Source organism: Glycine soja, chromosome 16 (assembly GCF_004193775.1).
Source record: "Glycine soja cultivar W05 chromosome 16, ASM419377v2, whole genome shotgun sequence".
NCBI classification, from domain to species: Eukaryota; Viridiplantae; Streptophyta; class Magnoliopsida; order Fabales; family Fabaceae; genus Glycine; species Glycine soja.
The window spans coordinates 24,438,658-24,510,746 of NC_041017.1; the positions used below are offsets into that span (position 1 = coordinate 24,438,658).

General features: G+C 32.5%; 2 protein-coding genes and 1 pseudogene across 4 annotated transcripts; all 3 read left to right on the forward strand.

Annotated features, from left to right (window-relative positions):
• The first annotated feature begins 3,008 nt into the window (after positions 1-3,008).
• LOC114390151 lies at positions 3,009-6,687 on the forward strand. Of its 3 annotated transcripts, XM_028350837.1 has the most exons (4): positions 3,169-3,634; positions 4,140-4,323; positions 5,687-5,779; positions 6,209-6,687. In XM_028350837.1, exons 2-4 carry the CDS (start codon positions 4,313-4,315, stop codon positions 6,423-6,425), a joined length of 321 nt encoding a protein of 106 aa, XP_028206638.1. In that variant the 5' UTR covers positions 3,169-3,634; positions 4,140-4,312; the 3' UTR covers positions 6,426-6,687. The 3 variants fall into 3 exon arrangements, 1 of the variants encoding a protein (XP_028206638.1); XR_003661827.1 differs by lacking the exon at positions 4,140-4,323 and having other exon boundaries at positions 3,009-3,634; positions 5,687-5,845; XR_003661826.1 differs by lacking the exon at positions 4,140-4,323 and having other exon boundaries at positions 3,152-3,634; positions 6,209-6,611.
• A 10,968-nt stretch (positions 6,688-17,655) lies between these two features.
• LOC114390600 (kinesin-like protein KIN-14I) lies at positions 17,656-28,062 on the forward strand. Its single transcript, XM_028351398.1, has 24 exons — positions 17,656-17,842; positions 18,282-18,520; positions 19,085-19,157; positions 19,347-19,478; positions 19,548-19,786; positions 19,907-20,234; positions 21,588-21,687; positions 21,774-21,955; positions 22,486-22,601; positions 22,746-22,848; positions 23,114-23,266; positions 23,383-23,529; positions 23,609-23,818; positions 24,098-24,262; positions 24,334-24,441; positions 24,552-24,692; positions 24,773-24,967; positions 25,091-25,217; positions 25,323-25,525; positions 25,613-25,795; positions 26,046-26,141; positions 26,485-26,682; positions 27,160-27,431; positions 27,606-28,062. Exons 2-24 carry the CDS (start codon positions 18,363-18,365, stop codon positions 27,790-27,792), a joined length of 3,816 nt encoding a protein of 1,271 aa, XP_028207199.1. The 5' UTR covers positions 17,656-17,842; positions 18,282-18,362; the 3' UTR covers positions 27,793-28,062.
• A 34,136-nt stretch (positions 28,063-62,198) lies between these two features.
• LOC114388945 lies at positions 62,199-65,341 on the forward strand (annotated as a pseudogene).
• The last annotated feature ends 6,748 nt before the right edge of the window (positions 65,342-72,089 follow it).

Consider the following 72,089-nt stretch of genomic DNA (forward strand, 5'->3'; position numbering starts at 1 on the left):
ATCTTTTTTTTTTCTTTTTTCTTTTAGAAAAAATGGAAACAATGAAGTAACATTTCACAATGTAGCCCAATGGGTATGAAATATTCAAAGTGAGCATACTCGTGAATCTTATAAATCCACATTAATTAAACCCATGTTTTCCCTCTCATTGCAATCTTGTTTTTTGCGTGTGGATTTCACTGGCCCTGGCCGGCAACATTGCCAATTTATGCATTTTGGCTTTTCTTTTTCTTTTTCTTTTTGTGAATGAGTCAATTTCAATTCTCTTGTTTATTTATATGCACGAAGGCATTATTTATAATATTATTATACATGCCGAACGAAGTTGATAATGGTGAAAAACAATAGTCACTTAACCACTTCAGTAATAATTAGTATAGGAGTAGTAGAATGGAGTATAACACATCATAAGCAATTATTGAGTAGAGACTACCTCTTTTCTCTGACCAGGGATTATAATTTATAAGAAAAAATAATAATTGCTAGCATTATTTTAGCATGTTAAATTGAAATATTTTCTAAAAGCTGTTGAGATGTGGAAAAGTTATTAATGTTTCATTTATTGTTTGTTAAAAATAAATAGTGATGTAGTTGCGGAGCTGTTAAATGCATATAATGAGTGATTGGTGAAAAAAGATGAACATTACTTTGAAAGCAAAAAAAGAAAAAAAATATTATACAAGAAACTATAAATTTAAATTCTACAAGTTTGAATTTGGATTGAAAGGATCTATTGTAAATTTTAAAAATAAAATTTTTTGTGTGACATTTGTATTTGTATCAAGAGAAATATCGTACAGTGATTCTTACAAATTTTTAAAACTGTTGACAAAATTCTTACAAATTCTTATTAATAATAAGAGTTGAATCAAATCTCTACCTCATGTTCAAATTTCAATACTAGTGTAAGAAAAGGAATTCAGAAACCACACTTTATGTAATAAGGCAAGTCCTTTCCTTATGTTTTCTAGAAGTATTCTTCATCAGATTAAATTTTTTTTTTTCTTGTAAGGTCGTATATTTTTTCTGTGAGAGGCAATTCTAATTGAGTTGAATAAATTTATTATAAATAAACAAAGCTCTTCTTCAAAATAAATAACAAACTCTAGATTACCAGTCAAACAAAAATAGTCTCTTAATCGTTAATCGACGCACTCGTTAGTAATAATGTTTTTCTTTACTGTTATACTAGTATTATTTATCTGTTTTTTTAACGATATTAAATATTTTTATTGTTAGTTATGATATGCTCAGGACTCGTAACTCTTCAATAATTATTTTTTGTACCACACGCATAACCCCACAAACATTGAACTCGTGTAATGTTCCGAAAAAGTTATGGGTTTCGGTCTATTTTATTTCTTTCTTTCATATAATTTTTAGGAAGAAAAAAATGTTTGAGACAGTCGGATCGATAGTGTGATTGTCACTATCACTTGGTCCAAAATCAATAATTTTGCATAGAATTACTGCATTTATTCGACTAATACATAAACCACGGAAATCTCTTTTTTTCCTATCTTTATCCCAATGAATCGAAATCAAAGCTTTAATTTTCTTTTGAGTAATCGTTCCTGTAAAGCTTGAATGAGTTCCTCGGAAACTTGATGTAAATAAATGAATTTTTATCCTCCGTTTCCGAGCTATATATCTTCATTTAATTCTGATTATTGAATATATATATATATATATTATTACCATGATCAGACGAGTTATTGGGTGTGGGACAATTGTCCCCATAAGATTTTATTTAATTGATCTCTACTCACATAATAAAAATAAATAAATTTATTCCCATAAAAAAATAGATATGATTCTCATAAGATAAATTATTTTAAAATGAATGTAACAAAATATAAGAAATAAAAAAGAGAAAATAAATTGATACTAGTCTTATTTATTTATTTTTTTAGTTTTTGATAGTATTGAAAAAAAATCATAAAATACTTTCAAAAGTATGAAAATACATATAAGATAATTGTAATTTGTAAAAGTATAAGTATTTTGAATTTTTTTTATCATGATATTAAATATTTTGTGATAACTAATGATATTTTTTATGTGATAATATTATAAATTATTTTTTTCTCTGACTAAGAATTTTTTTGAACCTGCCACTAATCATAACATTAATGTAAAATATTTACTTTATTAATGACAACTTTTTATTAGAAAAAATCTGACTAATTATTTTAGTGAAATCTATTATTTCAATCAGTGTTTTTTATCTACAAAATTCAATTCTGACCAACCACTTGTGATTGCATAAAAAGTATCTATATTTAGCAATTTGAGATTAAAAATGATAAAAGAAACCATTTTACAATCAGCAGCAGTTCTCTACTTTTAATTATCAAATTCAAAATAGAAATGTGCAGATGTTCTTATGTGCCACTAGGTCCAGGATATATAAAACATTTCTAGTAATCAAGTTTGAGAATGATTATTTAATATATATATATATATATATATATATATATATATTTAAAAACCATTGAAAATATTTCTGTTTTAATCTAAACAGTAAGCACCCAGCATTTCAATTTGAAGGTTTCAAAATCAGAGTAGCATGAACAATTCACAACATACAATTTAAAAGTGAAAGAAGATTTCAAACAAACCTGACATCACAGGCACATTGAGAGGTATAAGTGTAGGTAAAAGAAGGAGCAGTGTAACCAAAACAAAAGAGTAGAGTGGGATTTTGGGTTTTGAGTTTAAAATTGAGAGTTCAGAGAGTGTGGACCCATAGAGTGTGCAATGTCAAAATCCAATTTGGGGCTCACCATTTGGAAGGACGAATCTTTTTGGAGGAACAAAAGGGGCACAAAAGTTGTGGGTCCAATGTAAGCTGCTTCATATTATGTACACATGACATGATTTCTGGTTTTAAATCTTCTTTTTCTTTTTCTTTTTCTTTTGGGTGAACAGTAGTATAGTAGTACGATAGAAGGAAGATGTGGTGATCTTCAAATGATTATGTTTTGATCACAATAGTATTTTACATAAGTCTGTCAGAGTTATTGGTGTCACTTCATGAAAAATTATTGAGCAAATTTCTAGTGGAAAAAACAGAATTTTAATTGTATTTTTTCATCGGTTCCTGAATAACCGATATCATTAAAACGCGGGTGGTAATTTTATAATCAAGAAGAATGTGTTTACATTACTTGTATATCGATCTGATCTTAATAAATACTTTTAAATCTCCTATACGTTGAGCCAATTCAAAAGCTAATGTTTCTAAGTCAATTCTAATATTAACTGATCTAGAAAGTTGTTTTTAGATCAGATAAAAAAGAGACCTGATCTAAAAAGTGTTCTCACAACAAAATCCAAGAACCCTTTTCAGTTAATGTCGCACGTGAGAACCCTGGCCTTTTCAGTTCTTTGAAAACCCTCTTCGCACGTCGCCGCTCTAAACTCTGGCCCAAAGCTCGTCGCAACGGTGTTTGCGTTTTCCACCGTCGTCAACAGCGGAGTTCCCTCCTTCAAAGCCCGTCGCACGCCGCTGCTCTGAACTCCGCCTCGAAGCCCGCCGTGATGGCGTCTGCGTCTTCGTTGTCATCAAAAGCGGAGTTCCCTCCTTTGAAACCCTTTGCTCTCTACTGTCTGCATTCACGTTTCTGTTCTGGTACATTCCAATTTCATTCTAATTTTCGTTCTTTGCATTTTCTAGTGTTTGGTTTTCTAAGAGTGAAGCTGTGAGGTTTGGTTTTCTAAGAGTGAATCTGGAATTACTGGAAACTTTGATGGTTCTCCAAGCATTATAATTAAGTTAGAACTCACTTTGGTGCATTGAGGAAAAAGATAGAAGAGTTGTTCTGATCTTCAAAGCAAAGCAGAAACGTGTTTGGCTTACTCAGACACTCTACACTTCACATTTTGACACGTAATTAGTTCTTTGTTACACGCTTTTTAAATTTCAACATTTTATGTTCTGGATTTGGCTCTCCTGAGATGCTCAATTATTCCTAGAAATTTAGAATCTTGTATACATTAGCACAACTGATTAGAACTTAGAAGTTAAAAAACAATTTAGGCCTATATTTAAGCCTTGGTTTTAATGTGAATTTATACTTATATTGATGATCACATATAGATGTCTTAAGCCATCGCAAGTACTCCTTTTTTGCAAGGCATCTGCTAATGATAAGGGAAGCATCTGAGGATTGAGGGCAAATGCAACCTGAGAGATGGCAAAAAGAACGCTTTTGCTCAAATTAAGAGATGTAATGTAATAATTTACACAAACATGATGGTTAACAACTTTTAGAATGACAAAATTAAGCAAGTATCCAGCTTCTGAAACATGGTGCTCATGTAAGTGTTGAATCCAGTTGAAACCACCTAGCCTGTTTAAGTAAAAACTGATGCCATGTTTATGCCCTGTGGTGTTTATAATTAATCATTTTTAAGCAAAGTTCTTCATTCAATCTGACAATACTAAAGATAAAAGATATAGGAAATTACAAAATTAATTCTGACATTGGTAAATAATGAGATGAATCACAGATTTGGATCCTCATGACTTAAATACAACAACATTAGTATATTAAAGTGATTCGGGTTTCTCTATTCCATTCAATTGTACAAGGCATTTCTTCTAACAAGCATGCATAAATAACCATAATAGTGTTCCTTTAAATAAATCTTAATTCAATTGGAATCTCAAAGCAGGTTTTCAAAAGTTTTCTAATTTTAAAAAAATAATAGCAAATCCATGATAGTAGACCTTTAAATAAATTTTAATTCTCCCTCGTGGCAAACATTTTGAGGGGGAAGAGCACATATGTTGATTTCTGTGAAGTTGTAAGATGACAAATCTCCATACTTGATGAGGTAGAAATGCAGAGTTACTGAGAATTAATTATATAGCAAATGCCAAGTGAAATGGAGTCCAATAATGCTGAATATGTGGCATTGGGAGGAGAAGGTTCTGCTCCAAAGTTAGAGAATATCCACAAGGTTTCAATTATACCTCTGATGTTCTTTATCTTTTATGAGGTCTCAGAACAACCATGGTTCATAATCTTTTTTTGCTTTAAGATAATATATGTTCTAATTTCTATCACAACCCATTTCATTTGAATAAAATCATATGTTGCAACTCAACCAACTGTTTCAAAGGAAATTGAGCAACAGAGCGATGGTTTGCGTCTGTGGAATGATTTCACCATGTTGTTGTGGATGTTATTGGCCATGTAAAATAGGTTCCACCTAAGGTATACTATTTATTTTTTTCAAGTTTCGGTTGATATATAATACCATTTAATTGTAGAATGCCTTTTAGAGATGTGCCACTTATGTTAGTACTCTTTAGACCTTAGTAACTTGAACCTAGGACCTGAATGCCTTATCCCAACCCTCAGCTACTTGAGTTCTAAAAACCTTTTTCATTTAACTCAAAAGAAATGCAATGAATTGAGTTTTCATTTGGACAAGAATGATACTCCTCAATTATGAATCTCATAACATGTTAGAATATTAAAAAAGTAACCATCTAATAACTATAAGGTACTTTTTATTATAATGTCAATGTCTGTGTCATTCCTTGTTACCTCAGTGTTTGACTTAGATGTAGATGTTTGTATTTTTAATTTATAAAGATATATTTTAGTACTTTTTATTCTTTGATAATTTTGTCTTTTTCGTAATGTTGAACCTGTATGTTCTCGGCGTGCAGTAAATCAAACTTGGATGAGTCTGAATTTTCCAAATTCCATTCTAACGTGAAACATTGGGACATAGTTGGTATCACTGGCCACTGGGTTTCTAGGTTGGTGTTGCTATAAACTATCAGTTTACTATCATGATGACCTTCACCACATATTGCCCAAAAAATGTACAGCAAATTTCTCTCTCTCCTTCCATTCTTTATTTACTATGCACAAAGCAACTGAGCTACTCATTCAAGGATAAATAACATTGTAGTTTAGCAATGTCTTGGCATCTTTTATTGTTCAGCAAATAGCAATGTCAGGAGAAAGGCAATTTATGATAAATGAACAATGAGAAACTAGATAATGCACTTCTAATATTTCTTCACACTTTGTCTTCCGATATTGTAATCATTTTGCTTACTATACTGTTTATTGGTGTTTGTAAATAATGGATTTTAAATTAAACTTATTCATGGTTGTTAATGATTGTTTCTTTATAATATTTAATTCTTTGTTCCTCTTTGTCATTACTATCTATAATGCAGTATTCTGCTGGAACACCTGAGGTGGCTTTTGTTGCAACATCGAACAGCTCTAGGATCAATGTATTTAGATGGTCAATTGGGGAAAACAATTGCATCGCCTCCAATGTCTCCTCGAGGAGTTAGACAGCTCTCTTTCTCCGTCAAATCATTGCTTGAGAAATTGCAGAATTCATCACAAGTAGGTGTTATACATTGGCTCTTCAAAAGGACAGCCTGATGCTATTGTCCTTTTATTAGTTGGCACAATGATGTATTTGTTGTGGCTGAACCTGGAGATCTCGCTGCGAAATTTTTACAAAATGTTAAATTCAGTTTGTTGTCAACAATGTCGACATAAATAAGTGATACAAAATTAAGTATCTATAAAGTAGAGCTTAAGTTGAAAACATTTGATAGAAATTAATTTTATTATGTCTTCGGCAAATTGTGTCCATCTTAAAACTTTGTTTTAATTGGATTTGTTTAGTTATTTTCTTTCTTTTTCATCTTTCCTTCTAGATCAATTAATGAAAAGATAAACTTTTTACATCGGTTATTAGCAAAACCGATGTAAAAAGGGTGTTTTTCAACCACTTATATTCTTAGATTGATTGTATAGGAAGTCACTTTTAAGACTGATTAAAATATGATGTAAAATGTATGACTTTCTACATCTCTTTCATAGACATTGGTCATGCAACTGATGTAATTGGTCATTTTTAAATGATGTAAAAAAATATTTTTTGTAATAGTGCATTAGATATTAGTGTATTATTTACATAACCGTTATAAAGTTGGTGCATTGTTTTGAGTTTAATTTTTATCTCCTTTTATTATAAAATATGTTTGTTTTTTTAATAAAATATGTTTATATCATCATTGGATTTGATGTAGTACAAGTTATAGCATATCATACATTACAAGTGAGACTCGTGAATTCCACGATTTGAAAAGAAAAAACAAAGAGACGACAAAAATGTGGGTAAAAAATAACTTGAAAAACTATCTAATCGATGTGTGATGATGGTTGAATAATTCTTATTAAAGTTGTCAATTTGGTCCTAGATTGTAGGGTAAACTCACTTGATCTTCCATTATGGCCCTAGGGGTCTTAGGCCACCAAATGAAGGCCCTACAAGGTCCCACCCACACAATCTATTTAATATAGGAGGGTCAACGCTAGCCCATGCGTTATGTTATTTAAAAAATGACTTTTTTAACCTTCCAAAACATATATTTTTAATTTGGTTGAAAGTTATTTTTAGTTGACCTAAGTTAGGATCATTTTCTTGGCCATTGTCATTTTTGGGCGATCTTATTTAGCTTTAATTTTGGAGACCTCGAATAGATTATTTTCAGCCAACCTCTATCGGGGCTATTTTCGATCGTCCTCGGCCAAGGTTGTTTTTGGCCAACCTCAACTATGATTAATTTTGGTTGACCTCGAGTAGGGTTATTTTCGGTCAAACTCGGGTATAGTTAATTTTGGTCGACCTCAACTAGGATTATTTTCGATCAAACTCGAATAAGGCTATTATTGACCAACCTTGATCGGGGCTATTTTTGAGTGACCTCAACTAGAGTTAATTTTGGCCAACCTCGAGCAAGACTATTTTTGTCCGACCTCATATAAGGCTATTTTCGGTCAACCTCAGCTAGGGTTAATTTTGGTCGACCTTGACCAAGGTTCTTTTCAGCTGACCTCGACTGAGACTATTTTCGATCAACCTCGGTTAAGGCTATTTTTGGGAAACCTTAGTTTGGGGTATTTTTAGCCGACCTCAAGCATGGTTGTTTTTGCCCAACCTTTCGACCAAGGTTATTTTTGGTCAACCTCGCCTGGGTCTATTTTCGGCTAACCTCGACCAAGACTATTTTTGTTTGACTTCGATTAAGGTTATTTTTTTGGTCGACATCAACTAGGACTATTTTTAGTCAATCTCAGTTAGGGTTAGTTTTGGCCACTTATTGGCTTGGTAGACTAGTTATATATATATATATATATATATATATATATATATATATATATATATATATATATATATAGTTAACAAAATATGATCAACCCATAGTCTATATTTCAATATTACATAATTATTTATTACTATAAATTATTTTGTTGGGTATTATCATTAAATTACTAAGAAACTCTTGTTATTTTCTATGGCTAAGTACATAAGTTGTCAAATGGTCATGAGCAAGTATGGTAAAAATGTATAAAATACATAAATATTAAATCATATCAAGATCAAGATAATAATTATTAGTTATTATCTAATTTTATCAATATCAAATAACAATATAGGAGCATATTGTATGCTAGTAGTCAATAATTAGTTATTAATAGTTTAACATGTTTTAAGAATTGAAAAAAAAAAAGGAATTGAACACAAAACAATTTAAAAATGATCGACCCGGTCAAACCGAGCCAATCCAATCTGGATCACATTCTAGTCAAACCTGACAGGGTCAAATCGGGTTGATCCAGGTTTACTACATTTTCGGTCCTATAGCTTAATCAAATTGATCAGGCCATTGGTTCTTGATCAAACTAGTTCAGTTTTTGCAACTATTTTTTGGGTATCGCCCCAACCCTGCCCCGACTTTGACAAGAAATTCCCGCTTTGACTAGGCACAAGTATGAGTATGGGTAATACCTATTTTTTTTTAAGTGTGATCTGAGTTCGATCTTTAACGATCTGTCCCCGTTACACGGAACTAGAAATATCTCAAGCGAAAAACTTTATTTTAATTCATTTAAAATTCTTTGATTAATTTTATTATGAAAACACTTGTAAACTTTTTGTGTTTCAAAGGCCAAAGTTAAAACGCACGATATCAAGATAAAACATCATGTGATATGACTATAAAATTGAATAACTATATGTCTTATGGGACTCAATCATATCATACACTTGTACAATATCAAAGGAAACAACAGATGGAAACACATCTTCACATCCTAGTATGCATATCCAAAAAGTCTCTGAAGACACAGGGCTACCTCCTAACCATCTGCTCCCCACATACATTAGATACAGGTACATCACAGGCAGGAACTACATGTACAACAACGCAAAGGGGTACACTTATAAAAAAATAATACTAAAACGGGATAAAACTGAAAACATTAAAGCATGATATACTATCATCACATATATAACATAATATGTAGATATCATACATAAAAGAATACGTCTTTATTTACATAACAAAGCATATTATAACAATCATCATATCAAGATTCAATCATCATACACCATTAGTCAATCAATCATCGACACCAAAGACATGCTTGACTTCATGGAGATTTCACCTTTTGAGTGATTAACCTAAGTACATCTCTTAACATAGTCACACCTTGACCATTGGAGGAGACTTGAATTAACCCTACGGAGAAAGTATGATTTTATCAAAAATGGATGAGCATGAGTAGTGCCTTACCTTTGGTAATGCTTGCAACGACCTTAACCTTTTTAGAGGTTTGCTTATCCATCGATTCTATAGGCCATTTCACCGTTAACTACACTGAAAACCTCCAACACTAGGTTAAGGGCCTTCTTAGCAATCACAACTTACGTGTCTACTCACAACAACAACTACACTTAGATTCCTTGAGATTTTTAGGTACGACACATTCATACCCACCATGTCACTCATGGTTGGTCTCATGTATTCAATCACCATCAACAACAATTCATACCATATACATTGAAAAGTTACTAAACCTTTTGGGAAGTAATTTTCACACTCTGACATGCCATTCAAAGTCAAAACCTAGGGATGATACTTAGGAAGATACCCCACCAGGCGAAACCCCTGGGCCACGTGAGACGTAGTTCTAGCATGGAACTCACTCTCTCAAGTATACCATTTTCATTTCAACAAAAGCCTTTCCAAACGTCGTAGCTAACCCTTCCAACACATATGCATGGTTACATGGCAAGATTATTATCAATTATCATCATCTTATCAACATCACCACATACACCTCATCAAACAATGTTCATATCATCATCAAGAAATCAACCAATACAACTCAATACATTCATCAATCAACGTAATTATCTCATCATCAATATAATTGATTTCATCAACAATAAGAGCATAGACCAATCAAATCATATAATTATGCATTAGTATATCATTATAACAACTTTTAGCTTCATGTTTAAGGTTATCAAAACATCTCATAAGTTTTGGATTACTATGTCTTTCATTTTCTATTATACACCTATGACCTTCATAACTTATGATAAATAAATATATACTAACTCAATAAAGTTGGTTCTTGTCTCATTTAAAAGACAAGAAGATTAGTTTACCCAAAAACCAAGTTTGGAAGCATACTATGCCTAAAATCATAATCTATATCAAACTTTTACTTTATACCGACAACTTGATCTTTGTTAATTAATTTAATCATTTCTAGAGTTATACACAATATTTTTAAGTGAAACTAAGTCCTTAGTTAGTTAACATCCTGGGCTACAACTTTTATGAAGATCATCTTCCCTAATTTGCACTCAAAGATTGACTTTTGATCCATTGAGTCAACTATGTCTTACTAAAGTCAATTAAATCTAGTAGAATTGTTCTAGGGGGATTTTACTAATATAACTGGTCATTATCACACCAAATAATTGACTATTTGTGAATTTGAATTAAAACACAATCCTTGGAACTTAAAATAGTCAATTACCAGACCACATAATCGACTATTGGCGTGAGCTAAAGGAAAATTCAACCCTTGGAACTTGTTTTAATTGATTATAGTCGATTAAAATGATTTAAGGGAGCAAGGGCTATGAATTTTCTCATAAAAACTTCATTTTTCTCAGATCTTATGCCATCCCACACTATGTGAACAATACCATAACAAATTCAAGCATGCATAAGACATTCTCAACCATCAAATTCTATTTATGTCCATACGTATCATCAAATCAATACCCAAATCTCAAAATCACATATATCATCATCAAACCATCAACATGATACATAATAACCATTCTAATACATCACAAGGAAATAACAAACAAGAACAAGGTCAGCTTCCCTTACCTCTATAAACCAAGGAGCAATCTTTAAGAGGAAGAAATGGAAAAGATGAGGGCTTTGGGTCCAAGATGAGAGCTTTCCTACTACCACTTAGCCACCACACACCAAGAACCCATCAACAAATAGAAACAACATTAAAATCCTAAAAATAAGTACTTTCATAAACTCCCATAGGTGCTCTATGAAGGAAAACAAAAATAGAGTCAAATGGAGGAATTAAGGGAGTTTATCCCTCCATGGCTCAACCAAACAACATCAAAGGGAGAGGAAAGGGTCTCCTTTGATCACCAACACCAAACCTTAAGCTTCTACGATTTGTGTCTCTCTTGGAGAAGAATAAGAAGAAAAAGAAAAAGAAGAAGAAGAGAAAGAGAGCCCCTTGTAAATGCAAAGCTGAATTGTGAGGGTTAGGGAATGGTTTATAACCCTTACAATTTTCCTTTCCACACCTAGGCTTTCTTTGAGCACACCCACTTCTTAACATAAATTAAGGTCCATCTGCTTAGGCCAAAACTTACTAAAACTCACTAAACAAACATAAGCACAACATCACCACATAAATAATTAATTTACTTCAAGCAATTAAATTAAAATTAATTGCACTTGATAATTAATTACAATCACTAAATCATGCATTATGAAAATCACAGTGTTACACAATCCCTATAGAATTCACGCGTGAGGAGGGTCAAAGAGGAGGCTTAAGGGTGACTAAGTTTCAAACCAAGGATTAATTCCATAGAATGCCCTAAGGATCAAAACTTGTGATTTGTGGAGATACCTCGAGGTTCCATGAAGAGACAAAAATCCTAATTATGGTGGTTAAAAAAATTAGTTTAAATATATAAATATGTTAATAAATGAAATTTATTAATTTATAGTTTATAATATATCATTTATTGCTTATTGTTCATTAAAAAACATCATTTATTGTAAACAATATTTTAGCATAGTACTAGTTAAATACGACTTGTGTCTTGCATAGATATTAATTTTACAATTTATAATTTTTTATACTATTATAACTTTTTTAATTTATGTAACTATGATATTTGAGAATAAAAATGTAGGGCCGACTTAAGGCCTAAGCAGCCAACCAAGGGCTTTAGGCCCCCCCCCCCCCCCAAAAAAAAGGCCCCAAAATTTTTTTTAGTACTAATATACCTAAAAAAAATGTAAAATTATATTTAAAAATAAATTTTAATTAAAATATTATAAGTAATTGTTAATATTTTTATTGGTACTGTAAGTAACAATTAATGAGCAACAACTCTTTATTAATATCATAGCATTGTTTAGAAAAAAGAGATTTAATAGTTAATAGCTAAAGAAACCCAAAAGTTTTTCTTTTATTTCTATTCTCTTTATTTTTTTCTTATTCAATTCTAATTTTGTCTTCTTTTCTCACTGTCTCTCATACTTCTCTGTCTTCTCACTTGCTTTTTCAGTTTAGTTGATTATTGTTTCACTTTGACACATTAGCCAATAGCTCCTCAATACCTATTTGTTTATTCTCATTTGTTATGTGCATGTGTCTCTATTTGGATGGTAGAGGGAACAATTGACATTTCTTCCTTTTGAGTGTGTCAATATTAGGTAAAAGCCAAAAATAGAACATATTGTACTCTTATTTACTCAAATTTTCTTTTGTTGATAATTATTACATACTTACATGTTCCTTTACCAAATTATAATTGCTTTTTCTATTGAAAAGTGTTAATTTATTAATCTAAAATCTTATACATATAGTAATAGTCTCATTATTGTATTGACAAATGACTAGTTTTATATATATTATTAAGCTTCTGCCCCAAATTCTGATGAATTGCAAGATTGATCTCAAAATAAGTTTATTTTTTATTGTTTTATTAATGAATAATGATTAATCTCAAAATAATTTATGTAGGTTTAACAAAAAAAATAAAATTTGGAAATTAAGATTAAGCACTTACCAAAGAAGAGAAAGAGACTTGAGACTTCAAGATACAAGTTCATTTGCTTAACAACCAGAATCAGGTTTTATTGTTTTAGCTCATTCTTATTTTATATAATCATCTTTGTAGTGTTTTATATATTATAATTTTTAATTTCATACAAAAATATATAGAATAAGTATGTCAACTAGAAAATATGAATCATGCAATTCAAAACTTCAGAAAAAGAGAAGAGTTGAGGCTTTAATTGCATCACAAAAAGGAGCTATGTATAAATTTATAAAAACAGATGAGAAAAATGGATTAGAAAATACAGGTCGGTGCTCTTTGAATGAACAAGATAACAATTTAGATATAAGTGAAAACAACAATAGAGAAGTAGTTAGTGATGAGGATAATTATAATTCTGATTCTCAAACTCATGATAACAAGGAGGAGATTGGGAGACTAGATGATTCTACTTTTGAAAATATATATGATCCAAGCCAATGGAAGAATATTGATACGACTTTGAGAGATTTATTAGTGAAAAATGGCCCTATTAAAGTTACTGATATGGATTTCCCAAAGGGTAAATATTCTAGGCACTTTTCTTCATCAAATTACATTCAAAAGTTGCCTAATGGAGAAAAACATGAAAGAAAATGACTAATTTATTCTAGATATTTGGATAGAGTTTTTTGTTTTTGTTGCAAATTATTTAATGTTGTTTCTTGTACAAGTAAACTAGCTAACAAAGGTAGTAAAGATTGGAGAAATCTTAGTGCTAAGTTGAAGAGTCATGAAATAACGAATGAGCATATTACTAACATGATTGCATAGATTGATTTGGAAATGAGATTGGTAAAAAATAAAACAATAGACAAACATGTTCAAGAATAAATAAATAGAGATAGAGAACATTGGAGAAATGTGTTGTTAAGAATTATTGCAGTTGTTAAAACCCTTGGTAAAAATAACAGCCTTCCGTGGAAAAAAATGAAAAGATCTACCAAGAAACTAATGATTTTTTTAAAGTCTAATTGAAATGATTGTAAAATTTGATCCAATCATGCAAGAACATATTCGTCGAATTAAAGATGATGAAATTCACAACCATTACCTTGGGCATAATACACAAAATGAGTTGATAAATCTAATAGCAGGCGAAATCAAAACAAAAACTATAAAAAAATTAAGGATGCGAAATATTATGCAATCATTCTTGATTGTACTCCATATATAAGTCATCAAGAGCAAATGTCTTTTGCATTAAGGTGTGTGGATATTTTATCAACTCTAATAAAAGTTAATGAGTATTTTTTAGAATTTTTAAAAGTAGATGATACAAGTGGAAAATGTCTTTTTGATGCTATTATAGATGAATTAAAAATTATTGGACTTGATATTAATGACCTTAGGGGACAAGGATATGATAATGGATCTAATATGAAAGGAAAACGTCAGGGTGTGCAGAAAAGATTCATTGATATTAATCCTAGATCATTTTATATTCCTTGTGGTTGTCATAGTTTAAACTTTGTGATATGACTAACTCTTGTCCTAAAGCTACATCTTTCTTTGGTGTGTTACAACACGTGTATACACTTTATTTCCTTCTTCTACAAAAAGGTGGAAAATTTTACAAAACCATATATATAGCTTAACTCTTAAATCATTGTCACAAACACATTCCGAAAACTATATTGAAAGTGTGAAAGTTGAAAGATTTCAAACTTTACAAATAAGAGATGCTTTATTTGAATTAGCTGAAACTAGTAATGATCCTAAAATAAAAAGTGAAGCTGATTGTTTAGCAAATTATGAGCATGAAAACTTTGAATTTTTGTTAGGCATGACTATTTGGTACGATATTTTATTTTCAGTTAACTTAGTAAGAATTTACAATCAAAAGATATATGCATTGATGAAGCTATTGAACAATTAAAAGGTCTTCTTTCATTTTTTGAAAAGTATAGGGAAAATAGATTTGAAAATGCATTGATTTCTACCAAGGAAATTGCTTTTGAAATGGATATAAAGCCTAAGTTTCGTGAAAAACATATTAGTCGTAGAAAGAAACAATTTGATGAAAATGTTGAGGATGAAATTGTAAAATCTCTTCAAGAATCATTTAGAATTGATTACTTTTTGTATATCGTAGATAAAGCAATTGCCATACTTCAAAGTAGATTTGAACAATTTAAAATATATGAAGATATTTTTGGTTTTTTATTTAGTGTTAAAAAATTAAAGTTACTAGATTGTACACTTTTGAAAGAGAAATGCCTAAACCTTGAAAAATCTTTGAAACATGATAATTTGTTGGGTGTTGATGGATTAAATTTATTTTCAGAATTAAATATCTTAAAGGAAATTATAGGATTGAAAAATGATAAACCAATTGACATTCTTAATTTTATAAAAAGAATAAATTCTTTTCCAAATGCGTATATAACTTATAGAACAATGTTAACGATACCAATATCAATTGCTTCAGCTGAAATGAGTTTTTCAAAGCTAAAAATAATAAAAACTTACTTAAGATCAATAATGTTTCAACAAAGATTGAACAGATTGATGTTATTGTCTATTGAAAAAGAAATGTTAAATGAAATTAATTACGACAATTTAATCGATAACTTTGCATCACAAAAAGCCCAAAAAATTAATTTTAAATAAAATAATGATAATTTTAATAAACTATTTTACGAGTAAATAAAAGGCCTCAGTCTTAAATTTGCTTTAGGCCTCTCAAGTGCTTGAGCCGCCCCTGTCAAAATGTATACTATTATTACTATTATTATTATGTTAGTATTTAAGATAAAATTTAATTTATTATTATTATAATAATAATAATAAATTTTTACGACATTTTAAGAAAATTATGATTATAAAAAAGTTATCATAATTATAAAAAAAAACGTATTAGTGTTAATTAAATTTAATTTAAGTTAGAATCATGATTGAATTATGATAAAAGACGTAACTCTTCCAATGATTTCTTTGACCAGACATGAAGAGTCTATAAAAACATGGTTTTGACACACATTTCAAGATATATGATATTCTTCCAAACAATCCTTTTTCACAATCTTTCTTTAACCATTGCCCATTGCTTTTTCTTTGACAAAAAACTTTCTAAACTTTGTTTTCAAAACTTTGTTTTTCTCTGCAAGTGAAAATTCTGTAGAAAACAAAAGTGTGTTATCTTTTCTTCCTTCTCCCTCTTGCCAAAAGATTCAAATGATTAACCGCCTGAGAATTCTTTTGATTCTTCCTATTCCCTTTAAACAAAAGATTTCAAAGGACTAACCGCCTAAGATATTTTTCGTTTCCCCTTACAAAGATTCAAGGGACTAACCGCCTAAGAATTCTTTATCTTAACACATTGGAGGGTACATCCTTTGTGCTACAAGTAGAGCGTACATCTACTTGACTTGTAATACTGAGAACAAGAGATAGTACATCTCTTGTGGATCAATTCAAGTGGAGCGTACATCCACTTGGTTGTTCAAAGAGAATAAGGGATGATACATCCCTTGTGGATCTTTGCTTGTAAAGGATTTTACAAGGTTATTGGAAATCTCAAGAACCGATGGTGCTTGGGGACTAGATGTAGGCACAGGTTGTTGCCGAACTAGTATAAATCTTATGTTTGTCTTCTTCTTCCCTCTACACTCCTGATCTTTCCGTTGTGTACTTTTTATTTTCGCTTTAATTTTGTCTAAGTTATTGTTTCTGTTCTTTACTTTCTCATAATTTAGTAGTAAAACCTAATTGAATCTACTAACATTAAGAAGGATAAATTTTTAATTAGTCAAGACACATTAATAATTAATTCAACCCCCTTCTTAATTATTCCGATGTCACTTGATCCAACAAATATGCATTTTAATTTTTTATTAATGAAAGTAATAAAATTTTATATGCTTTTAAATATTAAATTTTGTGATAATTTCTTTTTATTTTACAAATCTAATAACTAATTAAATTAATTTACTATATAAAATATTTAATAGTTTTGTATACATTAATTATATATTAGATTTAAGATTATTGCATAGTCAACTTTATTTTTATACGTAAACATAAAAATATAGATAAAAGAAAACTACCGTTTCTTTACAACAGTCATAATTGCAATTTTGTTAATAATTTTGAATCTAAAATTATGTGTGAAGTAAATAATGAAAGAGAGTTGAAATTGAAACTTTTGATTTGGCCGTATTACCATTTGGTCTTATTGCTTCCAACAAACACGACTATTAATTAATTAATACATTTAAAAAAATTGGTTAAAGAAAATTGTTGTTCTTCTTAAATCTCGGTCTTCATTTTATTCTTAGCGAGAAAGGAACGAAAAAGAAAGAAAAGTAGCATAGTAATTTTGATGAACGATTTTTCCAGCCTTGTAGCATAGTAATTTTGATGAACGATTTTTCCAGCCTTGTTGGCACATCGCATATAATGCACTCGTGAGTCATGACTCTTTCCCTCTCTCACTTCGCCATTGCTTTCTCTCGTTTCATTTCATGTAAACCAAATTGAACTGTCACTGAGATCTCTCTCTCTCTCTCTTCTATTCATTGCCACTCAACCTCCCACTTTTTTTTTTTTTTTTAGACAGACAGACACACCAATGTTATTGTAACTCAGACACTTCATTGCTGTCACAAAGGTTGCCTTTTTATTTTTATTTTTATCTCCACTTTTTTTTTTTTTGAATTTCTCAGCTTAGTTTCTGGGGTGCGTCCATATCCTCATTTTCTGGTCAATGCAAGTGTAACGATGTACCTGCAAATGGGTGTTTGGTTCTTTAAAGTTTGTGAATTTTGTGGATCTTATGTTTGATGCTTGAAGCTTTTTCATTCCTGGGTCTGTGTTTATCTTTTCCCTTCATCATTCTTGTGTTTTTGATCAATTTGACTAATGGGTCTGATGATTCCATCCTTCTTTGCCCTTTTATGTTTGAAGACTATTTTTCAGCTTTCAAGAACAATCATGACACCTTTTCTCTTTCGTTTTGAGCTTGGATTCTCACATACCAGCAAGGCTCTGTTATTTATTTTTATATTGTGTGCTCTTTTGACTTATGTTTGGATCTTTGTGTTATGCAGTGAAAGAACTTGAAGGAGAAATAAGAGCCAAATTTGTTGGTTTGATTGAGGTAAATTGATATATGATAATCTGAAAGGAAAATGATCACTGATGTGCCCCCATCTATGACTCAAAACGGTAGGTCAAGCAGATATTCCTTTGGCTCAAGCAATGGCAATGGTGATACCCCTGCACAAAATGGCTCTGCTGTTATCAATGTTGATGATTATGATAGTGATAGCTCCAATTTTGCACCATCGTGAGTATCATCCTTTCTTTTGGAGATGTTAAAAATTTGATTTTTTTTCCCTTCAAAATGATGATGGACATTTAGTTTTAGAAACTTTATTTATTTGGCTTAAATCTAGTATATTTACTTTTTCAATTATAGGGTATTACAATCTCATATCACAATCTTCTCCAGTAGATTGTAAAGTATATTTGATCTAAAAAAGTGATGTTTCAAATCGCGAAGAAATTTTACTTGTTAACCTGTAAATCTTATTTTCCTTCCTTAATACGGTTCTACAACATTCAAATAATACTTTTAAAGTTATAACTCACACTTGCTTGAAACTTTATATCAACTCTTGGAAGTTTCACCTCTAGGCAAGCATTTATCCACTTTCATTGTATGCATTCAAAACATTATGCATGAATTCTGTTCCTATTGACAATGATCAATCTTACTCTTTGCAACATTTTTTTTTTGCCTTTTCCCCTTGAACTGTGTGGCTAATTTTATGTCAAGCAATGCAATTTTCTGTTTTTCCATGTGCAACATTATCCATTTTGTAACTTGGTAATGATTTGTTTGTTGCAGCACGCCATCAACTATGTCAATGGCTGTTCCAGCAGAACTAGGTGGAGCTGTACCCTTGATCAACAGATTCCAGGTGAGAAAATTTATGTTTTAATCTAGACATAAATATAATTCTTCAAATCTTATTGTTTCCCTGTTACTTTTGTGTCTCAATGATTTGTCTGACTAATTACCTGGACTAATTAATGATGGTTTTATGTTGTTTGCTTTTGAGCACAAACATTTGATATGACCACGTTTCTGTTTATGTTGTTTGTTGTAGGTGGATGGATTTTTAAAATTAATGCAGAAACAAATTCAATCTGCTGGGAAACATGGATTTTTTTCTAAAAGATCTGTAGGTCCCCAAGTTCGAGAAAAAGTTACATTTGAGGACATGTTGAGTTTTCAAAAGGTAATCAGATCAAATACCAGTTATTTTCAAAATATGTGGTATGAAGAGCTAACTCACCAATTTTTGTAGGATCCAATTCCAACATCATTGCTCAAGTTAAATGTTGATTTTGTAAGTAGGGCAACAAAATTATTCCAAATAATTTTGAAATATATGGGAATTGATCCATCTGATCGTGTAACTCCAATAAGCTTAGATGAACGAGTTGAGCTTGTAGGGAAACTGTACAAGCAAAGTTTGAAACGACCAGAACTCCGAGATGAACTTTTTGTTCAGATATCAAAGCAAACAAGAAATAACCCTGAGAGGTATGCAACATTTAGATTCAGTATTGAGTGTCATGTTTCATCATTTTTGGCCTTTAATCATTGCAGCTATATCCACTGTGTTTTTTGCACTAGTGATTGATATGTGTCTCTCAAAAATAGGCAATACTTGATTAAAGCATGGGAGCTCATGTATTTGTGTGCATCCTCAATGTCTCCCAGTAAAGATATTAGCAGTTATCTATCAGAATACATTCATAACATAGCAAATGGTGTGGCTACTGATTCTGAGATTCAAGTCCTTGCATTAAATACATTAAATGCTTTGAAACATTCTGTCAAGGCTGGTCCCAGACATATAATTCCTGGGCGTGAGGAGATTGAAGCTCTGTTGACTGGGAGAAAGCTTACAACTATAGTGTTCTTCCTAGATGAAACTTTTGAAGAAATTACGTATGACATGTCAACCACAGTTGCCAATGCTGTTGAGGTTCTTGAGTCCCTTATATACTTCTCTTTGCATTTTCATGCTTTCCTAACTGATGTGAATGTTTTTTAAAAAAAGAGAAAATAGACTGTGGACAGTGTAAATCGATTTTACTTTGTCAACCAATCACAAACCATCTTGTATGGTACGCTTGTCAACTTTTAAAATAATTATCTTAAAAGCCATACTAATGGTTATTTATGATTGGTTGACATTGTAAATGTTTTTACACCAACAATGCATAGCCATATACTTTTCTATTTAAGGCTTTGGTCGCTTTAAATCAACAACTTGAAATGTGACATTAATTCTTGTATGTCTATTTGCATTTGCATGCATTTCTAACTGATATCAATATATATGAAATATTATGGAAGATTGAAAATTGAAGAATGTGAAATAGATATAAGACTTCTGAATAATGGTTTAATGAAAGTGATTAGAGAAAATATTTTGTCTATGGACAGAATTTATTCAATCTAATGAAGGGAATCCGTATGCATCCTATTCCAAACCTTTTCTATTCAAGACTTTCAGTTGCTTTAAATGAAAAACTGAATAAATGTTCACGGCTTGAGCCAGCAAAAGCGTATTAGATTTTAGATGAGTATTACTAGACTTATAACAATACCTTCATGTTGACACTTAAGGTTCAAGTTTCATAAGGGTGGTGGAAGAGCATCCAGTAAATCTTTGATTTCCCGCTTTCTCTAAACTTCAAATGAAGGACTCATGGATTCAATCAGCAGTTGTTTTTTAGTGAGGTTTATATTATCAAGAATGGTATCATTCAATAAAATGAATAAAAGCCTGCCAATGATTATTACTTATTACTTTTCTCTTCCTTACTATTTTACATTAATGTTTGCATTCAATAAGATAGACAAAAGCTATAGGCTAGTGTTTATTACTTCTCTGCATCTTACAAGTCCTTCTATGGACATGATACTTAATTGCACCATTAAAATAAACAAATAGCCATTCTTCTCTTTTGTTGAAATAAATAAAACTAAATTGTATGTGACTATATTTTTACTTTTTAGGAAACTAACTATTTTGATGAACAAATAGCCATTCTGCTCTGTTTTTCGCATCACCTTACTGCTTTGTTGTCTTATACATAGGCAGATTACTTTTCTAACATAATCTCATCATCTGTATTCTGCTAAATTGCAGTTCTGTTCTTAAACTTGTTTGATAAACAGAACAATGTATTTGGTTAATTAAGTTAATTTTCTTAAAAGGATGCTATATGGTGTTTGTTTGTTTACTTATGTTTGAAGTTCTTCATACCTCAAACACTTGTGTTTATACTTTATACTACGAAGTTTATATCCTTTTATTCCTTACCTCCAGGAACTTGCAGGGCTCATTAAACTGTCAACTTACTCCAGCTTTAGTCTATTTGAATGTCGTAAAGTTGTTACTGGCTCCAAAGCACCTGATCTTGGGAATGGCATGTCTTTTTTCCTCTCCTTGTTTTTGTTATATTATAATCAAGCTGTAGTTAATTGTCTGACAGCTCCTTTTATTGTTACTAAGAGGAGTACATTGGGTTAGATGCAAACAAATATATTGGGGATCTCCTGGCAGAATTTAAAGCTGCAAAGGATCGGAGTAAAGGAGAAATCTTGCACTGTAAACTGATATTCAAGAAAAAGTTATTTCGTGAGTCAGATGAAGCTGTGACAGAGCCTATGTTTGTGCAATTATCTTATGTACAGGTATGCCTTTTCATTATGAAACCTTACATATGATGACAAGTATATCTAGTTAATGCACAAAGCTGTAATTACCTTCAATTTATAGATGTGTTATGAACCTTAGCGTAGGATTGAGTTGTGGGCCTAGACATGCAAGACTTCTTTCGACCTATAGTGAAAGCAAGAAGCAGACTTGCCCTTGACAGAGCCCCTCCTAAACTAACACAAGTTTTCTGAATATTTCTTCTTATTTCATTTCCATCAACTATCAAGTCTACCCTTTAAATAGGCTACAAAAATATCCTAACTAGTATCCCAAAAATAAAGAGAATACTAATAGATAGGATCATAACTAACAATTATCGTAATTGATCTAATTGATAAAACAAAAATAAGATATCCCTAATTATTAAGATCTTATCTAAAAATTACCCTAATTAATAAAATGAGAAAAGATAAAGAAATAAGACAACTAAAGAATTCAAGATTAGATATGATAATCCTAATTTGTGACCATATCATTTTTGTTGATACTGGATGTGTTGGTACAGATGCAACATGATTATATTTTGGGAAATTACCCTGTTGGAAGGGATGATGCTGCTCAGCTTTCTGCCTTACAAATCTTAGCTGAGATTGGATTTCTTAGCACACCAGAATCATGCATGTAAGTGGCTTTTAGTGTTCATTTGTTATTAACTACTTCATAACAGTGTTTAGTGCTATTTTAAATTTTATCCTAGTGAATGAACTTGTTAATTTCTATTTTCTATATCCTTGTGACACTGACGGGTTATGCTGTATTTCTCAGTGACTGGAATTCACTTCTGGAGCGTTTCCTGCCCAGACAAATTTCAATGACACGAGCAAAACGGGAATGGGAGTATGACATTCTTTCTCGTTATCGTTCATTGGTATGAGAAGACTATCTATATATTTGTCTTTGACCTTCAATTAGTGACAATTATGAGAAATTTAATTTTTAATTTGTATTTTTAATTGTACTTAATCTTTGTTGTACACATAGCTTTAGTCATTTTTCACTTTTGTCTTAGTTTTAAATATAAAAATTCATATTTGCTTCTAGCCTATACTTTATAGTAAATGAAATATACTGCTGGGTTTCTTTGTATTTTTTTTCCTCCCCTTCCATAATATTTTTTTTATCTCTTTAATTAGGAGAATCTGACAAAAGATGATGCGCGACAACAATTTCTGCGTATATTGAGAGCACTTCCTTATGGAAATTCTGTTTTCTTCAATGTTCGCAAGATTGATGATCCTATTGGACTCTTACCTGGCCGGATAATTTTGGGAATTAATAAAAGAGGGGTATGACTAAACAAAAAAATAACTAGTTAAACTAAACATTATATAGTTTACTATTACAATTATTAAAAAATGAACTGTGCTTTTAATTGTGTTTTTTCTTGATCAATTGGCTATAGATTCATTTTTTCCGTCCAGTTCCTAAGGAATATTTGCACTCAGCTGAGTTGAGAGACATAATGCAATTTGGAAGCAGCAATACTGCAGTCTTTTTTAAAATGCGAGTTGCAGGTGTTCTCCACATATTCCAGTTTGAAACCAAGCAGGTATAATACCTTTGTTGATGTTGCACAAACTTTCTTTGGAATTATTTTGTCACACTGGTATTTTATCTCTTGGTTGTAGGGAGAAGAAATTTGTGTAGCTCTTCAGACACACATAAATGATGTAATGCTGCGTCGCTATTCGAAAGCAAGATCAGCTGCTGGTGGTGGTAGTGGTTCTCTGAATGGAGACATTTCTAATAATTCTAAAACTCCTAATATGGAATTATATGAGAAGCGTGTTCAAGAATTGTCAAAACATATTGAAGAATCTAAAAAAAATGCTGATCAAGTAAGTCTGAACTTCTAGTATATAATATATTATGCAGGTTGTACCAAATTAAACTATTAAACCTAGAGAACAGTTTCTTTGGCTTGTTGCATATTAAATCAAACCTAAGACTTATTTGCTTCCCTTTGGCTAGTCAAAGTTGAGGTTTGAACTAGTTGCCTTTGGGTAAAGATAAAGAGGCTTGCATCTGCTTAAAGTTATCAATACAAACTATATCATATTGGATGTCTAATACATGCTTTTGAGTTAATAGTTACAATCCTAAATTTTATTGAATAGTTGCTTGAAGAATTACGTGTGAAGCAAAAACAAGAAGAGAAAATGCAAGAAGAATTGGATGACTTGAAAGAATCCTTAAAAGCCAATAAACAAAATTTGGATGCCGTTACAAGTGACCGTGATAGTCTTGTATCATTATGCAATGAAAAAGATAAGGAACTACAGGTAAAGATCAATGAGTTTTTTTACCTCTACATTATTGGTCGACTTGTCTTAGTGATCGTACAATCTAACAGGCTGCTATTCTAGACAAAAGGAATATGGAATCTAGGATGGCCAAGTTAAATAATGCGGTGATAGAGAACACTGCCAAAAAGGATCTTGCTAATGCTGGAAATAGACAAGTAAGATACTCCATGAAATTGTTATTCACGCATTCAATATCATCTTGTTGATTATATTGTGGATTTTATTTTTCGATGTATAAACAATGAGCTTTGCATGGTACCAATAGGTGACTCAAAAGCTTGAAGATGAGCTAAAAGTTTGTAAATATGAGCTGCTATCAGCCAACGAAACTATCGAAAGCTTGAAGAGTGAAAAATTGATTTTGGAACAGAAGTTATCTGCACTTGAAAAGAGGAATGCTGGAGAGGTAATATAAAAAATTGAAAATCACTATTTAAAATTAAAAAAACAATCAATTTAAGATGACGGTGGTTGTTAAAATACCAGATTAGTTCCCTTAAGTGGAAACTTGAGCAAGAACGCAAAGTTGTGAAGTCTGAAGCGTACGAGCTTGAAAGAAGGCTAGAAGGGTGTAGGCAAGAATTATTGACTGCTAAGGCTATCATTTCAGTCAAGGACTCTGAATTTGATGCATTGCAGAATAATTTGAAGGAGCTAGAAGAATTGAGAGAAATGAAAGAGGTATTAATACTTATATTTCATTATTTTAACTGCTTCAACTGTATAGTAGCCAAATAGTTTTTTATGTTTTCTTTATTTTCACTTTATTGTGAATTTAAAACATGAATGTGTTTTATGATTTAGGATATCGATAGAAAGAATGAACAGACAGCTGCCATACTGAAAATACAAGGGGCTCAATTAGCTGAAATGGAATCACTTTATAAGGAAGAACAGGTTTTAAGGAAGCGCTATTTTAATGTAATAGAAGGTGGATGATCAAAACTCTTTATTTTTGGAATCCAGTCTATGTGAATGTGTTGACATCATATATAACTGGTCACATATTCAACCTTGGAACTTGTTTTTCTTTCAGACATGAAGGGCAAGATCAGAGTTTACTGTCGACTAAGACCTCTTAGTGAAAAAGAGATTGTTGAGAAAGAAAGAGAAGTTCTTACTGCAGTTGATGAATTTACTGTTGAATACCCATGGAAAGATGAAAAACTGAAGCAGTACATATATGACCGAGTTTTTGATGCTAATGCAACTCAAGAAAGCGTATTTGAGGATACAAAGGCAAGTCATAAATTGTATTTATTTCTTGCTTATGGAAACATATATAACTTACACTCATTACCAATTTCTCGTGTATTTGCAATGCAGTATTTGGTGCAATCTGCTGTAGATGGTTATAATGTTTGCATATTTGCTTATGGTCAAACTGGATCTGGAAAGACATTTACAATCTATGGATCGGACATCAACCCTGGGCTTACTCCTCGTGCAATTGCAGAACTTTTCAGAATTTTAAGAAGAGATAATAACAAGTATTCTTTTTCCTTGAAGGTAACATATCTAAAATGGAGATAAATAAATTTTCATTTCTCTTTTCTCGTTTAAAATTATGTCATTAGATCAATGTACATAAAGTATTCAACAGGTAAATTATTGAAGAATTAAGTTTGAATACATTGTTGCTGTAGAAAAGTTTACATTGTTCTTTTTCCATTTTCTTTTTTGTCTTAGAGTTCTGCAAATGTTAAAAGTTTTGCAAAACTTGCTTATCTTTTTTTGATTTCTCGTGTCAATGATGCAGGCATACATGGTGGAGTTGTATCAGGATACCCTTATAGATCTGTTGTTACCAAAGAATGGAAAGCCTTTAAAATTGGATATCAAGAAGGATTCAACGGTAATTATCCTTGTTGTCATTCCTAATTTCAATGTGTAAATATTTTATTACTTAAATGAAAAGCATTTCTAACTGGATATTAAGAAGGATTTAAAAGTGTGTATTGGTATGCTTAGTTTTGATTTCTTAGTCAGAAAATGTACCGACCTTAAGTTGTGATAAATTTTCATATTCCACTATGCAATGATTTCTAACAATTGAGTTAGGGTGCTTTTTCACCCTTGTGGATACCTTTCAAAATAAGCTGAGAATTATTGAACTTAAAACTGTACAAAATTATAGAATTATACATCATATACTCAGCAACAATCATAATTGTTCTATTTTTAATTTTTGATGTTAGGGAATGGTAGTTGTGGAAAATGTGACAGTTATGTCTATTTCTACAATTGAAGAATTGAATAGTATAATACAAAGAGGATCTGAACGGCGACATATATCAGGAACCCAAATGAATGATGAAAGTTCAAGATCTCATCTCATTCTATCAATTGTAATTGAAAGTACCAACCTTCAAAGTCAGTCAGTTGCAAAAGGAAAGGTATATTTTAGATTTTTTCCTTTAACAGCAATAATATATCCTCTTTTAAGAATTGGGCTAGAAAAAGTAGAAGACAGATGGAAAGAGATGAACTTTATTCAAATACACTTCTCCATTATTCTAAATCGAGAGGGGAGATGGAAATGAATGAAAGTTGAAAACCAAAACAACCAAGAGATGTTTTGTTTTTTTATTTTATTTTAAAAACTACAAAAGAGACTTTTAAAACAATTTTCAAAAACTAATCTTATGAAATAAGTTTTTCTGTTTTGTTTTTTAAAAACACAGGGTAGTTTTAAAAAATAGGAAACAAACATGCCTTAATCTCCATAATCATATTCTGGAATTTCTACCTCCTGATTAACTAAGCTAGTAATCAGGGAAAAATGTTTCTTCATTGTTAAGCAACAATGTGGAACATTGATTGTTTCTTGAGCTCGTGGTGCGTGCTTATTTTATCTTGGATTCAATATGCAGCTAAGTTTTGTGGATCTTGCTGGTTCAGAAAGAGTGAAAAAGTCAGGTTCTACCGGGAGTCAGCTTAAGGAAGCTCAGAGCATTAACAAGTCATTATCAGCACTTGGAGATGTTATTAGCTCTTTGTCTTCTGGTGGTCAACACACACCATACAGGAATCACAAATTAACCATGTTAATGAGTGATTCACTTGGTGGTAATGCCAAAACTCTCATGTTTGTGAATGTTTCTCCCGCAGAATCAAATTTGGATGAGACAAATAACTCTCTCATGTATGTTCTTTCTTATTTTCTTTCATTATTAATGTTGAGATTTCACATCAACTAGCGATATAACCAATGTGTCTTTGTAGGGATTACATTGACCTTATCTTTTTTATGTGAGATCTAAACAATTGACTTGAAAGTGTCTCTCTTGTTCTAACATCATTCATCTTTGTTATTTAGGTATGCCTCACGAGTGAGATCCATTGTGAATGACCCCAACAAAAATGTTTCCTCAAAAGAGGTAGCACGGCTGAAGAAGTTGGTTGCATATTGGAAACAACAAGCTGGTAGAACACTTGAGTATGATGATTTAGAAGAAATTCAAGATGAAAGACCAACTAAAGAGAATGGTAATGGCAATAGGTAAAAGAGGAGTTCACAAATAGCTACCAAGATATTGGATTTATCATAGGGGCTCTATTTTCTTTTTGGAATGTTTAATGATCATTTTCCATAATCAAATTGTATATCTTTTTAGAGGGATCTAGGCTCTATAGTTGAATCTAATGTATATAGTATTAATCCTTTCGATTCACACACATTCAAGTATATTCATTATTCTATATGAATATTTCTTACCTTCAAAATGCACGAGTTTTGCTAAAGATTGAATACCAAGGAACTCAAACACACACAACTGATACAAGTGTATTCATTTGTTTTTTATTCATTATTCTATATGAACATTTCCTACCTCTAAAATACTTAGATTTTGTTAAAGATTGAATACCTAAAACTCCAACAATTGAATTTAATGTTTCTAAATACATTTAATCAAGAATAAATTACTGACATTAATATTATTTATATATAATTAAATATTAATTTTGATAATTTTAATATTAGGTAATAATATTGGGAGTTTAATGTTTATACATTAATAGTGTAAAAAGTTTTACATTTTCATTCGATCACAAATTATTATTTGAATTATTTTAAGATAATTATTTTAAAAATCAATAAACTTATCATATATGCTAGGTTGTGATTGGATGACTAAGTAAATTTTTTTACATTGTTAGTGTATAACATTTTTTCTCATATTCTATTTATGATACATTTTTATTTTAAATTTATAATTAATGATAGAATTTAAATAATAATTTATTATATATATATATATATATATATATATATATATATATATATATATATATATAAGTAAACTTCACTTATGTAACACCCTAAAGAATATTACCTTTTGCCTTCTTACATTACTAAATTTTGTAAACTTATAACATAGAAGTATTAGAGTTAACTACGCGGAAACTAAAACTTAAACATGTATAACATAAATAGGTTTTAAAAAAAGCTCTTGACACTTATGTGTCTTACAAAAATCAGGGTACATACAAGATGAACAAAGTTCCCATACATTGGGAGTTACAAAACTATTCTAATCTTCCTCCAATCAAGTAACTCCAAGCTCCAAGTTCCAAGCTTTTCCCATGAGGTATCCATTTGCTAACTGGTAAAAAAAAAATGAAAACTAAAAGGAATGAGACATAATGTCTCAGTGAGTGCTCTAAGGACTCCATCCATGTTGATTCTTCATTCTAGACACCCTTTTCTTAACACTCATGCCTTCTCCTTTTCTTTTCTCAAGCACTCTATCAACTATTATCCCATCAATCATTATCATATCTATCTCATTGGACTATACCTTAAACTTCAATTAGACACCTAGAGTTAATTACCTTGGCTAACTCTAAGGCCATTAGTGTCATATGACACATCAATATCATTATGTTATTTTTTACAACTCACTTGAATCTCAGTTCATTGACTTCAAAATATGTACAACCTCTTCTTTTTCTAACTACCTAATTAAGGCTCACATAATCTCTCTATTAAACATATTTCCTTTCTACAAGTCAATTGCATAAGAACCCTAAGTTAGACCCATCCATAAGCATAGCATAAGCAAATTTCAATCAAGGAAAAGAGAAATAAAACTAGGTATTATATACTTCAAAAACAAGACATAGAATAACTGACAATTTATAATCCAACTCATTTCATAAAAAGTTATCTTATACATGTACATCAATATATATCAACAAATGATAATATCATAGATCAATCACCAAATGTCATCATGTGAATTCAAACACCAGCTATCAAAAGTTTCCATCATCATCCAATCATCAGAATTTATCATAACATATGACTTAAACAACATCATCAATAAATTCCATACTTTTATCAACATTATCCCATATAAAAATCAATCCTCAAATTTCTTACCAGGCTCAATCATCACAACTTTCACATACCAAAAGCCAACTAGGCCACTATCATCACAACTGACATACACTAGCAGCCAACTAGGCTACCTTAAACTCAAACATTGAGTCTATTCCATGGAATTTCAACACGATATGAGCGGTTTCCCATGAGTCGTATCCCATGACATGGTACTCACACTTCGACCATTCAAGGAATCGCTTGAGCTGACCTTATGAAGAAAATGTGATTTTATCGAATATAGATAGGTGAAGGTATTGACTTACCTTTGTAGGTTTACAAGATCATACATCTATATGGATTTGTCCACTTGTTTATTCTATAGGCCAATTCCCATTAGCCACCACAAAAACCTCCAACATTAGGTTGAAAGCCCATCTAGCACCTTTAACTTACGTGCTTACTCATATGTCTATGCACCAACTGTACACACATTGTATATCGATGACATTAGTACATTTATGTGCACCCACCGTGTACTAGCAGCAATAATAGTATATTTTGGTGCACTGACTGTGTAATAATGGCAACAACAATACATTTTTGTGCACACACCATGTACCAACAACAACAACAAAAATAACAATGACACCAACTCATTGAATATATCTAGGGACAATTCCAACATCAAGTCCACACTCACATTATACATCTAATCAATAACATGCTATATTTAGATAATTTATTCAGGGTTTTCTTCTCAAGATATAAAATTTCAATAATCATCCAACCATCTCAACAATAAAGTACTTATCTTATAGATAAATCTACTACATTTATTTCAACATTTATAAGATTCATTATTATCTACATTCATCTTTGAAATAAAATATCTAAAACAAAAGAATAATCCTCATAAAAGTAACTTTACTCCTTCTTTGTAGTTCATAAAACAATTATATACCCATTTGGAATCGATATGGAAACTCTAAAAAAAGTACTTAAGGTAAAAACATTGTCTTTAAAATTTGTCTTAGCAACAAATTTCCACTTAGCCAAATTTCTTCAGACTTTCATTCTGCCACAAATTTGTCTTAGCCACAAACTATTGCTTAGCCAAATTTCTCTAGACTTCAATTTTGCCACAAATGTCGCTTAAACACAAACTGTTGCTTAGCCAAATTTCTCTAGACTTCTTTTTGGCCACAAATTGCCGATTAGCCAAATTTCTCTAGACTTCTTTTGTGCCTAAAATTTGGCTTAGTCACAAATTGTTGCTTAGCCAAACAATAACTCATGAATCCAAGCTTCAAACACCATTAATGACTACCCAACCTTCCAAACTCACAATAAACACAAATGATCATCACTAATGCTTCCTAACACTAAACCCCCAACATAAGACCTCTTTATCTAAGAAAAATACCTCAAAATCATCATCCTTCCTAAACCATATGAATAGTGTGTAAAAATGGAAAAAGGAAGGATCAAGGAAATCTATCAATGAAATACTGAAGGGAAAGGAAAAAGGGGAAGCACTCATGTCTCGGAACATGCCAGAATGAGCTTTGGGCACTCAGTCTCCAATTCTTTACTCCTTCTCCTTCTCTTTTCTTCTCACCTCTTCTCTTCTTTCTTTCTTTCTATCTCCTCTTAAACATATGTATGTGTGGGGGCTTTTGTGGGCCTTGGCATGCCTTGGGCCTTGGTTCCCCATTTGGGTCATGTTATTCTATTCTCATCAATTTCTAATATGAGATTACTATCATTAAGACTATCACATCGAAGGTCTCTGTATTATATATTACTAATGTCCATAAATTAGGGATGTTGCAACTTGAACCTTTGAGAGCCGTCGGATTAAAATTTTAACTTTATAATGGCCATTGATCTAATTCAATAACATAACCTTCATTTTAACATTTTTCAGTCATCGAATTAAAAATTTGCAATAGTTGTTGTTATGATTCAATGTGATTTAAAGTTAATGGAGGATTATTGATTTTTAAAACTTAATCTTTTATATTTTTTTATAAAAGATAATTATGATTTACTATTTTTATTAAATAAAAATAGAGAAAATTACTAAAATAAGAGATAATGTACTTCAAAATAACATCCATTCTCACTTCTCCATTGGTATTGATGATGATAATAATAATAATAATAATAATAATAATAATAATAATAATAATAATAATAATAATAATAATAATAATAATAATAATAATAATAATAATAATAATAATAATAATAATAATATAATTTTAATTATGCTAAATGTGAGTCTTCAATTTATGATACAATGAAATTAATCAATTGAAATCTTCAATAATATCACATAATTAAAATAAAATTTTTAAAAATCATGAATTTTTTAAAAAGTAATTAACAATTATATATATTTAATAAAAAATACACTATTTCAAAAAAATTAAAATAAATTTTAATTTTAATAATAAATGCATTTAAAAATTACTACATACTAACAATATATCAGCAATAAATAAAATAAACAGACACATTTTAATAATTATATAGTATTATATATTTATATTTATTATTTTTAGATTCTTTTTTATTTCACACTTTTCATATCAGAAAAATAGACTTCAATATGAAAAATAAATGTTTGATGATGCTTTTCTCTTTTACTTCATATTGATTATGTGAGTGAAATCATATAAGTGTAAAATTTATTCAGCATTATTATGATTTTTTTTTTCTTTCAAACCATTGATATGATTATGTGCTATAAATTTATACTCATATCTTTAATGATTTTAGAGTTAATTTAATTATTTTATATTTTTTTTCTTTTTTCTTATTTAAATATTAATAAATATGAAATATATAATTTATAAGAAAATATTTGATAAATTACTTAACTAAACTATAATATTTAATATATTTTATTTTATAATGATAGCCTTGCAAAAATATAATTAATATGCTTAATTTTAAAAAATAAACATATTATTAAAAAATTCTATTTACTATGAATTGTTTATAATAAATTATAAACCGGTAATGAATTTATTTAGTAAAATATTTTATGACACAGTTCAACAATTTCAGTTTAAAGAATTATAAATTTATATTTACTTGTTTGAATGTATACATTTATAAGTATTATATCACTATTATTACTTGAAGAAATAACAGATCACGATAAATTTCATCTGATTTCACCTTGAAGACGGTTCAATTAAAAATATAATTAATATTTTTATTTAATTTTAATGTAATTATATTTAATATGATGTTAAATATTTAAAAAATGATATATATATATATATATTTTAAATAATACCAAATATAAATAATAATAAGTATAAATTTAAAAATATATAATTTTATTAAACTCGCGCATCACATGGTATAAGATCTAGTATTAGTCATTCTATATGAATATTTTTTACCTTCAAAAGTGTTTACTAAAAATTGACTACCAAAACATGCAATTTTCCTTTTTTTACGAGTTCTTAAATAGGAACTGCATTTCCTTAATCCCGTACATTCTTTTTAATTGATATAAGAATTAATACTTTATATTATTTAATAATTTTATAGAATAAATTTTTAATTTCCTTATCTGTTTATTTACAATTATTTATCATTTAAATTGTGTTGAATTTTATAAAAAATAAAGATGAATCATAATATAATAAAATATTTGATATATATCGTATTAAATTAAATATATATAAAAGAAGTATTAAATAATTTAAAATTAATGTTTATTTAATAAAACATGTTTATTTTAAACATCTTATGGAGTGTGTTTTGCTGGTTGAGGGAGATTGCCAGCCTAAAGAGGTTTTATGTAAGTATTAACATATTTCTTTTTGAATATGATGAATCCATGCAAAGACATTATGAAGTGGGGATACTGAACTGATCATTGGACCAAAGAAGTAAGCATGTCTCCTTAATTTGCTAAATTGTAATTTTGATGATTCTATTCTATTTTCTTTTTTAAATTATCGACAAAATATATAACCGAAAGGTTGTAAGCTAACGTCAAAATAATTGATTTTTTTTTTTTAAGTTCTGCCTGAAGACCATGTGATCTGTTCAGTTTTCCAAGCATTATCATAAATATGAAAAACACTTAAGAGTTCCCTAAAGATAAGAAAAAACACAAGACCAAAATGGGTATTGTAACATAGGGACTTTAATATGAACTATTGTTGGGTACATTTTATTTGATATAGTTTGATACACTTAGGTGATTACATTTAGAATACGCTCATTGGATCCCTGACACCCCCACAATGCTGGGATGTTACATTTTTATGCAACTACAAAGGCTCACATTTTTTTTTTTTTTGTGCGCGATGACATGAAAAAAATAAAATAAAGATAGACCAATTCTTAATTCTTTTCCCCTTTATAATTGTTAATCTTAATGTATTAGGATGCATACAATATTGCACTTACACTTGTGACGATATATATATATATATATATATATATATATATATATATATATATATATATATATATATATATATATTCCCTAAATGGGGAACAACATTAAGTATACAATGATTTAGATATGTACCATATTTTTCTCATGTTCATTTGATTTATTTATTTGAAAAAAAAACCATGAATAAGGCAGTTGAAGATGAAGCTGTGGATATGAATTTGCAAGATATCGAATATTAAACCAAGAATATTAGGTAAATTAATCAACTTTCTTTTTCTAAACATTTGTTTTCGTTCATCTCTTAATTTCACTTTTGAAGCTTTTTCTTGTGTCCTTGTTGAGATGAATGTATTGTTGGTGAGATGATGATGTGTTTGTGAATGTGTGCTTGTATTGGAGCCGTCCCATTGTGTGGAAAGGAGTAGTTAGTTATGTACTTCGTGAATATTTTTGTTGAAAATGATATACTTTCACCACTAAAAAATTACTTTTTTACGATGCGCATTCTAAGACGGCTTAGAATGTCACGCGGTAACAGTTTTGTAATTAAGAAGAATTTTTTTTATGACACATTCTAAGACGATTTTATGGAACCGCCTTAGAATGTACTAGGGGGAATGATAACGACGACGGGTTTATATGTAAAAACGTCGTTGTTTTCAACCCATTTAGGTTGGACCTGACTTATAATAAAACAACAGTGGATACTATCTCTCACGTTCTCGTCCTCTCACACCACATCACACGCTTCACCCACACAAACAACAAAACCCTATTTTTTTCTATTTCCACACTCTCTCTGTCTATCTCTCTCAATCAATGCCATTTTGTTTTTCTCCAAAATCCCTAAACTCTTTGTCGTCTGTTTTCTCTTTGAACCGCATTCGCACAATTGCCTATACCACTGCTATGTTGAGGCAATTATTGAAACGGTTGCATCTTGGTATCCTCGTCAATCACTTGCCAATACCGCTTCTAGGGTTAGTTTCTTCCCCTCTCTTTCTTTCGCTTTCTAATTCCCTAAAATTTCCCCTCTTTCTATAACCCTAGCTTCGGGAGGATTTTTCCCCCTCACGTGCATGTCTTTTTAGGGCTTCTTTTCTCTCGACGCGTTTTTTCGGGGTTCCACACTGCCTTTTTTAATTTTTTTTAATTTTGGGCATTGCTTTGATTCTTGGTCGTGAACTGTTTGATGGTTTGATTTTTAGAGTTGTACCATTGTCTCCGTAGTTGTGCTTTTGGTGTGGGGATCGATTTCTTTTCGAGATTTTTACCCTGTGTTGATGGTGTGACTCAAATTTGTGAGGTTTTATGTGAATCCATCTTTTTTTTTTCTATAAATAATGGTATGATTTTATATTGATAGATCTATACAACATTAACTTATTTTTCTAATATTTAATCTACATTTATTATTTTTCCTGAAGCTTCACGGTTCGTCAAAGATCACCTCTTCCAGCACCTAATGAGTGAGTCTTTTTTAGTTTCTTTGGTTGTTCCTGGTTTCTAAATTTGTTTATTTGTTTTTGGCCTTTTTTTTGTTTTGTGTGTGTTGTTATTTGTTATTTTTATAATCGTGTAGATTGTGCCTTGTTGTTGTTATTTGGAGTGGTCTTTTGGCTTATATGGTCTTGGCCCTGTCTGGTTTTGGTTTTATCGTTGGTTTGTTTTTATTGCTTGCTATTGTGACTGCAAGAAACTGATTAGGTAAAGTTCTCTTTGCCTTCTGATGCTTTTTTCTTTTGATTCTTTGAATGATATTTTTTGTTTATTTGGAAAGAGTGAGGGATGGAACAGAAACATGAACCTGAAATTCAAAGGAACCAAATTTTGATTGATCCAAAGGATTGTATGCTAATGTTTTTATAATTGTGTGTTTGAAATGGAAAAAGTAACTTATCCATTTAAGATGATAAAAAAATTGGCATACATATTGTGTGATCTAAGACACATGCCACAAATTGATTTATCTGTCAATTTAGGACTGGCGTGGTCTATGAATTTCCATAGTTCGTTTTCTTATTCTTAAATTTGTGAGTTAATTGATTTTAGTTTCTGGAGCTAATTTGATTGGTGCATAACTCTGAGTTAACATGCATAACAACATAAATATGCTTATCTGACCTGCAATATCTTTGCATCAACTTGGTTCTTTTTTTCATTTTTCCTAATGCTATTTTATCATGTGCGAAGTTGGTACTGCATTGGTTTAAGAAATTATGGAAGTTTATGTGGAACCTGGTTACATGGATTGCTCAGATAATGGAACTATCTCTGAAGAAATTCTCAGAGGTGTTGTTTCTGCTACAGAGGATGGGTTTATGAAACTTGTTCATAGGAGTTATATGATAAAGCCTTTGATTATTGCATCAATTGGTTCCTGTTGCCTGGTTGGTGTTATCTGGAAAGGGACTCTATATATCGCCAATCTTGGAGACTCCTGTGCCATTGTTGGTTCTTTAGGTATGTATTGATCTACTTTTGGTAAAAAAAAAAGGGCAAATGAACATAATGAATAAAATTATTTTCAAATAATGAAGCTTTTACTTAATTTGTCTCTCCAAAAACCTCTTGTATCCATACATAGATCCAATCATCTTTCGACCACTGCCCACTGCCTATTATCTCCATTTTTAGATGTAAAGGAAATACTATTGACTGCTATATGTTATTGTTTTATTGTTCACTTGTTTAGTGTATGCATGCAACTTATAGGGAATAATGTGTATGATTTTATTGATCTATTATGTTAGCACTTTATTTATATTATTTCATTATATGCTGTGTTAGATTCTTTATATTCTATTTTCAGATTAAGCTAACTACACAAGAGGAGGTTGCACTGGAGCTTCGTGCTAGTCAGGTGAACTTTTTTATGTTATATATAAAAAACATGTAATTAATTTTATTTTATGTTATATTATTATCTCTAAAATACCTTTGATTTAATTATTCATAGGAGTTACTTGCTTCCTTCTTTTTTGGTGCTTCCTATTAATAAGTAGTATTCTTTTCTTTACTTAATCAATTAAAATGTTGTTAATTATTAATTAAAATGCACACAATCACTTAAAGTTTTAAGAAGAAAATTTTAAGTACTTTTTATGTTTTTCTTTAGTTTAACTTAAAATTTTACTTTACCAACTTGCACAATCACTGAAAGGTTACATAATCACTAGAAATCAACAAACTAGAGCTCTTACTAGATAACTCCATATCTAAAGTTGTTGAGACTTGGCTCTCAAGTTCCTCTTAGTTTATCATTCTCGACTTGCATTACTTTCCAGTGGCTTCCTCTGCTTGTATTTTACACACCTCTATTTCCATTGCTTTGTGAATTCGTGCTATAGGGTTTCCGTTTAGGCAGTTTGGCTTCGATAAGTTTCTAACCTTCCTCTTGTTCCTTTGATTTTTGTTCTCTTGCTTTTTATTTGCTGATATAATATCGAGAGTAGAGATGATCTCCTTCTAACCCTCATAAGATACTACCTTTTTTCTCAACCAAGGTAGTTGTTTGCATTAGCAACTCAATTTATGTTCATCTCTCTAATTTTTCCAATTAAAGAGAAGAGCACATTTTTATCTCTCACAACACACACAGACAAAAGATCATATGCATAGAAATATATATAGATATAATTCAGGAAATTAAAAAAAAGCCTTAATTAGTTATATAATTACATAAAATTAAGCATATATAGTGTTTTGCTTGTCTCCAGTTATATATATGGATGTTCTTATATAATTTACTTCCATATGCTAATTACTTTACATTAGCAAGTCCTATCACTGCTACAAAAAGGACCTTCTACATCGGTTCTAAGGTTGTTTTAATGACAATTTTGAACCGTCTTAGTAGCCAGTGTCGTAAAAAGTTAAAATTTTTTACAACGGTTCCTGAAAAATCATCTTAAAAGATCTACACATTCTAAGACGGTTGCTTTTATGAGAATCGTCTTAGAATGTGTAGTTTTTCTAAGATGGTTTTTTAGGAACTGTCATAGAATGTTTATATTCTAAGACGATTCTCTAAAAAACCGTCTTAAAATATATTTCTTTTTCTTTAAAAAATATATTGAGTATTCTAAAAGAACCGTCTTAGAATGTATTTTTTTAAAAAATAAATATATTAAAAAAATTGAAATGTTTTAGAAAACTCACCACCCTTTCTAGGTACTTTTTATTGACGTCATATTTCTGCCTAGATGCTTTGCAATGAATAAAAAATTATTAAAATACAACACTTATTTTAAAAAAGAAATAGCTACTGTTATCGGAAAAGAAACTAGTTACCTATTTTGGGGTTTCTCTAGCAAAAGGTTTTAATGCTTTCATGGTCACAATCCAAGGTGATATTGTTGTGCCTTGTGTAATTTTAAGCAAAACATGAGAAATTAAGCAAAACTGACTTAGGCATCAATAAAGGTAAAATCACAGCCTTCAAATCTTATTGCTCTAAAAGTCTAAACTCCTAGTCCTAACACATAGTAAAAACTTAATTCCTAACACATCGTAGCAACTCAAAGGGGTCATATTATATATATATATATATATATATATATAAAGGAGAATTAACTTAAGGTTATCTTTGTTATCCTACATATATAACTTTGACCACCAAGAATCCATTTCTCTCTAACAAGAATAATTTGGTAAAGATAAATATATAAAAAAGGATACAAATGTTCATTGAATATGTAGTGATAATGACATATAAAAAAGTATTATACGACAAACTAGAATTAAATCATCCAACCTTCACATGGAAAATGACATACAAAAAAAAAAACAATTGCTATTGAATTGATGTGTTTTCCTTTTCATTATGGAGAGTGAGTATCCCACTAGTAAGGACATTCAGGAAACCCAAATACAGTTATTACGTACAGGTGCGTTAAGCAACTACACTACATGCTAAGATCAATGGTTTAGTTAGGTTTTTTTTTTAGATATTCACCCCTAAATGACTTGACATGGAAAAAAATTAAATTAAGTAAAATAATTAATCATAAATAGGTAGATTAATTGATATAAGATTATTTTAATTTAACCAAATTTAAAATTGTATTAAATATAAAAGGGAAAAAATTGCATGATAATCTTATCAAAATTAAATAAAAAATTGTTTCCAGCAAAAGATATTGTAACTTTTATAAAAATAAATAAAGAAATCTTATTATTATTTTTTTCAAAAAAAAAGATTCTTTTTTTTATGATGACTAGGCAGAATATACTTAACTAAGAATGTATATTTTTTTTTTCGAAAAACAAAACATATGCTTTTATAAAAAAATTGCATGATAATCTTATCAAAATTAACTAAGAATGTTTATATTCCAATGAGAATATACTTAAACATCAGTTCAATTAAAATTTTTATTTGAATTAGTGTTTAGAAAAATGCTAAAAGTTATTAAAAAAATTATTTATCAAATAATTAAATACATTTTTTAGTTGGTAAAAAAATTAAAATCTAGTTAAAATATCTTGTCTAAATAGCCAAAAATATAAAAAAGGTACGTAAATTTCAGAAATATAAAAGAATTTAAACCAAAATTAAGTGGAGACATCTAAAGGATTATTTGGAAAAAGAATTATACATACTTCGAAAGTAAAAAAATATATGGAAAGATAAAGGATGCACACTTGAAAGATGTGAAATGCAAATGGGCAAGAAAGTTAAATTCAAAAGGCCTTTTGAATCATGGATATATATACCAATGATACCATGGAGGCATACGTGGACCCAATACTACCACGAGGAAAAAAAGACAAGTGAAAGTATTGGATCGAGTGACCTCCGAATAATTAAGAAGGGGGGTTGAATTAATTATGAACATGTCTTGACTAATTAAAAATTTATCCTTCTTAATGTTACTAAATTCAATTAGGCTTTACTACTAAGTTATTAAAAAGTAAAGAACATAAACAATAACTTAGACAAAAGAAAAGCGGAAATAAAAAATACACAGCGGAAAGATAAAGAATGTAGGGAAGAAGAAGACAAACACAAGATTTATACTGGTTCGGCCACAACCCCTGCCTACGTCCAGTCCCCAAGCAACCACCGGTTCTTGAGATTTCAAATAACCTTGTAAAATCCTTTACAAGGAAAGATCCACAAGGGATGTACCCTCCCTTGTTCTCTTTGAACAACCAAGTGGATGTACCCTCCACTTGAACTGATCCACAAGAGATGTACCATCTCTTGTTCTCAGTATTACAACCCACGTACCCTCTACTTGTACCACAAAGGATGTACCCTCCAATGTGTTAAGACAACGAATTCTTAGGCGGTTAGTCCCTTGAATTCTTTGTGAGGGGGATACAAAAGATATCTCAGGTGGTTAGTCCTTTGAAATATTTTGTATAAAGGGACAAGGAAAAAGATATCTCAGGCGGTTAGTCCTTTGAAATCTTTTGTAAGAAGCAGAAGATATCTTAGGCGGTTAGTCCTTTGAAATCTTTTGTCAGGAGGGAGAAGGAAAGAAACAAAAGAATTCTCAAGAGGTTAGTCCTTTGAATCTTTTGGCAAGAGAAAGAAGTGAATGAAGAAGAAGAGTAGCATAAGTTTTTGAACAATGAACTTTTCTTGGAAGAGAAAATATTGAATAAAAACTCTGTGAAAGAAATCTGTTAATCATGAAAGGAATCAGTCTTTTCAGTAGTGTATTTGAAATTCGTGCCATGGTCACATATTTATAATAATTTGATGACTCAAGTTAATGTTTGTGACTTTTGGCAATTTCTTTAAAACTAGTCACTTTAAGAGTTGTGCCTTTTGTGAAAACTAGTTACATAAAAAGTTGACTTTAGAAAAAATCTTCAGAAACAAGTCACTTTAAGAATTGTGACTTTTGGAAATTTATTTTTCGAAATCAGTCATTGGTAATCGATTACCATCAAGGTGTAATCGATTACACCTCAACAGATGTGACTCTTCATGTTTAAATTTGAAAATAAAAACATTTAGAAACTCTGGTAATCGATTATAAGTATTGTGTAATCGATTACACGAGTTTAAAATGATTTGAAATTTTTTTATCACTAGTTGTGACCTTTGAAATTTGAAATCTAACGTTTTAAAACATTGGTAATCGATTACATGCTCATGGTAATCGATTACAGCTTTGTAAATCAGTTTGAAAAACAATGTTGGCTACTGGTAATTGATTACTACCTTCTGGTAATCGATTACCAGAGAGTAAAACTCTTTGGTAAAAGATTTTGTGAAAAATTCTTGTACTACTCAATGTTTTGAAAAACGTTTTTAGTACTTATCTTGATTGAGTCTTCTCTTGATTCTTGAATCTTGAGTCTTGAATCTTGATTCTTTGAAACTTGATTGTTCTTGAATCTTGAATCTTGAAACTTGATTGTTCTTGATTCTTTGAAACTTGATTCTTGAAGCTTTTTGACTCCTGATTCTTTGGAACTTGCTTAACTCTTGATTCTTTGGCATCATCAAAATTAACACTTACCAAGATGAACATAGAAAGTTTAAATATATCAAAAATAATTTTATATAATATAATGGTTTTGAAAAAACATGAGCAATCAATCAAATACTTCTAAACATATCATACAAGTAATCATACAACAATTGAAAGATATAGATCATGGCATCATCAACCATTTAAATTTATTTTAATGATAAGCTTCATATTTTGAGAAAGGAAGATAACTAAACTAAACATATGAGCATAAAATCATTATAGCAATCAAACAAGACAAACAAATAAAACTTTGTTTGTCATCATATAAACTAGTTAAATGAAATAAAAATTTCAACCAACTTAATTTAAAAGATAATGGTTTTGATGTTACCTTTTTCATGATTCAAGTGCTTAGATCTTTAAAGATGGAAGTCAGACTTTTGTTTTTCTTGCTTAAAACTTCTTGAGAGATGTTCTCATCACTTTCATAGTCCTTGGATAGAAGGTTGATCTCCTTCTTCGAACCATCGGATGAGTCATTGTCATCCCAAACAATATACGCTTTCTTGGATCTTCTTTCTTTATAGCTTTTCTTCTCATTCTTCTCGGGCCATGACTCATTTGAGGGGCAGTTTGCCTTTATGTGACTGCGTTGATTACACTTATAGAATTTAAGTGTTGGAGAAAATTCTTGAGATCTTTTCCCATTGTTGAAGTTATGACTTCTCTCCATTCTTCTATTTTTGACGAATTTATGAAACTTCTTCACAAAGAGTGAAAACTCCTCTTCATCATTGTTGGATCAAGTGGCCTCGGAATAATTAAGAAGGGAGGGTTGAATTAATTATTAATGTGTTTTCACTAATTAAAAAATTTATACTTCTTAATGTTACTAGATTCAACTAGGCTTTTACTAAGTAAAGAATAGAAACAATAACTTAACCAAAAGTAAAAGTGGCAATTAAAAGTACACAGTGGAAATGTAAAAAGTGTAGGGAAGAAGAAGATAAACACAAGATTTATACTGGTTCGGCAACAACCCGTGTCTACATCTAGTCCCCAAGCAACCAACGGTTCTTGAGATTTCTTTCAACCTTGTAAAATTCTTTACAAGCCAAAGATCCACATGGGATGTACCCTCCCTTGTTCTCTTTGAACAACCAAGTGGATGTACCCTCCACTTGAACTGATCCACAAGAGATGTACCCTCTCTTGTTCTCAGTATAACAACCCAAGTAGATGTATCCTCTACTTGTGCCACAAAGGATGTACTCTCCAATGTGTTAAGACAAAGAATTCTTAGGCGGTTAGTCCCTTGAATTCTCTGTGAGGGGGATACAAAAGATATCTTAGGCGGTTAGTCCTTTGAAATCTTTTGTATAAAAGGAAAAGGAAAATGATATCTCAGGCGGTTAGTCCTTTGAAATCTTTTGTAAGAAACTGAAGATATCTCAAGCGGTTAGTCCTTTGAAATCTTTTGTCAAGAGGGAGAAGGGAAGAAACAAAAGAATTCTCAGAAGTTAGTCCTTGAATCTTTTGACAAGAGAAAGAAGTGAATGAATAAAAAGAATAGCACAAGTTTTTGGTCAATGAACTTTTCTTGAAAGAGAAAGTATTGAACAAAACCTCTTAGAAAGATGAAGGGAAATGAATGAAAGAAATTAGTCTTTTTGAATGAAAGAAATCAGTCATAGTTGTATTTGAAATTCGTGTCATGGTCACATATTTATAATCATTTGATGACTCAAGTTAAAGTTTGTGCCTCTTGGCAATTTCTTTAAAACTAGTCAGTTTAAGAGTTGTGACTTTTGTGAAAACTAGTCACATAAAAAGTTGTGACTTTAGAAAAAATCTTCAGAAACAAGTCACTTTAAGAATTGTGACTTTTGGAAATTTATTTTTCGAAATCAGTCACTGGTAATCGATAAGCATCAAGGTGTAATCGATTACACCTCAACAGATGTGGCTCTTCATGTTTAAATTTGAAAATCAAAACGTTTAGAAACTCTGGTAATCGATTATAAGTATTGTGTAATCGATTACACGAGTTTAAAATGATTTGAAATTCTTTTATCATTAGTTGTGACCTTTGAAATTTGAAATCTAACGTTTTAAAACATTGGTAATCGATTACATGCTCATGGTAATCGATTACAGCTTTGTAAATCAGTTTGAAAAACAATGTTGGCTACTGGTAATTGATTACTACCTTCTGGTAATCGATTACCAGAGAGTAAAACTCTTTGGTAAAAGATTTTGTGAAAAATTCTTGTGCTACTCAATGTGATATGAACCTTCATTGCACAAAGGATGACTTAGGATCGTCTAGGATTAAACCTTGATGGAAAATGTGGAAATTGATTAAGGAAAGGATGGAAAATAGGCAAGATTTAAGGGTTGGGCGGTGGCTAATTTCGTGGGCCTTAATAAGGTGATTCTTGGCATAAAATGGAAGAATGAGATGATAAAACGTAGGTTAAGTGGTGGCTGGATAGAAATATAGAAATGGAAATAATTCAAGCTACAGGGCTCCAAATGAGGTGATTCCAAAACGAGGTGAAAGATCTTGTTTTGAAATTCAATTTAGGCTCAAGAATCAGTTAATTTGAGCGCATAAAACGAGAGTTATGGCCACGAGATAATTCTGGGCAGAAGTGGATTTTTTGAAATTGTGGTTTGAAATAACAAGGTTGAAGATGAATGGAAGGAAAGAATCACTCTTTACAGTGAGGGCAACACACAAAGGTTGTGAAAGTCCTTTGATATAGCTAGGGTGTTCTTGAATCATTCAAGAACTTAGGAGAATCACTCTCACTAAGATAAAAGAGATAAACTCTAATTTTCTGAATAAAACTCAACTTGTGTTTATTGATAAAAGGGTTCAACTTATATATAAGCTTTACATCAGATTTTAGTAATGATCCACTAACCTAGAATTAAAATAACTGAATGCCATTAACCTAGGGAATTAAAAGAACTTAATGGTTGAGTGTAAATGAAATTGTGGCAACCAAAAGTCACCCCAACAGCTATTAAGTCAGCCACCATTTGGTCTCCCAAAAGGCTGATGCCTAGGTTGCCAATTGGGCCCTTATTTCAACTTGAACTAAACCAAAATAAAGCCCTTTTAGTTGATTAACCCAAAACATATTTTTGTTCAACCAACTTTACAAGGATTGGGCCATTATTTAGACAAACTAAACACTCTAAAATTGAGACAAAGTGGTGCCATTTAGTCCTCCTCCATTTGGACCATGATACAACTCACAACCTTGGACTTTTCTCCTTGAAACTTGGGCTTGTATTCAAATAGTATGGACAACACTTGTTGAAGAGCTTCCTTGGCTTTCCTTGCTCTAGCCCTTGTTATAGGTCCTCCAAGTCCTTTAAGTGGATCCTTGCCCTTGCTCTTGGTCATGTCCTCATCATTCTCTCCCTCTTGAGAAGGATTTGCCCTCAAATCGGATTCTCCATCTGCATCAAAAAGAGATAAGTCAGAGACATTGAAGGTGTAACTAACATTATACTCACCGGACAGCTCAACTTTGTAAGCATTGTCATTGATTCTTTCAAGCATTTGAAATGGTCCATCTCCCCTTGGTTGAAGCTTTGATTTTCTTTGTTCCGAAAACCTTTCTTTTCTCATGTGCACCCAAACCCAATCTCCGGGTTCGAAGACAACCTTCTTTCTCCCTTTGTTGGCTTGTTTAGCATAGCTTTTATTTCTCCTCTCAATTTGATTTTTGACTCTCTCATGAAGCTTCTTCACATAGTCCGCCTTTGCTTGACCTTCTTTATGCTTAAAAACAGAAACATTATGCATAGGCAAAAGAGAGGAGTTAGTGGGTTAAAACCGTAAACAACTTCAAAAGGAGAACAATTAGTGGTGCTATGAACAACTCTATTGTAAGCAAACTCAACATGGGGTAAACATGCTTCCCAAGTTTTTAAGTTCTTCCTCAAAATTGTCCTAAGCAAAGTTCCCAATGTCCTATTAACAACTTCCGTTTGCCCATCGGTTTGTGGGTGAAAAGTGGTTGAAAATAACAATTTAGTGCCCAACTTGCCCCACAAAGTCCTCCAAAAATGGCTTAGGAATTTAGAGTCCCTATCACTAACAATGCTCCTTGGAAAACCATGGAGTCTCACAGTCTCCTTGAAAAACAAATCAGCCACATGGGAAGCATCATCAAGTTTTTTACATGGACTAAAATGAGCCATTTTAGAAAACCTATCAACAACCACAAAAATGGAATCTCTACCACTGCTTGTTTTTGGCAGCCCCAAAACAAAATCCATGGATAAATAAATCCAAGGATACTCCGGAATTGGCAATGGAGTATACAATCCATGAGGCTTTACCTTAGACTTTTCCTTTTTACATACAATGCAATGTTCACAAAATTTTTGCACATCCTTTTTCATATGAGGCCAATAAAAATGTTCTTGTAATGTTTCTAGAGTCTTTTGGAACCCAAAATGCCCCATTAAACCTCCTTCATGTGCTTCACAAACAAGCAAATTTCTTGCAGAACATTTAGACATACACAATTTGTTTTCTTTGAAAAGAAAGCCTTCATGTCTAAAGAAACCATTTTCTGAAAATTTTTCACAATTTTTTAAAATTTCTCCAAAAGTTTCATCATTTTCATACATGCTTTTCAAACATTCAAGACCAATCAATTTTGTTTCAAGCATAGAAAGTAATGCATGACGCCGAGAAAAAGCATCGTCTACAATATTACCTTTTCCCTTTTTATGTTTGATAACATAAGGGAATTGCTCTAGGAATTCCACCCACTTTGCATGCCTTTTGGTAAGCTTGCCTTGCCCCTTGATATATTTGAGGGACTCATGGTCACTATGAATGAAAAATTCCTTGGGATAAAGGTAGTGCTGCCATGTTTTCAAAGCCCGTACTAAGGCATACAACTCCTTATCATAAGTTGAATAGTTAAAGGAAGGACCACTTAACTTTTCACTAAAATAAGCAATTGGATGGCCTTCTTGCAACAACACAGCCCCAATCCCAACATTTGAAGCATCACACTCAATTTCAAAAGATTTTTGAAAGTTTGGCAACACAAGTATGGGGGCATTAGTTAGCTTTTGCTTAAGAACATTGAAACTTCTTCTTGTTTCTCTCCCCATTTGAAACCAACATTTTTCTTGAGCACTTCATTGAGAGGTGCTGCCAATGTCCTAAAATCCTTCAGAAACCGTCTATAAAAACTTGCTAAGCCATGAAAACTCCTCACCTCGGTCACGGACTTAGGTGTAGGCCATTCTTGAATAGCCCTAACCTTCTCTTCATCAACTTGCACTCCTTTTGAACTTACAACAAATCCAAGAAACACAACATGGTTGGTACAAAAGATGCATTTTTCAAGATTGGCATACAATTGTTCTTCTCTAAGCACACACAAGACAGATTTTAAATGATCAATATGCAAATCAAGTGAAGTGCTATAGATAAGAATATCATCAAAGTACACCACAACAAACTTTCCTATGAACTCTCTCAAGATATGGTTCATTAATCTCATGAAAGTGCTAGGAGCGTTAGTTAGGCCAAAAGGCATAACCAACCATTCATACAAACCATATTTTGTTTTAAAAGTAGTTTTCCATTCATCCCCTTCTCTAATCCTAATTTGATTGTATCCGCTTTTTAAATCGATTTTGGAGAAGTAACATGCACCATGCAATTCATCAAGCCTAGGTATATGATGCCTATATTTAATGGTGATGTTATTAAGGGCTCTACAATCGGAACACATGCGCCATGTCCCATCCTTTTTAGGGACCAAAATCACCGGGACAGCACAAGGACTCATACTATCTCTTACCCAACCTTTGCTAATGAGTTCATCTACTTGTCTTTGAATCTCTTTGGTTTCTTGTGGATTACTGATCCAGGCCGTACCCGAATCAAATAAACATAAAAATGCAGTAACTAGGAAGTGATCCTAGGTCGTTTCCCAACGAGCAGTGACACACCAATTGTTCATAATATACTCGCAGTAACAGTAAAGATTGGGGGGGGGGGTTTGTTTGTTTTGTGATTAAAGAGTAGAACAAGTAAACTGGAATACAAAACTACTAATATTAAAAACGGGTTGTTTCCTTTGATTCAGAAGCCATTCTCTTATCCTGGGTTATGGAGAATTCATCCCTAACAGTCAACCACTTAATCCAACCCTATTTCAATTTACTAAGCGAAAATCAACTTAGGGTTGTCAATACATGATTAGGCACCACATACACCAGTTAGCCCTTCGTCCATTAAGCATGAACGCAAGTTAGGCTCAGAGGCAATTAATCGAACATGAAGCGTGCACTAATTAATATTCACGAATTTGGGATAACTGGTGAAGGGAAAACTGCCAGGAAACCACATTACAAGCGAAACCTCAAAGAGAGTTGGGCTTCGTCCTCAAAAGGAAACAACACCAGAAAATCTAGCCTTCCATGGATTCAAACAGAAAACGCAAATGAAACATGAAGCAGAAACGTAAATGAACAGAAACGTAAATGAGACGGAAACGTAAATGAAAGTAGAAGAAGAAGCAACATTGAATTCGTAATTAGAAGCAGAAAACGGAAATTTGCATTAAGAACGAAAATCGTAACAAGGGAATAGAAAAACGTGAAAACCTAAAACCCAAGCTCTGAATAATGAAAATAACATAACAGAATACCCTGCACGAATCCCAAGGCAGCTATTTAAAAAGAGTCACTCAAAGTCACTGGGCCCTATTACAATACTCTGGCCCAAAACGAAATAAACACTGAACAACATAAAATAAAATTGCGAAATTTCCTAATTAGAAATTAACTAAGGTAAGCGCTGCTTTATTTGCCCTCTTCAAGTCCACAACCAAAATCCGGATTAAGCCCAATGTTTCATTAATTCCTGAAATTAGATTAAAAACATCAAATTAGCTAAATGAGCCCAAATAATAAAACTGCCTAATTAATTGACAATTAAGACCAATCAATAATTAAAATGGTGCAAAAAGGGTTTAGAAAATAGAAGAAAATGATGGCACATCAATTACTTGTATAGGCTGGCCTATTAGGCAAAGAAGCTCCCGGAATGAGATCAATTTGATGCTCAATTCCCCTCAAAGGTGGTTGTCCACTTGGCACATTTGATGGAAACATGTCTTGAAAATCCTGCAAAAGAGTTTTAACACTAGAAGACACTTCAAAATCATCAAAAGTGTTAGTGGTCAAAATCTGATTTTTGCAAAACAAGATGTATAGTGACTGTTTAGCACGAAACAACCTCTTGACCTCACTTTTTGTGGCTAAATAGCTCTCCCTCACTTCAAGTGTTTCACTCTTCTTTTGTTCACTCTTTTTCCTCTCAAGTGTTTCCCTCTTTTTCTCACTCTCAAGTGTTTTGCTCACTTTTTCTTTTTCTCTTTTCTCTTGAAGAATTTTTTCTCTCATTTTCTTTTGATCCTCACACACTTCTTGTGGACTCAATGGTTTGAGCACAATCTTTTTGTCTTGGTGCATGAAAGAGATCTTGTTGGTGTAACCGTCATGATTGACTTTTTTTTTTTATCAAATTGCCATGGTCTCCCCAAAAGCAAGTGACTGGCCTCCATAGGAACAACATCACAAAGTACCTTATCATTGTATTTCCCAATGGAAACGTTCACTTCAACTTGCTGCCTTACTTGTACCTCCCCATCCTTACTAAGCCATTTAAGTTTGTATGGCCTAGGATGTGGTTTAGTAGCTAAATTTAGCTTTGACACTAATCTAGCACTAGCCACATTGGTGCAACTACCTCCATCAATGATCACCATGCACACCTTACCATTGATTAAACATCTAGTGTGAAAGATGTTTTCTGTTTGGCTCTCCTCCTCATGCTTCAATTGACCACCAAGTAACCGTCTAATCATTAACAAATCTCCCTTCGGAGTCTCCTCTTCCTCTACGCACTCACTCTCCTCTTCCTCTTCAACATCAGATTCACTTATATATTCTCCATCTCTAAGAACCATGGACCTTTTGTTAGGGAACTTAAAAGCATAGTGTCCTAGGCCTTGGCACTTGAAACACTTCACATCTCTACTTCTTTTAGAGGGTTCCTCTTGGGACTTTGAGCGAGTTTTTAATGGGGTAGGTGTGGAACTACTAGAAGTAGCAACCCCATCTTTCTTGCCTATGTCTTTCCAACTAGAAGAACCAAAGTTGGTAGAACTCCTCTTAGCCACTCCTTTCCTTTTTAATTGTTGCTCTACTTAGATTGCTTTGTGAAGCAAATCATCCATTTCAACAAACTCCTGCAACTCAACAATATCACGGATATCATTAGTCAAACCATTAAGAAATCGAGCCATAGTTACCTTCTCATCTTCTTCAATCTTTGCTTGAATCATGAGCACATCCATTTCCTTGAAATACTCCTCAACCCCCTTGTTGCCTTGGGTTAATTTTTGGAGCTTAAATTTCAAATCCCTTGAGTAACTAGCCGGCACATACCGCTTCCTCATGATCCTTTTCATCTCCGCCCATGTATCAACCATTGGCTCTTCATTTCTTGCTCTCTCCTTTTGTAGCTTGTTCCACCACACAAGAGCACAGTCGAGAAAATCCGTGGCGGCAAGCTTCACCTTTTGGTCCTCCTCATAGTTGTTGAATGAGAAAACATGCTCTATTTTCATCTCCCACTCCAAGTAGGCCTCCGGATCATTCTTTCCTTTAAAGGGAGGAATGTTGAGTTTAATACCATCAATTCAGTTTTGTCTAGGAACACCATCATTCCCTCTTCTCCTCCTTTCTTCTTCATTATGATCTCTATTCTCCATTTGATCCAACCTCTCATGGAGTGCATCATCTCGTTTTTTCATTAACCTCTCCAAATGTTGCATCAAAGCTTGCATTTGGAATTGTGAAAGCCCCACTCCATCATTAGGATTTGTTCCTACCATCTCAAACAAAAAAATCAAACGTAACAAGACAATTATAGTTGTTGTTTGAATACCTCACCCACTCAAGTGTATCACACAATTATGACTTTTCTCTAATGAAACACTCTTGCCTTTTACCACTCTAATTCCCCTTGAGTTCTTAGGCAATTCAAGAGATTATGGCCAAACCAAAGAACAATTCACCAATATGTGTAAGGTAAGGCTAGAGAGACAAGGAAAAGGTTAACCAAGAAAAAGGATAACAATGTTTTTAGGCACAAATGAAGGAAATAAAAATTCAGAATTTAGGAATTCAAGTAACAATCCTTCATGCAACCAATATATTACCTTAAAGAGATTTTTTTTTAAAAGTTCTTCAAGCATGAACCATTCAGCCCAATTTTTTTTTTTTTAAATTTTGCTTATACAAATTTCTGCTTTTATATATATATATATATATATAACAAAGAGATCAAAAGGCTTAACTTTTGCAACGGTTCAGCCTAAGAAAAAAAATATGAATAAGAAGGTAATATAAATGGCAAAAAGAATAAAGAAGGATGTTACCCAATATTTCCAGCAAAGGAAGTGTTGATCCTAGAACCGAAGCTCTGATTACCAAATGATATGAACCTTCATTGCACAAAGGCTGACTTAGGATCGTCTAGGATTAAACCTTGATGGAAAATGCGGAAATTGATTAAGGAAAGGATGGAAAATTGGCAAGATTTAAGGGTTGGGAGGTGGCTAATTTCGTGGGCCTTAATAAGGTGATTCTTGGCATAAAATGGAAGAATGAGATGATAAAACGTAGGTTAAGTGATGGCTGGATAGAAATATAGAAATGGAAATAAATCAAGCTATAGGGCTCCAAATGAGGTGATTCCAAAACGAGGTGAAAGATCTCATTTTGAAATTCAATTTAGGCTCAAGAATCACTTAATTTGAGTGCGTAAAACGAGAGTTATAGCCACAAGATAGTTCTGGGCAGAAGTGGATTTTTTGGAATTGTGGTTTGAAATAACAAGGTTGAAGATGAAAGGAAGGAAAGAATCACTCTTTCCGGTGAGGGCAACACACAAAGGTTGTGAAAGTCCTTTGATATAGCCAGGGTGTTCTTGAATCACTCAAGAACTTAGGAGAATCACTCTCACTAAGATAAAAGAGATAAACTCTAATTTTCTGAATAAAACTCAACTTGTGTTTATTGATAAAATGGTTCAGCTTATATAGAAGCTTTACATAAGATTTTAGTAATGATCCACTAACCTAGAATTAAAAGAACTTAAGGACATTAACCTAGGGAATTACAAGAACTTAATGGCTGAGTGTAACTGAAATTGTGGCAACCAAAAGTCACCCCCAACAACCATCAAGTCAGCCACCATTTGATCTCCCAAAAGGCTGATGCCTAGGTTGCCAATTGGGCCCTTATTACAACTTGAACTAAACCAAAATAAAGCCCTTTTAGTTGACTAACCCAAAACATATTTTTGGTCAGCCAACTTTACAAGGATTTGGTCATTATTTAGACAAACTAAACACTCTAAAATTGAGACAAAGTGGTGCCATTTAGTCCTCCTCCATTTGGGCCATGATACAACTCACAACCATGAACTTTTCTCCTTGAAACTTGGGCTTGTATTCAAATAGTATGGACAACACTTGTTGAAGAGCTTCCTTGGCTTTCCTTGCTCTAGCCCTTGTCATAGGTCCTCGAAGTCCTTCAAGTGGATCCTTGTCGTTGCTCTTGGTCATGTCCTCATCACAATGTTTTGAAAAACCTTTTTAGTACTTATCTTGATTAAGTCTTCTCTTGATTCTTGAATCTTGAGTCTTGAATCTTGATCTTGATTGTTCTTGAATCTTGATTCTTGAAACTTGATTGAATCTTGAAACTTGATTATTGTTGAATCTTGATTCTTTGAAACTTGATTGTTCTTTGAATCTTGAATCTTTGAAACTTGATTCTTGAATCTTTTTGACTCCTGATTCTTTGGAACTTGCTTAACTCTTGATTCTTTGGTATCATCAAAATAATCTTGGAAGTCAAGAGGATACATACAAGTTTTGTTCTATCGTTCACTCATCTCTTTCTCCCCCTTTCTTTTTGAATTTATGCTTAATTTTAAAACTTTGTAAATATAATATCTTGATTTCTAAAAGACCCATTTTCTCTCCCCCTTTGGCAACATCAAAAAGGCCAAAGTGCGTAAAATAAAACATACATGAATAATTCGAAAACATACATACAACACAATACCAAATGTAAGTAGATACCACTAGACATATATATCATAAAAAATAATTAAGTTTAACACACATAGCCATAAACAATCAAAAGCAAGTAAATATAATCATCATGTTCAGTCATACCAAGCAAATATTAAAAGAAATACTAAGTGTTCAAATGTCATAAAAATATAGCCAAATACAAGGCTTTAGAAACAAAATATAATAATCTAAATCTATGAGGATGGTGGTGGAAGGTCAAAGCAATCGATCAAGTAATTTAAACATATCAAACAAGAATCACACAAGGATTAAAGGATATAGATCACAGGCATCATCAAACATTCAGATTTGTTAAAGGTAATTTAAAAACTTGGAAAGTTCAAAGAACTCAATCAATCATGTAAACATTATTTTCTCTGAAACCTATATGCTCAATATCTTTATCATGCTCATGCTTGATAACACATTTTTTAGAATAAAAAAATACTTTATATATGAAAACTCTTATATAAAAATAAATATATATATATAACATAATGGATTTTTGAAAAACTTTATATCTTGATTATTCTTGAATCTTGATTCTTTGAAACTTGATTGTTCTTTGAATCTTGAATCTTTGAAACTTGATTATTAATGCTTTTTGACTCTTGATTCTTTGGAACTTGCTTAACTCGTGATTCTTTGGCATCACCAAAATAATCTTGGAAGTCATTGCTTCCACAATCATCCGATTCTTCTTTTTCTTCTTGCATTGAGGATGAGGCTTTGAGTGCTATGCTTCTTTTCCTTTTGTCGGTCTCTTCATTTTGGTTGAGACGTTGAAGTTCCATTTCATGTTCCTGCAATTTGCCAAGAAGAGTGGCAAGAGACATAGAGGAAAGATCTTTACTTTCAGAAATGGCAGTTACCTTGGGCTGCCATTCCCTACTTAAGCATCTCAAAACTATATTGATTAAATCTTCATTTGGAAAGGTTTTTCCTAAGGAGGCAAGGTGGTTGACTATGTGTGTGAATCTTTTCTGCATGCTTTGAATGTTCTCATTAGTGTTCATCCTAAATAATTCATATTCATGTGTAAGAGTATTGACTCTAGATCTTTTCACATCAGTGGTGCCTTCATGTGTAAGTTGGAGAGTATCCCACATCTCCTTTGCCTTTGAACAGTTTGACACTCTAAAATATTCATCTATTCCTAGGGCAGAAGTAATAATGTTTTTGGCTTTAAGATTATACTGGATTCTTCTTCTATCTTCTTTAGTCCATTTATCTCTAGGTTTTTCTGTTGTTGTGCTAGTGCTTGCATCTACTATGGTGGGAAGAAGAAGACAAGCACAAGATTTATACTGGTTCGGCCACAACCCGTGCCTATGTCCAGCCCCCAAGCAACCGTCGGTTTTTGAGATTTCCAATAACCTTGTAAAATCCTTTACAAGTAAAGATCCACAAGGGATGTACCCTCCCTTGTTCTCTTTGAACAACCAAGTGGATGTACCCTCCACTTGAACTGATCCACAAGAGATGTACCCTCTCTTGTTCTCAGTATTACAACCCAAGTAGATGTATCCTCTACTTGTACCACAAATGGTGTGCCCTCCAATGTGTTAAGACAAAGAATTCTTAGGCGGTTAGTCCCTTGAATTCTCTGTCATGGGGATAGAAAAGATATCTCAGGCGGTTTGTCTTTTGAAATCTTTTGTATAAAGGGAAGGGGAAAAAGATATCTCAGACGGTTAGTCCTTTGAAATCTTTTGTAAGAAACATAAGATATCTCAGGCGGTTAGTCCTTTGAAATCTTTTGTCAAGAGGGAGAAGGAAAGAAACAAAAGAATTCTTAGACGGTTTTTCCTTTGAATCTTTTGGCAAGAGAAAGAAGTGAATGGAGAAGAAGAGTAGCACAAGTTTTTGAACAATGAACTTTTCTTGGAAGAGAAAGTATTGAACAAAAACTCTATGAAAGAAATCTCGTAATCATGAAAGGAATCAGTTTTTTCAGTAGTGTATTTGAAATTCGTGCCATGGTCACATATTTATAATCATTTGATGAGTCAAATTAAAGTTTGTGACTTTTGGCAATTTCTTTAAAACTAGTCACTTTAAGAGTTGTGACTTTTGTGAAAACTAGTCACTTAAAAAGTTGTGACTTTTGAAAAAATCTTTAGAAACAAGTCACTTTAAGAATTGTGACTTTTGGAAATTTATTTTTCGAAATCAGTCACTGGTAATCGATTACCATTAAGGTGTAATTGATTACACATCAACAGATGTGATTCTTCATGTTTAAAATTGAAAATCAAAACGTTTAGAAACTCTGGTAATCGATTACATGTATTATGTAATCGATTACACAAGTTTAAAATGATTTGAAAATGTTTTATCACTAGTTGTGACTCTTGAAATTTGAAATCTAACATTTTTAAATATTGTTAATCGATTACATGCTCATGGTAATCAATTACAACTTTGTAAATCAGTTTGAAAAACAATGTTGGCTACTGGTAATCGATTACTACCTTCTGGTAATCGATTACCAGAGAGTAAAACTCTTTGGTAAAAGATTTTGTGAAAAATTCTTGTGCTACTCAATGTTTTGAAAAACTTTTTTAGTACTTATCTTGATTGAGTCTTCTCTTGATTCTTAAATCTTGAGTCTTGATCTTGATCTTGATTGAATCTTGATTCTTGAAACTTGATTGTTCTTGAATCTTGAATCTTGAAACTTGATTGTTCCTAAATCCTATTCTTTGAAACTTGATTCTTGAAGCTTTTTGACTCCTGATTCTTTGGAACTTGCTTAACTCTTGATTCTTTGGAATCATCAAAATAATCTTGGAAGTCATTGCTTCCACAGAAAGCAGAAAAAAATCATACCTTTATGCCTTAAGGATATGTTGTCACTCAAACTATGACCAAAATCAGGTTCATCTATTCCCTTCTGTGACTGCTGCATCATACTACAAAAGCAAGGTTTGCATAATTGTCAAGATGTAATTTTTCCATCAAGGTGGTTGATAAATGGTAGCTTTACACCCTATCAACCTCTAAAAAGTGAGAATACTATTAAAAGTGGTGAGAAATTCATAGACCTACAACTATAGAGACAATATTTAACAATGCTTGTATTATTTTAAAACACAAACACCAAAATTGGATGAAAACCAACAAGAACAACTTACTTCTCTAATTTCTCCATAAAACCCAAAATTTGTTTTAGTTCATCATTCAGAACAAATGAATCATGATTAGATATCATCAGTGTACCATGACCAATATCCTTCTCTGGAGCATTGCCCTGATATGTCATCAAATCAAGATATATCTATAAGCAAAGCATAAAAACAGGCATGCAAGCAATTAAACAAGCAAAACATATGGCGGTAATAATAAAACAGTCACGTGAGGCAGCATTGGTGCCAATCTTGCTCCCAATTAGACCATATGAGCCGATGAACTGCTTATCAATGGAATACAAGTAAAAAAAACCTAAATATGGAAACACAGAGATGTTACTGCATTCAAAATAATAATAGATGACATTTTAATGACATATCTTCTTATTATAGTTAATATCCATGAAAATTAATCATGGTTCTATGGAAAAAGTGATGAATAATAAAAAAAGATCATTATATTTTATTTTCTTTTGTGTACAAAAATTCTGATTGGGATTAGAACATATAACCTCATCATTCATCATTTGATAAAATAAAGTAAAATGGCTAATAGTTAAGTTTAAAAACTAAAATAGTTTTTTTTTATAATTTCAAAAAATTAAATTAATTAGTAATATTTATAATTTCAAGTACTATAATTCCTTTTCTCTCTAGCATAAAGAGCAGGGAGGTAGGGGCAACCATGGTTTTGGTGCTAGATAAATAATCCTTGTTTTCATAAGAAAAATAAAATAAAATTATCCTCTTGTTTATTAGCTTTGATTAGTCAATTATGCTTTTTAACGAAAGCTAACATAACAACAACTTCCATTGCAAACAAATAAATATATAAAAACTAAACCAATGAACTCATAACATATGGTAGCTGGCTAGGTGGGAACTCAGAAGAGAAACAAGTATCATAATACCAGAACATCAATGCAATCTTAATTTTAGTGGCGGAAATGTAGTGACACAATGTAAACAAAGAAAGAGAATTTACCTATTGCAGCCTGAGAAATTTGCATAGTGGCCACAAGATCCTTTCCATCTTGTTGGTGGAGGACCAAACCCATCATCCTTGAAGCTTTTAGACTCAGGCGTGAACCTTGCCTCACCAATATTGATAGACAGTTTTTACAATTAAATTAAGAAGTACCATTCATATAATATCTGACAATAAGTACAATAATGCACAAAGAAGAAATTGAAAATGGGAATAAAGTCAAGATGAACCTGTATCCAAAAGAGCAACAATTATTGGTAGTGAAGTGTCCCAAATTTTGCTAAAGCTAGACCCCAAAATCCTAAATATTGGTCAGTTGGAACACTAAAGAAGGAAGGGGTTTGAAGAAATAGAAATAGAACACCAATCTCATTCTTAACATAAAACACCCAACAATAAATCATCATTTGCCTTATCTACTTTCTTTGGCCCAAGGACAAATCTTCTATCAACTAGTTGCAACACAGAATACCTTTGAACCCTTATTTCTCTTTTCATCAGGCTTAATAACTACCAAGGAAAAAGAAAACCAAAGATCAACTAGTTCTTTGGAAATTCAACAACCTAATACACAATCTTAAATCACACACCAATTAGCACTAGTAAAGCAAGTAGGAAAGAAAAAAAAATCCAAGCAGAAATCACTATATAGTAGTATGAAACGAGATGGATCTTACGGGATTGAGCAGGAGCTCGGGGCTGGTCCTGCACATAAACCAACAAAATTCACAAACTTGATCACTTTGATTTTTTAATTGTAGAAGCAAGCTTCATGATGATGAATCAAGTAGTTTTGATGATGACAAAAAGCCCAAAAGAATGATTTCAAGGTTGAGTCAACAAGTTCAAGATCAAGATTAATTTCAAGATTCAAGAAAAGACATCAAGAAGAATCAAGATTCAAGAGAAGATGAATTCAAGATTCAAGAGAAGAAATCAAAAAGCAACAAGTCAAGACTTCACAAGGGAAGTATTGAAAAAGGATTTTTCAAAAACCAAACATAACACAGTTTTGTTTTACAAAAAGAGTTTTCTCAAATTTTTCTAAGTTACCAGAGTATTTACTCTATGGTAATCGATTACCAGTTTCCTGTAATCGATTACCAGTGATAGAATTTGATTTCAAAAAGTCTTTAACTGAATTTGCAACGTTCCAAATGATTTTTAAATGGTGTAATCGATTACAATATATTGGTAATCAATTACCAATGTATCTGAACGTTGAAATTCAAATTCAATTGTGAAGAGTCATATCTTTTCATAAAATGCATTGTGTAATCGATTACATGGTTATGGTAATCGATTACCAGTGACAAGTTTTGAATAAAAAGTCAAGAGATGTAACTCTTCCAATGGTTTTCTCAAGATTTTCTCAAGGTTATAACTCTTCCAATGGTTTTCTTGACCAGACATGAAGAGTCTATAAAAGCAAGACCTTGACTTGCATTCAAACAACTTTTGAACTTCTTTGAAAAACTTTTGAGAAATCTTGAAACCTTTCCTACTCATCTTTCTTCTTCTTCTTCCTTTGCCAAAAAACTTTCTAAGTTTTCTGTTTTCCAAACCTTGTTCTTCTGCAAGTGAAAATTCTGCAGAAAAACAAAAGTTTGCTATATCTTTTCATTCTCTTCTCCCTTTCCCAAAAAGAATTCAACAAGGACTAATTGCCTGAATTCTTTTTGTGTCTCTCTTCTCCCTTTTCCAAAAGAACAAAGGACTAACCGCCTGAATTCTTTTGTGTCTCCCTTCTCCCTTTCCCAAAAAGAATTCAACAAGGACTAATTGCCTGAATTCTTTTTGTGTCTCTCTTCTCCCTTTTCCAAAAGAACAAAGGACTAACCGCCTGAATTCTTTTGTGTCTCCCTTTCCAAGAGTTTTTCTCTTGATTCTTCCCTTCCCCTTAAACAAAAGATTTCAATGGACTAACCGCCTGAGATATCTTTTGTTTCCCTTTACAAAGATTCAAATGACTAATCGGCTGAGAATTCTTTGTCTTAACACATTGGAGGGTACATCCTTTGTGGTACAAGTAGAGGGTACATCTACTTGGGTTGTTGTAACTGAGAACAAGAGAGGGTACATCTCTTGTGGATCAGTTCAAGTGGAGGGTACATCCACTTGGTTGTTCAAAGAGAACAAGGGAGGGTACATCCCTTGTGGATCTTTGCTTGTAAAGGATTTTACAAGGTTGAAAGAAATCTCAAGAACTGGTGGTTTCTTGGGGACTGGATGTAGGCACGGATTGTTGCCGAGCCAGTATAAAATTCCTGTGTTTGTCTTCTTCTTCCCTACACTCTTTAATTTCCGTTGTGCACTTTAATTATCGCTTTTACTTTTGATTAAGTTTCTATTTCTGTTCTTTACTCTTTCAACTTAGTAGTAAAAGCCTTTTAAATCTAGTAACAATAAGAAGGATAGATTTTTAATTAGTCAAGACACGTTCATAATTAATTCAACCCCCCTCTTCTTAATTATTCTGAGGCCACTTGATCCAACATTAATAAGAATCGTCGTATTAAAAATGGAAAATATGGAATTGAAATGGGTAATTTATTTTAATCTTGGGTTTTCCATTATCAATTAGATTTAGATAAAAATATAAGAAGGAAACAATAAATAGAGAAAATATGCAATGAAGTAGAGAGAGACAGAGAGATAGCATACTTGAGTTCAACCTCGGGCTTGTTATGCCTTGCGTAATTTATTTCATTGTTATGATTTTAAGAGAAAAAGTCCCTACACTGAAACTTCAACATCAGCACGACAAATAGACTAGCTCATAAAATGGTACTGTAGAAAAGATTGTAAGAGAGAATATGAAAAGAAATATTCTAGTAATTTTCAGCCACTTCATACCACCTTAGGCCCATCCTTTCTTAATCGAAAGGCCTCAAAGAACAAAGATTTACCTCTTCAGAGGTTTCGGTGCTGACTGCTGGAGGAAGCTTTAGCTGTGGCTAGGCAAGAACTGCACTCACTCACTCTCGATTCAAATTGCTCAATGAAACGAAAGACGGAGAACACAATGCTTCAAAACAATGACGTTCGCATTGTTTCCTCTTCGAAGGCAAACAAAGATTCACCTTAGGCCCAATCAGGCCCTATGAGCATGTTGCTCGTGGCATGTTCCACCATGGAATTCACCATCTCCTCCAGTCTCTGATGCGATTTGAAACTCTCAGCGAGATCGGCGATTCTCCGATGACCATAAACCGAACCACCGGTGCAATCGGAGAACACGATTCTGACACTGCATGCTTTCTCTCTCTCTCTCTATCTTGTTGGATCAAGTGGCCTCGGAATAATTAAGAAGGGGGGTTGAATTAATTATTAATGAACCTTTACTAATTAAAAAACTATCCTTCTTAATGTTACTAGATTCAATTAGGCTTTTACTATAATGTTAAGAAAGTGAAGAACATAAATAGAAACTTAACCAAAAGTAAAAGCGATGATTAAAGTGCACAACATAAATTAAAGAGTGTAGGGAAGAAGAAGACAAACACAAGATTTTTATACTGGTTCGGCAACAACCCATGCCTATATCCAGTCCCCAAGCGACCTGCGGTCCTTGAGATTTCTTTTCAACCTTGTAAAATCCTTTACAAGCAAAGATCCACAAGGGATGTACCCTCCCTTGTTCTCTTTGAACAACCAAGTGGATGTACCCTCCACTTAAACTGATCCACAAGAGATGTACCCTCTCTTGTTCTCAGTCACAACAACCCATGTAGATGTACCCTCTACTTGTACCACAAAGGATGTACCCTCCAATGTGTTAAGACAAAGTTCTCAGGCGGTTAGTCCTTTGAAACTTTGTGAAGGGGAAACAAAAGATATCTTAGGCGGTTAGTCCTTTGAAATCTTTTGTTTAAGGGAAAGGGAATAATAAAAAGAATTCCCAGACTGTGTTGTTTTGAATTCTTTGACAAGGGAGAAGGGAGACACAAAAGAATTCAGGCGGTTAGTCCTTCGTTCTTCTAGAAAAGGGAGAAGAGAGACACAAAAAGAATTCAGGCGGTTAGTCCTTGGCGAATTCTTTTTGGCAAAGGGAGAAGAGAGACACAAAAGAATTCAGGCGGTTAGTCCTTCGTTCTTTTGGAAAAGGGAGAAGAGAGACACAAAAAGAATTTAGGCAGTTAGTCCTTGGCGAATTCTTTTTGGCAAAGGGAGAAGAGAATGAAAAAGATGAATATCACACTTTTGTTTTCTGTGAAAGAACAAGGTTTGGAAACCAGAAAACTTTGAAAGCTTTTGGCAAAGGAAGAAGAAGAAGAAGATATTCAAAAGTAAATTGGAAAAGTTATTTTTAAATGCAAGTCAAGGTCTTGCTTTTATAGACTCTTCATGTCTGGTCAAGAAAACCATTGGAAGAGTTATGACCTTGAGAAAAAACTGAAAACCATTGGAAGAGTTACATCTTTTTATTTTTATTCAAAACTTGTCACTGGTAATCGATTACCAAAACCATGTAAGCGATTACACAAAGCTTTTTATGAAAGGATATGACTCTTCACAATTGATTTTGAATTTCAACATTCAGATACACTGGTAATCGATTACCAATATCTTGTAATCGATTACACCATTTTGAAATCAATTGGAACGTTGCAAATTCAGTTAAAAACTTTTTGAAATCAAACTTTGCCACTGGTAATCGATTACAGGAAACTGGTAATTGATTACAAGAGAGTAAAAACTCTGGTAACTTAGAAAATTTGAGAAAAACTCTTTTGAAAAACAAAACTGTGCTATGTTTGTTTTTTGAAAAATATTTTCAATACTTCCCTTGTCAAGTCTTCTTGATTTCTTCTCTTGAATCTTGAATTCATCTTTTCTTGAATCTTGAAATCAAACTTCTCTTGATTCTTAAATCTTCTTGATTTCTTCTCATGAAACTTGAAATTAATCTTGATCTTGAACTTGTTGACTCAATCTTGAAATCATTCTTTGAGATTTTTGTCATCATCTTTATCATCATCAAAACTACTTGAATCAACTTGATTCATCATCATGAAGCTTGCTTCTACATCTCTCTCTCTCTCTAAAGAAATGAAGATTGATGTGAGAGTTTGGTGGATTCTGTTGTTGAGGGAAAGGTTTGGAATGGGGTTAGAATTCGAAGTTTGAAGTTGGAAAGACGAAAGAGGAGTATAAGCACTGAGCTTATGAGAAGGTGCCACGTGTCCGCTGAGGTGCGATTTGCGTTTTCAGAGGAGAGAAAATATCTAAAGATAAGGACGGTTCTTAAAAATCGTATTTGAAAAGCTGTTTTCAAGGCGGTTTTTAGAAAACCGGCGTTGAAAGGTTGCTGCATTTTTTACCAAGGCGGTTTTTTAAAACCGTCCTTGTTTTAGTGTCCTAAATTTACGCTTTTGCATTAGTGTATATGTCTCCTGCAATGGCACTAAATGAGCAAAAGGGCAAGGATGATATCCCAAAAAGTCAATATCAGAAAGGAGTGAAACACTTGTGTGAGAAAGGTCATCTTAATGCGGTGCCTAAGAAGTACATACTTCCTGTTTCCGAAAGACCCACCAAGAGTAGTGTGGAGCATTCAAATGTTGTGAAGCAAAATCTTCAATTACCCATCATTGATTTTTCCGAATTGCGTGGTTCAAATAGGCCCCAAGTCCTTCGATCCCTAGCCAATGCTTGTCAACACTATGGATTTTTCCAGGTAAGTCTTTGGTGCATGGACTGAAGACGGATTCTCCTTTGTTTGTTGTTCTAACTTTTTTAATGGATTTAAAATAGTATGTTTAATATTAAATATAAAATGTCTAACACATTCAATTAATGTTGCCTAAGTGCAGCTGGTAAATCATTGCATCTCGGAGGATGTTGTGAGGAGGATGATAGATGTGAATGGGAGGTTCTTCGATCTCCCTTTGGAGGAGAGAGCTAAGTACATGACAACTGATATGCGAGCACCGATTCGATGAGGGACCAGCTTCAGTCAAACCAAAGACTCCTGTGAGGGATTTCTTGAAACTCCTGTGCCATCCCTTACCAGATTTACTCCTCCATTGGCCTGCTTCACCAGTGGACATTCGGTGAGTAGTGGAGTACTATTACAAGCAAGTTACAATCGACTAGCTTAATTCATTAGATAGAATTATAACTATATTTAAATAATTAAAATCATTAATTTAACCACCCCTCCCCCCTCTCTAGTGGACAACTACATTTTATACTTAAGTGTTTTAGGAAAAAAAATATTTTTTTATTTGCTGATTAAAATCAAACTAAGAAATATAATAATTATTTTTTATTTTTTGTTGTGTTATTTATCTTTTATAATCATATCTCTTACGAATTAATCTTATTCTCATTTATTTCTCTAACAATTCCGTTGATATTGGTAATTATTGTCATTTTAAAAATTATAATTAAGAAGATAATTGAAAAAAAAGGATATTTTAAACTTTAAAATGACAGATAAATAAAAATGATTTTTTAAAATACTGATAAAAAAGAAAAATAATAATATTGTATGCTTTTAATAGCCAGTAGTTAAATTATCAAAATATACTTGAATTCTGTTATAAAAATATGGTCCAAAATTAAGCAACACTGTCATGCAAGTCTTGGCTTTGATATTTATGGTTTTCACTAATTATATAATTATAATTTTGAAAATAAAAATAAAAGAAATGATGCAATATATGGAGAGAAATAAAGAGAAAAAATATTGATAATAATGTTATTTTATTTACAACCTGTCATGCAAGTGCCTAGTTTGATATATATATATTTTTAATTTTTATTTAAAACCAGGAAAGTGGTGGCCACCAATGCAGAAGAAACCAAACATTTGTTCCTGGTGGTGATGGAAGCCATCCTAGAGAGCTTAGGAATTGTGGAAGCCAATCAAGAAGAGGATGACAATATTCTCAAAGAGTTTGAAAATGAGAGCCAAATGATGGTGGCCAGTTTCTACCCACCATGCCCTCAACCAGACCTTACCCTTGGGATGCCCCCTCACTCCGACTATGGCTTCCTCACACTTCTCCTACAAGACGAGGTAGAAGGCTTGCAAATCCAACACCAAGACAAATGGGTCACCGTTCAACCCATTCCAAATGCCTCCGTTGTCAATGTCGGTGATCACTTAGAGGTAACCCATAAATTCCCTTCATTTTCAAAAATATGGAAGATGCACACTCAATATAGTTACATGCACTTTATAACACAATTTTGTAAGCCTAACGGGTACACAAATATACATTATATACTATATTATATCTATACAAAAATATATCATTGAAATAGTTTATAAATATAATATTACAGTATGATAATTTCTATTCACTTCTTGTTCTTTGAATAAAATTCTTCTTTTGCCTTCTAAAAAAATATAGTATGATAAATTATTTAAAATTGTTGCTAATGAATTTTATAAGTATATAAATATTTTAGCATGATAAGAAAAATATATAATATATTATAACCAAACTGAATAACAATATAACATGATCACTTTGAAATTATTAAAAAAATAAATATCTTGTTTTCTTATCGGCATGATGAACAACTGGATAAATTGGGGGATAGCAATTAATTAATCATTAGTTATACCATGAAAAATAGTATTTTTATATTTTTACAATCTTTGTCTAATTGAGTTAATTAGTTAAGTTGAAGACCTGTATAAGATATGGTTAAGTTGAAAAATAGTACTTTTTGTTGAAGTGCATGAATTAATTTATAACAACATGAATAAATATCTTAATATATATTATTGTTTATCTCTCATGCATAATAAAATCTAAATGCAGCATAATAGTTAGAATAATTTATCTTTACTAATGCACCTTAATTAGTACTATTATTTTGTGTTTTTATTGTGTGATTATAGCGAGTGTGTACTATATCGTGATGAAAAGTGAGTGTGTGTACTGCATCTTTAGAAAGTAGAACTGAATATAACAAAGGTGAGATTGGCCGTTAATTAAAATAAAATAGTACTGGGAAATCAAGCTAAAAAAACATGACAAGTTGCAAAAATATCATATTTGTGGTTTGTATATATTGTGCTGATCATGATTTTATTTTATGGGTTGGAATTAATTAACAGATATATAGCAACGGAAAATACAAGAGCGTATTGCATACAATTGTGGTGAATGAAATTAAGAGTAGGGTGTCGGTGGCTTCGCTGCATAGCGTTTCTAAGATGGTTTTTATGTAGACTGTCTTAGAAAGTGAACATTCTAAGATGGATGTTAGCTAACGACTGTCTTAGAAAGTACCCTTTCTAAGACGGTTGTTAGCTAACAACCATCTTAGAATATATCCTTTTTAAGACTTTCTAAGATGGTCCCAGTTAACAACCGTCTTAGAAAGATACCTTTTCTAAGACGGTTGTTATTGATAATCGTCGTAAAAAGTTGGACTTTTCTATGACAGTTGTCTTATAACCGTCGTTTAAAGTCTCGAGTTTCCAGCGACGTTGGATATTAAAACGGTTTATGTGACATCTTGAAAATTTCTACCCGGAATTTTTGAAAACAATGTATTTTGAACGATTATATATATATATATATAAGTATTATTCAGTGTATATGCATATATGTTCTTGATAGAAGTAGGAATAGAGGGGGCAAGATACGCGGGTTAGGCTAACTAAGGAAGATAAGTCCATAACTGGGAAGTTACGGGTTAATTCTTAATTAATTAGTTTAAAAATCATCATTTTGCGTGCGACTTACAATTTAACGAAACCAACCTCTGAACCACGCTCGGGGTTTTATTCTGAGCGTTTTGATATATATATTGCCTACTTTCGAAAACTGGCCCCGACGGACGTAGAGAAACGCGAGGAACTGGAACCAGAGAAACGGCACGCAAACCGAGGCAGAATTTTAGCGTTTCAAAGGTCAGATTTTTCTCACTTTTGTGACTGAGTATGGGTCACAATCAAAAGAGGAAGTGGGCCCTTTTTGCTCCACTCAAATGGAGACATGTGACATAGTTTATAATAAAATAATAAGAAATGAGGAAAAAGCCTTTTGAAAATTAAAAAAAAAGCAACTCTCTCTCTCTCCTCACTCAGCCCCACATTTTTCTGAAGCCTTTTCCTCTCTCCCTCACGTTGCCTTTCTTTCTCCCTCATTCTCCATTGAAGCTCCAAACAAAGCTTCAACCTTTGGGGCCCATTTCTGCTCCAAATCGCGAAAGGAGGGCATTTTCGGAGTCGTGAAGTGCGTGTCTACGAGTGGGACTTCAAAATTTTAGGTTTGGGTGAACTTCTTTCTCCTTTGATTTTCGTGGGTATGGGGTTTTGGGAGATATGATGGGTAGTCTTGCTAGGTTTCTGCTTTATGATGATTATTTGTGAAGAAATTTGTTGAAAGCATGTTGAACTTGCCATGTTTGGATGAGTTAGGCTTACCCATTCAGTTTTAGGGCTTTTATGATGATGCTTGTGATGTTTATGTGCTGAAATTGCTTATGGAAAACTGTTAGAGATGAAGGGTAGAGTTAACCTAGGGTTAGAAAGTGAGAATGTGGTGTATGAGTGGAAAAAGAGTGAGGCTTTGAGAGTTGGAAGGTTAAATCTGGATTCTGTGGTAAATGGAGGTTAAAGTGAGTTAATCTTAGCTTGAAATGCCATTTAGGACTTATGAGAAAGGTTAGGCTGTGCTAGAGAGAAAAACAAATGATCAAAGTGAACAAAGAGCCATTTCTAGGGTAAATTTGGGTGTTGAAGAGTCAAATTTTGATTCGATGAAATTTTAGGTGTAAATCCAGTTTGAACAAGTTTAAATTGATGTTATAGACTTGTGTGAGGTGAGAGTTTGATTCAAATCTACCTCATCCCCAATTTCACTTCTCAAACCTAGAAAACCCATTGAGTTGAGGGGTATGGGACACCTAGATTCTGTGTTGCTGTGTTTTGAAGCTTGACTTTGGGTTAGACATGATTGATACATGATTTGGGACTTGTAGGAATTGATTTGGGCAAGATTGGATGAGGGGAAGTGTGATTTTCGAAATATGCACTTATGCAGAATTTTGCTGTCAAAATAGGTGCAGCAGGATTTTGGCTTTGTGTAGAAAAATGCTTGTGTGTGATTGGCTGTGGAAAGAGTAGTGCAGAATGAGTTCTGGATGTTTGCTAGTAGATCCCAACGGTCAAAATGTAGGCTTATGTACTAGAGACTTCCAGTAAAATTTTGGAGTCGATCCAACGGTTAATGAATTGGAACGAAGGAATTGTTACTGGGGTCTTTAAGTGAGAAAAGCTGTGATTTCGGTTGGTGTTTTGGCAGAGTTTTCTGCCTTTGCTCTGTTTTCTTGGCTGTGATAGTTTGTGCTGTTTGAATGTTGTTTTGCTTGGATGTTGGGGAAGCTTGGGAGGATTGATGGGGACCCGGTGTTGAGAGAAACGAGGATATGGGCTACGTGGGAGTACGTGAGCTCAGTTGGAGGTGGGCAACAGGGGATGGTGGATTTATGCGCGATTTGAGGATGTGGAAAACTTGTTGTGCACCATCGCCCGACTGCCACCTAGTACCACATGTGATGGGTGCCCCATGATCCTACAAGGTTGAGATGAGGAAGTGTAGAAGGGTGAAACTTCCTGCTTTTATTCGTTGACCACAGAGTGGTACCTGGAGATATGTCGCGGGGGTCAGGAGACCTTGGGGACGTCAGGTGGGGTGCTATTGTCCAAAACCAAGCTTGACCAATCCCGACCCAACCCAGGCATAGTCAGTCAGTGAGAACCTGTGATGTACCTAAACAGGCGAGCTCCTGGCAGTCAACAGAGAAAAGGAACAAAGACCACAAAGCAAGGAGGCTTGTGGTGGCTGGCCAGCTGTGAACTTTGATTGATATGTGGGTTATGGCCTCTGGTAATCGATTACCAAGGGTGGGTAATCGATTACAAGGCTTAAAAATGAAGACAGGAGACTAAGATGGTCTCTGGTAATCGATTACCAAGGGGTGTAATCGATTACCAGGCTTGAAAATGAGGTCAGGAAGCTATGAGGGCTTCTAGTAATCGATTACCAGGCTTAGAAATGAAGGTAGCAGGTTGTGGAGGCCTCTGGTAATCGATTACCAGTCTGTGTAATCGATTACACAGAGGAATGGGTCACTGGTAATCGATTACCAGGTATGTGTAATCGATTACACAGTGCCTATTTCAGGTTTTCATGTTCTGAAGCTGTGTGATTCAAGTTTGGCCTCTGGTAATCGATTACCAAGGCTGTGTAATCGATTACCAGAGATGAAAAGCCTTAAGATACCCTTTTTACTTGCATGTAGTGGCTATGAGACGAATTGTGTTGCGGCATAGTTAGATTCTTGTGAAAGAGTCTAACCCTTTCTTTTCTTCCTTGTAGATCGTGATGGCGGCGCAACTAATCCATGATCGAGTAGAAATGGAGTGCCTAGAGGGAGCTTGGGAGACCCTCGAAGGCAACACGAGGTGCCGATTTCGGGGCACGATCCGATTTACGGCTACTTCATTGGTGCATCCAGATGAACCGGCGCGTACGCTTCAGTGCACCATGGAGTGGATACTACCCACGCCTACACCATATCGTCTAGTGGAGCCAGTCCAAGTGATCGAGGTGACGTCATCTGAGGAAGACCCTGAGGAGGATCCCGAGGAGCTACCTCCCGAGCCTGCTGTGGATGCTCTTGACTTTCTAGAGGGTGATGAGGACCCACTCCCTGAGGTGGATTCTCCCGAGGAAGTCATGTCGGCATCTGAGGCAGACTCTACGGAGGATAGTGGCCCGAGGGAGATGGCGATCAGCGGAGGCTCTTCATCCTAGTGGACAGCTCTTCGGACTAGTTTTATATTTTTTTGAGGGTGGGTGTATCTAGGACTGATTGTTAGGTTTACTCTTTTGTTTTTTGTATGGGTAGACCTGATGTATAGGAATTTGATGATTGTATACATGTGGCTGAAGCCATCACTGTGGACACCTTTGCTCTGGATGACACTATGTATTTTGTAAAACTCCCATATTTTGGACAGCTTTAAATGATGAATGCATTTATGATCAATCTTGTTATTTAAAAAGAAAGCATTAGCAAATTTATTTGCATAAGAGTTTATCGACCATATTTTATTCTTTTATTTTCACGTGACGACCTAAAGTAATGGCTGGTATACTCTTCCTTTTGAAACAGCAAAATAGTTTAGAGATTACGAGTGGTAAGAAAGAAATGACTCCGAATAGAGTTGTGAACTGACCATTCAGGACTTTATAGTGAGGATTTTCCTTCTGAACCTAATTATTGTGAAAAGAGAAAGAAATGAAAAAGAAAAAGAAAAAAAATCTACCATGGTTTTTGTTATTTAAATCATTACTATTAAACCAGTCATTAATTTAGGGACGCCACAGTTTATAGTCGTCATTGAATGCATGTTTTAACCATTGTTAAATGCCTTTTTTCCAGTAGTGCCTAAGTGTCTCATCCAGTAGGGTATCTACCTGAGTACCTCTCCTATGTTTTATCTTTGAATAACATGTCGAAGTGTTAAGAACTATTTCCTAAGAGATTTAGCGACCCTTTTTGCATATAGGAGATGGGTTGTGGTCATGTGGATGGTTAATTGTTGAGTTGTATTTGGACCCTAAGTTAGATCATAGAAGATGATGGGTACAAAGGTGTCGTATCTAAGATTGTAAGGAATTCCAAATGTATTGTGTTATTGGGAATATAATGGGTGCAAAGAATTATTCTCATGTCGTTGGGTGCACAAAAAAATTCCTTTGCTGATATACAATGGGTGCATATTCGGTGCACGAGTATATGAGTAGGCTTGTAAGTTAAGGGTGTTAAGATGATCCTCAACCTAGTGCTGGAAGTTTTTATATTGTTTAACAAGAATGAACCTATAGAATAGATGAGTGGGCAAAGCCCTTTGAATTGAGAGGTCATGTAAACTTACAAAGGTAAGCCACTAGTCACACTTGTCTATTTTTGATAAAACCAGACTTTTCCGTAAGGTCAACCCAAGGGACTCCTTGAATGGTTAGAGAGTGAGACTATGTTAGGGGATAGGGTTATGGGGACCACTTATATTGTATTGAAATGCATGGAATAAAATTAGTGTATGATGTTTGAGGTTGTCTAGTGGTTTATGATGTACATAAGTTATGATGATGGTTGTTGGTGATTGGGTATGATGAGGATTTGTGATAGTTGATGATCATATGTGATTCATGATTATTTGATGGTTCATGATGATTATTGCTGACGAAAGTGTGTTGTGATGATAATTGAGCATTTAGGATATAATTGTGATGTATAAATCAATAGAGATCATTGGGCTAAAATGTTGGTGTTTATTGATGACAGATAAGAAATGACTTTTATATAAGCCGAGTTTCATTATCATTTTTTTACTATTATGGCAAGTATTTTTGAAGTATATTAAGTTAGATATTTCCCTTTTCCCATAATTAGAATTGGTTTATTTGTATAAGAATTTTTTTTATGAACTTTACCATTGTGTGTGACACATGTTGTGATTGTGATGATCTTGTATATGACATATGTGGGGAGTAGATGACTTCTAAGGTGAATCTTTCTCTTGGAGGCGTGGTAGATTGAGCAAACATAGAACTTGAAGCTACTTTTTCCTCTTTTTATTTATTGGTTTTAAGATGACCAACTTAGGTTTGTATTAGGTTTATTTTTCATGAGTTTTATGAAATCAAAGTTTTTTGTTCCAGATGGAGTATATTCTGGTGTATTCTATTTGATCTGATCTTGTTTAATAGATGCATGGTTTGTATTTTAAGATGGAAGTACCATTTATTGGTTTTGGAATCTCATAGAGATCACACAGTGTTTTCACAAGTAAACTAATGAAATAGTTTCTATAAATAAAATCAAACCTTACTTTGTTAGTTATGTAACTAAGGTCAATCGTTACAACATACATCTATTCTAACCTTGATTCACATATAAGATATCTACCTCCTACATTATTCTTCTCGTCATATTCCATGAACTCTCCAATATAGTTTCCTAAATGGGTACCCATCGTCAGAATCATACCCCACCGATAAGTCATGAATTTGAACCCAAAAGGAGTATTTGATTGAGAACATCACTCGTTGCACTTTCCCAAGAATTAACATTGTTGTCAAACAAGCAATGGCCACTTAAGAAAATCCTCTTCATATCTAGTTTGTGAAAAAACTGGAATACGAACGTTCCCTGCTCCACTTTTGTTATCCTCACTCCATTCATCGGCCTCCAAATGCGCCATACGTTCATTATCTGGACTCAAATAGTTTTTTCAGTAAGGAACCTTCCTACAAGTCAAAGGAACATCTTGCTGTCTTTATGAACATTAGAGGTAAAACCCTCTTCGTCCTCTTCCATGAGAGATAAATGTTCCATCTCCCTTTCCATGATCAACAAAAGTCATCACCAAAACTTCTCACAAAGGAGAGAAAAAAAATACTTTAAAAAGAATAATTGTAAGCATACATAATTATCTTATAGTAATCTCTAAAATATAATTGCTAAATAATTGGGGAGTGCTTTGCATGTGCACAAGTGAAGTATAAAAGAGTCATGATTGCAAATCAATGGAATCTAGGTAGTTTAGCATAGTAGCATTTAATTTAATTCTACAACATATGATTCAAAAATATAGCTAAGCAAAATTGTATTTGAATAGATTTCGAACCATGTATAACATAATTACGGGTTCAAATATATTAGATTCTAATATGAGATGTCATAGTGATTGTGGTTACTCTTTTAGTTCCTATTTTCCTTTTCTTCTTGTTGTTAAAGGTAACTAACTATTGACAAGGAAAACAACACAAATGGCAAAATAACTCAGTCACATCTTGCAGTTTGCGATCTGTGAAAGGGAGAGAGTGTAGAGATAACAGCTGTACAAATTCCAATACACAATAGACAAACAAAGTTTACTAAGAATGTCCGGAATCCCACTCATTGGAGCTTCAACTTTACAAATATTTGAGTAACATCGCTGATGTGTCATTATTTTCTCCTATTTCTTAACCCTTTTTGTCACCATTTTAATTATTGATTAGCCTTAATTGTCAAATTAATTATGCAGTTTTATCATTTGGGCCTACTTGACTAATTTTGTGTTTTTAATTTAATTTTAGGAGAATTATAAGCAATTGGGCTTGAATCCGGAATTGGGCTTGGACTTGAAGAGAACAGACAATTTTATTTTATCAAATCTTATCTTATCCAGATTTAATTTCATCTAGATTTTATTTCGTCCAGATTTTATTTCATCCAATCTTATCTTATC

Bases quoted from the DNA above. Each gene is read 5' to 3' on its own strand.
- LOC114390151 (XM_028350837.1), top strand. The intron at 5,780-6,208 runs GTTGGTGTTGCT...TCTATAATGCAG, and splicing joins ACTGGCCACTGGGTTTCTAG to TATTCTGCTGGAACACCTGA.
- LOC114390600 (XM_028351398.1), top strand. From the start codon at position 18,363: ATGATCACTGATGTGCCCCCATCTATGACTCAAAACGGTAGGTCAAGC. The intron at 23,819-24,097 runs GTAAGTCTGAAC...TTTATTGAATAG, and splicing joins CTAAAAAAAATGCTGATCAA to TTGCTTGAAGAATTACGTGT. The intron at 24,968-25,090 runs GTATTAATACTT...TTTATGATTTAG, and splicing joins AATTGAGAGAAATGAAAGAG to GATATCGATAGAAAGAATGA.